The sequence below is a fragment of the Mytilus galloprovincialis genome, chromosome 1, assembly GCF_965363235.1.
Source record: "Mytilus galloprovincialis chromosome 1, xbMytGall1.hap1.1, whole genome shotgun sequence".
NCBI classification, from domain to species: domain Eukaryota; kingdom Metazoa; phylum Mollusca; class Bivalvia; order Mytilida; family Mytilidae; genus Mytilus; species Mytilus galloprovincialis.
Genome location: NC_134838.1, coordinates 47,187,226 through 47,248,929, shown reverse-complemented (window position 1 = coordinate 47,248,929; position 61,704 = coordinate 47,187,226). Strand labels below are relative to the sequence as shown.

The following is a 61,704-nucleotide window of genomic DNA, read 5'->3' as shown; positions in this document are numbered from 1 at the left end:
ACCACACAAAAGGCTACTAAAGAAAATTGAAAATTATGGAATAAAAAACCCTATACTAGATTGGATACAAGATTTTCTATCAAATAGGCAACAAAGAGTCTCAATAAATGGTGAAGCATCAGAATGGAAGGATGTTACCTCAGGAATACCGCAAGGCTCGGTACTAGGACCACTCTTATTTGTACTCTACATCAATGACTTACCGGAAGGAGTTAACTCAGATGCTTACTTATTTGCTGATGATACAAAAATCTTTAAAATAATAAAGGAAGACGGAGACCATGAAACATTACAAAAGGATTTAGACAAATTAGAAAAATGGAGTGATACATGGTTACTGAAGTTTCATCCAGAAAAATGTAAACATATAAACATTAGCAAAAAATCAAAGCAAGATATTGAAAAATATAATCTACTAGGAAAAGAAATAAGCAGATGCAAAGAAGAGAAGGATATAGGGGTAGTCATTGATGAAGAATTATCCTTTGAAAAGCATATATGTGAGAAAGTAAATAAAGCAAATTCAATTTTTGCGGCATTAAGAAGATCATTCAAAAATCTAAATGCAGAAATCTTTATTCCATTATATAAAACACTAGTAAGAACACATCTAGATTATGCAAGTTCAGTATGGGCACCTTTTAAGAAAAAATATATCGATAAAATTGAAAGTGTACAAAAGAGAGCTACAAAACAAATACCGGGACTTAAAAACCTAAGCTACGAAGAAAGGCTAAAGAAATTAAAATTACCGACACTAGCGTACAGAAGAATAAGAGGGGACATGATTGAAACCTATAAGATCATACACAATAAATATGACCCGGAAACTAGTACTTTCCTAAAACTGATGTCGAGCACAGAGAATAGGCACAGTACTAGAACTAATAGCAGTAAAATCGTTCATCAAAGGTTTAATACTAATCTTAGGAAAAATAGTTTTACGGTGAGAATATCAAAAACCTGGAACAAACTACCAGAAAAAGTGGTTAAGGCACCGTCTGTTAATGCCTTTAAAAACAGACTTGACAATCACTGGAAAAACGAGGAATTATATTATTCTGATTACCGCGCAGTTATAACCGGAAGCAGCAGTAACAGTAATAATTACGACATAATATATGAGTCTGGTGAAGAGGAGCCGTGAGGATCCTGTACCGGAAAACATCTTTAAGCATCTTTAAGTAAACTTCCGTACCATTTCCTTCCATTCATGATCATTAAATTGAACTGTAAAATATTTCTTGGTACCTTCTTAATTCCTTTATAAGTCTTATGTAAACATAATTATGACAATAACTGTTGTTAGCACAAGATTCACTGCACACTTTTAAAGTTCTGCTTCATCAAACATTAAAATGTGAACTTAAGTTTTGAGACTTTTTTAATCGACACGATTGGAATTTTTGTAAATGAGAACATGGTTTATCTATTAGTTGAAAATGCGGATTTGAACTAACTTTCAGTACCTGCGAGCATTCGCTGTTCAATAATGTGTGTCTTTGTGTTATTATTTTATGTGATAAATTGTTGTGTTGGTACACCACTGTAACAATGAAGCAGGAAATAAGGAGGGTTGGTTGGGTGGAAAAAAAGGGGGGGGGGTAATGCAGAGCGCTAACAAACATGTCTATGCGGCATGGGCTTTGATCATTGTTGAAGCATCAATGTAAGAGGCATTTAATATCTTAATAAAACTATTCTTATTTTAGATACTATATATTTTTATCTGATATTGGACGAAAGATGTTGCCCTTTTATGTAATTATGTAATAAAAGTTACGATCATTTAAAAACCCATATTAAACAGCCAAATGGATGCACAAGAGCTAAAATAGGAGTCATAGATCCTATTGACAACAATTATCTGCCCAATTTTATTGATTTTGTAACATTTGTTTCAAATATGACCAACTTCTTATCCAAAATCACCAGCACCGTATCAGGACCCACCAGCACAATGACAGGACCCACCAGCACAGTATCAGGACATGAATAAATTGAGAAAATGCCAAATTTTTAATTGCAATGTTTTTTCACAAAATAGTTTTGTCGTGTGGATTGCGATATAGAAAGCGGACTCTATGAGCATTTTTGTTTTATTTTTTCAGTTCTAGATTTTCTGAAAATGAGCATTTTTGTGTTACGCTTACTGGAACAGTTTAGAGGGTCAACTTTTTAATGGTTTATATATGAACCCATATGAAACAAAATTGAAAAATCTCAACTGTTTTCTTCCATTTTTTATGAGTGAAAACGTAAAAAATCATCACTTTCGTCTTTGTTTACATTTTTTCATTGATTACCAGCACCCGTCAGGACCTAATCACCAGCACAGAACGTTCTCTCGCAGGACAACCATACCCACCGTGATTTATGTACGCGATGTATCGTGGTATAGTACAGCCGTTGTCCGTCTGTGCGTCATATAATATCACTTGTCGTTTTTTATAGAATGCTTTGATCAATCATCATGCAACTTGTATTGAAAGTGTATGAAAGTAAGCTCACTTTCGAGGAAATTGGTTTTACGGTGTACAAGAGTTATGGGACTTAAAAGTGTCAGATTTAATACCATTTTCAATATACTTTCAATTTACTGACTTCCTACAGCATTTGATCATTGTTGAGGCTAATAAAAGAAAGATACTTTTTCCGTTTAGATTTTCCCCCCATATTTACCACATTTTACAACCTTGAGTATGCTATTGAAGGTGATTTTTTTATGTTTATTATTTGCTATTAAATAAATTTAAAAATAACTGATTTTAAAAAACTCCAAATTGGTAAGTCTATGATATTACATTTACGAAGAGGACTTTACCTGTAAGATCAGGTGTACTTTTTACAAGTCACACAAACTTTCGTATGCTTAGATCAAAATACTTCACATTTTACGTTGTTGGTATTGGAATGTATGATTACAGAATCAGAATAACACCTCAATGAAAACCAAGAGTCGACAAAACACTACATAGAAAAAGCTAACACCAAACAAGCCACATCAAATCCGGGGTGATTCTATGTGCTCCGTAAGGTAAGCAGATCCTTCCCACCTGTAGCACCAATCATGCAGTTCATGCATGATTATTATATAAGTACACGTTCTGTAATAAGTCGCTTTCAATAGTGTCGCAATAAAGGAAAAAAGAATAGGATTGTTGCTACAATTGGAACTCAATGTTTCCTTTATCATTTGTGAAACATATAAACTGTTAGGAAGTATTGATCCAACAACATCTTTGTGTAAACATTAAAAAAGAAAATGTCACGGGTAATGATTGCCAATGAGACCATATATTTGATCTTTTTGCGTGTATTACACTGTATAATCTTCACAAAATTATTCTTTAATCGTACACCAGGCAGTTGACCACGAGGATGAGCACAACAGCTACAACATGGTGAGTTGCATCAGGGAAGGCAGATGACAGTTATTTTATGACAATTCATCATTTCAATTAGTAATACAGAAGACAAGACTTGTGTTTTTCCTCGTCATTTTTCTTGGTGAATAGGGCAACGATTATTAAATATAATTTGATCGGTTTCTTTTGTGTGTTTAAAATGTAATGTACATGAGATTTTTTAAAGTTGTGCGCGCCAGATTTTAAATGTGGTGCTCAAGAGTTTAAAAGTCGTGCACACGATTTTAAAAGATGTGCGCCTAAGTATTAAAGAAATACACTGTGTTACACCTATTTATAAGTAATGCACATGAATTTCAAAGTCGTTCGCACGATTTTTCAAAACAGTACGCACCATATTTTATCTCTTCAATTTTTTTTTATTTACACAGCACTTAAGGGGCTCCGTATTGATGCATACTCTTGTTCACATTGATTTTGAGTTGAAAAAAAACATGATAAAAGAACAGATTTACAATGTCCTTGCATTTCTTATATTTTCTCTTTCTAAGGCAATACCAAAGATTATAAATACCCGGCAAATATTCTGCACATGAATTCAGTATAAATTCGACTCGACATTTATTAAAATGCTACCACAATGTGATTGGGTAATGGCAGTGAGTAATCTTATTCTAGAAAATAGGATCTTTCCAACACCATCAAGCTACCAATGGGGACTGATATTTGGTACGTAATAATTCAAAAACGGCGTGAAAGTAGCATGAAACTAATAGCCTCGCACCGTGATGCAAAGCAACAGAACAGTACTACAAAAACTAACGTCTTAGAGGAACACATTAAAAACGAGAATGATGAAAGGACTCCCAAAAGGGTAAGCAGTTCAAAAGTAGTTTAACCCAGTCGCATTCAGTATGTGCTTGTCCCAATTTAAAAAGCCTCTAATTCAGAGGCAGTCGTTTGTTGCTGTATGTCATTTTTGGTTTGCGTTCTTTGTTTTGTATTTAAAATAGGCCGTTATATACATTTTGTATCTTGTTTGAATTGTTTTACATTTGTCCTTTTAGGGCTTTTTATACCTGACAGTGCGGTATGGGTCTTGATGACTGTTGAAGGCCGTACGGTAACCTATAGTTGTAAACTTCTATTTCATTTGATTTCTGGTAGAAAGTTGTCACATTGTCACAACTTTTTGTTTTAATTATATCCCTCCCTACAACTTGGTCGGGTTTCTTTTTTAGTGACAAATGAAGGACAAGACACCACACAGATATGAACAAAATTAAAAGACAAAAGGAAAAATATTGAAAACTTAAGCATAGAAGCTTAACGTATACAAACATTAAATGCAATATGTGGAACGAACAACATAAATAAGTGTAGGGTTTGAAAAAAACGCCTAAATGTAGATTATGTAATATCAATAGATATATAATGTCATGCTTTATTGGAACTTTGCCAATAGCAATAATGTCATAATGCCGATAAACAGTTATATAAGAGGATACACATGTTGAATTTAATATGAAGACATTTTCTGTTCTTTCTTTACTGCTAAAATGTATGTTTGACTGACTGAATATTTTTTCATAAATTAAGTATATCAGTTTATGTTCTTCGGATCATCATAGTTGTTGTCTTTAGTGAGTAGTGGTGACCCTTCCATTGATACCAGTTAACACCATCAGCATACGATGTGTGGCTTCCGTTAAGATAGAGACCATTTAAGTTGCTATGATGGCATGCATTATACCACCATCCGCCCTTATATGATACAGCGCAGGCACTTTTATCGGTATCCATCGTTGAAAATTTGTGTCCATTATGATGATTCATAGCATCTCCTACAGATTGAATACATATTTTTTAGCAATGCAATATCGATAACGGATCATAAAGTATAAAGCTAAATAACATTGTACTTTTTATTGCAAAAAACGAGAAATGTGAGGTATACGTCATTAAAAGAGCATCACAACGACCCAAACAACAAATCCACCAATATTCTTAATTAAACAGGCAACATATAGGCGGCTATAAAATCAACTACTCCGCCCAGTTTTAACGTTAGTTGATGGATTTAACCGAGACTATCAAGTTTTATTTCACCGTAGAACGATCTTTATGACTAACATCTGACGAAAGACAACAGACAAACACTGACGCTGTTAAGAATACGGGAAATTGTCATATGTTGAAGTAGTATATAGGATAGGGTTTAAACAAGCATGATCTAGAAAATAACACGCCGTTATATTCTCCATATCTATCGCAAGTCGTACAATATATATGCTATTGAGCCATGTGATGATGCATTTACTGATAGTACTATTATTTGTTTATTTTTATAATTTGATTATATTTCAAAAATCTGAAAAAGATTTTGTTTTACACGTATAAAGTGAAATCACAGTGTAGATACTATTCTGTACGCTATCCGGAAGTCGCGATTTTCGAAGCTATGATTTCCAACTGGCTAACAGGACGGTTTTGCCTACGGTAACTTTTCTCATCATTTGTTTACTCCTATATCTACTAAGTGCTTTGAACATCTTAAATGTATATATAGCATCATAAATATGAGTTACTGTAACAAAAACATGCATTAGAATATAAAATATACGTGTGCATCACATCAACTTGGTAGAAAAAAGTGAAATCGATGGACAATTTTTCTCTCGTAGTACAAAGCAAATAATCTTTTATTGCAAATATTTGCATCAGTTTACAGTTAAATATATACTGTTTCAATATTCTTTTCGTATTTAAGTAGAATATTCGTATTTCCCATAAAAAATATGTTTTCCTTGAGGATCCTAAAATAAATTACTGTACGATCAGTCTAGAACTGACTGTATTCTAGAAGCGATTTCAGATTTTTTGACTGTATGACCAGTCGTGATTTTGAAGAAAAAACAACAGCAACTTGAAGGTATATACGTGTATATGTGATATTATGAACTATCCAGGGAACTATAACGTGTAATTACTTTCATCAGACAATACAAATATATTTCTGATGATTTTTTTAGAAGGCAAAATAATTGTATTTTTGTTCCATCGGTCTTATTTAAAATCAAATGCAAAAGTAATACATGATTCGCTTGTGGACTTTGTAATAGTGTATCGTTACAGTTATCTGTTTATAGCTATTACATTTTTAAAGATTATTTACACCGTCCTCCGTTGACCAATTGATGATAACATAAATCAAGCATGTCGCTTTTAAAATAACAAAACATGGATAAAGACAGCTTTGCGTAGGGGGTTAATTCATGTGATATAATTTTGGTAAGTTTACAGAAATAGAAGGTCCATAATGCATTAATCGAGTAAAAATGGAGCAATTTCAGGAGGTGTTGGAAATACCTGATGGGTGTCCTATATAATGCAATGTTCAAGTCCGTATCTTATATAAAGTAACCCCATAAAAGATTGTTTTACTAAAATTCGAAATAGACGGTGCCCAATACAGTCATTATCATTTATTATAAGGAATCCGAATCAGATTAATTTATAGTTATATCAGTGACGGTTTCAAAAAAGGGGATCCGGCAGTTTGAAACCTTTTTTTTAACTATCAATGCATTTGTATGGGAACATATATTTGAAATCCCCTTTTCTCCTCGATTGGACCCCTCTCCATTTAAAAATGGCCGGAACCCCCAATGTATATTAAGTGGTTTATGAGGAGATGCGCTTACAAAACCGGCGAAACATATTGTACCGGTCCAACGGACGAACGGAAAGACGGACTTCTTCATCACTATAACCCCCCCCCCCCCCCCGCTTGACAAAGTGGTGTACAATTCAGTGTCAAAGAGACCGCTCTACATCTTAAACAAAGTGAAGGAACTGTGATCAATTATAGGCTACAGTACGGCATCGAATGTGTGTAAATACATGCATTTTTATATAACAACTAAATCTGTGTGTTTGTACAATTTTAAGTATAACGGAGGACATTTCTGAAAAGTAAATACTAGTATACATCAAACCTTCCTCTTATTTTAGCAACATTTAAACATCCTTATACTTAATGTAGTAAGCTAAGTCGAGTACATCCTATTAAGCTAAACTATGTTTCATAAGTTTTCAGGGTGTGAATGTATTGAAATATATTTGTGTTATATAGAAAAATGCCACGAAATCACCACTAGAATACAGTGACATAAAGACTGATCATACAGTTTTAAAATATACAAGCGAGACTGATCGTACAGTGAAAAATTCAAACAAGTGTAATTTTCTTATTTCTGGCTTCAAAGATCTGGTTGAAACTGTTACCACCACTTGAAATATACTTTATTTAGTTAATTAAGTCTGGTTTTTACGTTAATTTGTACACTAAGAGGGTAAAAAGATTGTTTTTAGGTTCGCCGACTGATTTTTCTTAGTGATGCACTTGAAAATCTCTTGATTAAAGCAAAGATACGAATAAGGAATGTGCGGAATTTAATTCTAAACCATTTGAGAATATCGATGTCGGCTGAATTAATCATTAAGCAATGTACAGATGATCAACTTACCGTTTAATTCAGTATACCCATCAAATTTAAAATGTGATCCAAAAAGTTCTCGCTTCGAAAATCGCGACTTCCGGATAGCGTACAGAATAGTATCTACACTGTGGAAATGATCTTTAACGTGGTAAATATTTGTTCAAATACGGAATAGAATAACACAATTTCATAATTGCCATAAATTATGGAATTATATATTTTCCTCATCAAAGTTCTAATCAGGCGGAAACCCAGTTGAAATGAACAAAATAATCGAAGTTCTTTGTTAGAGAAGGCGATACATGCTTACGGTCATATTTTCTATAGTAAATTTTTTTTTAAAGTTAATAGAAACAAATAAAACGACCATTTTCTTCTCAATTACGAAGTGCTTTATTTTAAAAACACCATTTGCATAAGTTTTCAATTTATCTATGACATAGTAATGCAGAACAATTAGATATCAAGTCGACGAAATGGGCATCTATCAAGTTGGATGTAGAAAATGCATAACCTCCGATTTAATTTTTTTTTTACCACGGACGGAGAACATATCAATCTATTAGTTCAGTAATTTTCGTGTCTGCCCTTCCGTTATGTGACTCAAGAAAAAATTCCAAAAAATGGGTAACAATTGTATCGAAAAGAGAAAATCGAGTTCACCTTTTTATGTAAGGGCGTGTTTGAGGTGTATATTTTGTCTTTAAAAGGTACAAAGCAAGAGTATTTAATATATCATCTCGCTTCATATTCTATCAAAGCTACAGGTTGACTTTATAACTTAAAGAAATCACAGTATGAAAAGATGAAATATATGGGTCAAGTGAAATACCTATCTAATGAATGACATTTTTTTTTAATGTTTATGAATTTTCAAAAATTCCACCTGACAACCGATCAGACAATAGTTTTAAGTTGAATCAATGCAGACAATATCATTAACTGATGCGCATTAGCTAGTAGATACATTTGTCTTTTAAAACACAACTGACATATAAGGATCGTAATGGTGCTATGTGGATAAATTTATCGGTTTTCAAGAGCAAAATAGGCAGCGCGTCATCCCTACAATGGCTTCCATTTCTACGATTGTGAAAATGAACTGGCGTAATGGGGAGATAATTTTGACAAAGTAGAATCCTAACTGTAATTTTTATGCCAACTTTAGCTACACGTTTTGGTTTTTATTTTGTGTTGCTTCATAAGGTCCAGGATTTGTGAAAAGTTTAGGATTTCTATATTTTTGGGCCTTGAGCATCCCTGTTGTGTTGTCAAAATGTTTATCTAGTGCAAGAAAATTGGTACCTTTTATGTTATTGATAATAAACGAATTGTTTCATAACATGATGATTTATGAACATACTAGGATATTTCATCACGTGTTGTTTAAAGTTATGTTTAATGTTTCAATAAAAGTCCAGGCAATATCTATTATATAACAGAACATTCTTTCCTCTAATTCTTATAACGATGTGTAGGAATAGTTGTTAAAAACATCATCAAACACGTGCTTTAATTCTCGATTACTTGTTTAAGTCTGTAAAAATAATTATAAGAATACAAATGTTTAGGCCTTTTATAGGTCTGTAAAAGCGTTGAATTGCGCACAAACTATTATGAAGCGAATTGGAACTACATTCACATTCAATTCATAGATATAATAGTTATTCTGTAAGAGGCTTTTCTCACCTGCATTCCCAGAGTAACCAGTAACGACTAATTTATATTCTGAAGATTCACTACCAACAGAGAATTGGCTATATACAGCATGTCTCAGACCGTTTTCAAAGTCGGACATGTCTATCCGAAGAATGTAATTTCCTTGTGAAGTCAGCTGATGCAAGTGTTCGTTACCTGCGAAAGAAAAGACGCATTTCTGTAAATCAAAGATAACGGGCTGGAAAAGATTTCAAAATACAAGTATCGACAGATCATATAAGAGCTAGCTTATGTGTAAATACTCCAAACTCTTGTATTATGGGTGTTTGGTTCTGTATTATTCTATTAAAATATAGTCAATGCTATTCATAGATTTTACGACAATTGCAAATCGATATCCTCAAAGAACTAGTTTGTTAAAAGACAGAATAAGTTTATTATGGATAGTATCCTTATTGACAACACCGTAAACATCAGAATATGCTATTCCGATTGTAATAAGAATTATACAGAAACAGCAACATTTTACCTCTACTTTCTATAAATGAAAAGACATCAAAAGGGATTAGAAAAAAAAAATTGAAAATGTTGTGTGTCACCATCATACCATTTGCAATCCATATCATTAACTAACCAATGTTCTCCGTTCAGATTACCAAATCCAGTTGTATACGATTTCCAGTCTCTATAGAAATTGATTTTACCATTCATCCTCCGCTGAAATACCTACAAATTAAATTGAACAAGAATATTGGTTGAAATTAATGTCCGTGTTTCCCTGAAAACTGATTAAACAGATAAATTTGTTTGCATTTCTATAAATTATATAATTATATACCTTATTTTACAAACTTCCTCAGTACAAACTCACAAACTCCTCATTTCATTTTACCATTTCATTTTATCATTTCATTTGTTAAGTTACATATCCCTTGCATTTTGTACCTGACACACCATCCGATCAATAGTTTTTGCAATTTTTATGTTCGATTATTTTTAAACTTCGGTGTTGCGATTTTATTGTGTCTAATAAATGCAACAGGAGTATACCGCTGTTAAAAGTCATTAACTGATTGAGAGAAAACAAATTCGTGTTACAAACTAAATCCAAAGGGAAACACATCAACTATACATGTAAGAGGAAAAGAACAGAAACACTGAAGAAAAAAAAGAAAAAAAAAGACAATGCAACACACACAGAAACGAATTATTAGATAAAAACCACCATTTACCTGGCAATTGTTATGTTCGTTGTTTACAAAAATCATCTAACTTCTAATTTTATGATTTGAAATTAAGCTCCATATCGTGCTAGTTTTTATTTGAATTATTTGGTTATTGTTGGCATTTTGTTATCATTTTTGTTATCTTTTTTATTTGTCACAAAGGTATACAGCAAATGCATGATATCTCGGAAACATATCGGTTTGGTTTAAAACGGAAAATACATTAATAAAGAAAATTTTCAATATTTGATTTTATCTATACTCACTGTCCAGCCCCCACCATGCTCCCCCATTTCGCAGAAAACGTTGAAACCGGACGTCTTTTCAGGGTAAATCTTGTAGATTCCACTTTTACAGGTAGATTTATCTAAGTCCATACAGTCAGATGGTCTTTTGACTATAATAAATGTATTTAATATTTGTAGAATATAGCGCAAATGATCAGTTGATTCATAAATTTTAACAGCAATAAAAGAAAAAATAATTCACAAATAGATGTCTTTCTACAGCTAGGACTCATATAATTTAGAATTTCTATCCTCTCTAGAGTAAAAGATGAGCCTTCAAAACCATTTGTGTTAATCAGATATCGATTATGAACAATTCCTAATTCATTCATTTCGTAAACATGATACCAAATTAAAAAAAAAAAACAAAAAAACATCCGAAAATATATTTCGAAATCCCAAACTCGTGAAATATATTTGGAGAACTAATCTGTCAACTTACAGTGGAAATTCCAAGGGGCACTTATTATACATCCTTACTGGTCGACTTCGTTATGCTTCATTTGAAGCACAACTCTTAAAAAACAATTCCAAAAAAAGGAAGGGAAAATAAGGTAGGGCAATTTCTCATGAATTCATTTTACACCTGAGCTGTTTCCGAAATTCTCTACTTGAATGTTCTAGTTTTTCAGCTCCATGTTTGTATTCTCTGATTCTAACAGTGCTGTTGTTTATTTATAAAGAGATGACCAATGGGTCTTCATATAGTGTAGTGTTGGATTAAATATTGACTTCATGGAAATTTTAAATTGTGAAAAATGTTATAAGTACTTCAAATAGACTTTTTAATATTCGAATTCGGAAAGATTTGACCACTCTTTTATCTTGACTATGTGACTTGAACAAATATAGGTGACATTGGTCCTACTTTTTCTTGTTGATATATATTGTTGATGCCTTGCCATTAACTCACATATGTCTTAACGAGTGCTTGGATTGAAAATATCAACGTGAACTTGAAATAAACTGGAAAGTCTCTTAAAATAATACCTGGATCATTTTCTTGAAATTGACATATGTGAACTTGAATCGTACTGAAAATATGACGATATTCACGGCCGACACTCGGCTAACCGAGAGTTTGGTCGGTTAATCTATATTGAGTATGCGGCTATATCGGCGGTTGGTCTGTTAATCGGGTTGGTTATACGTCTGTTAAGAGTAAAACTCACAATTTAATGTTAAACTCTGTTAAATATACAGATTTTTGCCATATTATGAGAACCACATCAAAAAAAGAAAAGTGTCTGACAAAATGATATCTATCATAGAACATTTTCCACCAGTAAAAACAATGCATAGCCTGCGCAGTTTTAAGTAAAACGAAAAGGCGTCTCGCAAGTATGTGGTTTTTATGCTTGTACGCATAGCAATATTTTGGATAAAAGGCTAAAAAACATTTTTATATATGATTTAAAGGACACAAAATAGTACTTTGGTTCTAAAAAAATAATTGTCATTGATAAATATTTCATACTTGTTATATAAGTTGAGTAATACCACATTTTAATGAATATTAGGGGAATACAGTCTGTTAATGGGTTGGACAATTTAAATCGTGTCAGTTAAGAGTTATTTAGCCACGACAATAGTCTTACTACCTTTAGTTTATATTTTCACATTGAAAAAAATGAGATGTACTTGTGACGAAAAAATTACAATACGGTGCAACAGTATCCTTATAGAAAGAGAACTTTTATTTTAATTTTATTTCTTTGCATTTCATTGAAGGGTGTGTCACTTCAATATAGCGTTATATGGACTGATTGGCCGCTCGAATTCGCACGAATTTATTATTTACGCCAAGTTATCAATCAGCCTTATTTTTTTTGTCTGTTCAAAGTCTGTAACATCTATGAATCTGTCATGTGTTGCAATGCAGCTGGTTAAATTCCATGCGTTTTCTTTGAAATATTAAGGCTTTTCTACCTCAGGAATAGATTACCTTATGCCGTCGTCACACATTGGCGTATAGACCGGCGTGCACCAAACGTACAGAGAAAATTGACAAAGTCGGTATACGTTAGTTGCATGCCATAGGAATGCTTAGCAATAGTTCAAAGCGCGTTGCATAAGTTTTTAGTACGTCGAAATACAAAGGTAAAATTGAGAAAGGAAATGGGGAATGTTTCAAAGCGACAACAACCCGACCATAGAGCAGGCCAAGGCCACCAATGGGTCTTCAATGTAGAGAGAAACGCCCGCACCCGTAGGCGTCCTTCAGCTGACCCCTTAAAAGATATGTATACTAGATCACACAAGACTAACAAAGGCCAGAGGCTCCTGACTTGGGACAGGCGCAAAATTGCGGCGGGGATAAACATGTTTATGAGATATCAACCCTCCCCCTATTCCTCTAGCCAATGAAGGAAAGTAAATACGCTTGATGAACGCTACAATCACAGGAAATTTGTATGCAGCATAAAAAAACATACAACATACGCCAACATACGTTTCTAGTACGCCCAATACACGCTTAAAGCTCGTTTTGCACACGTTACAAATATGATTGACAGGTTAAATGCATCCAAAATTACTAGCGTATTGGCAGCGTAAATGATTTTGAACACGCCAGTGCTATACGCTGATGTGTGACGCCGGTATTAGTTGTGTTTCCTCAATGCTTTTCAACTTCGTATTTTATTTGGCATTTTAAACATATTTTCCGTCACTGATGAGTTTTTCGTAGACGAAACGCGTGTCTGGCGTAAATATAAGGCGTAAATATAAAATTTCAATCCTGGTATCTATGAGGAGTTTATTTCCGGTATGTATTGTCTTTTGAAATTAATATTACTTTGATATTACACTTTTTGAAACCATTTCTATCAATTTTCAGATTCCATTGTCTAAACTTATGTTTCATTTTTCATGTGTTGTTTCCATATATTCTAGCCACTAATCTTGAGTCTATCCCTTTATTCAGATAACACCCCATATAGCAATTAAATTATGCTTGTAATGTCATTCATAACTCTTAACAGACCAATTAACAGACCGAGTTGTATACATCCGACCCATTAACAGACCACATTTTTATTAAAAATTGATTTATGTCACCAAAATACAGTTTTTCGTGTAGATTTTTTACATATTGATGTTAATATGGTAAACAAACATAATGCCTGTCTTTTTTCGATGTTCAAAATATTGCATGCAAGTAAACTCAACCAACTTGTCATTTTTGTGTACATTTTGTGTGTGTAAAATGTGTATAAATTTACTGATGAGTAACTCGCCTTTTCATTTTATAGATCGTTTATTGAAGCTAGAAAAAAAATAATTACACCACTGGATTCAGTACTCCAAATCGTTTTGTCAGACATGAATAGTTTTTATGATATAAATATAATTAAAAAGTTATACAATGAAACATACTGACCTTGCAATGATTTTCTCGATAACACCTGATTAACAGACTTTAGCCAACCCGATTAACAGACCAACCGCCGATATAGCCGCATACTCAATATAGATTAACCGACCAAACTCTCGGTTAGCCGAGTGTCGGCCGTGATATTGGTTTTCCCATTGTTAACTTGTTCTATCTTATTAATAATATATATATACCCTCAGTACAATCTTATTTTGTGACATATTAGTTACACAGAGTGCAAGTGACCTAAAACAATGTATACGAAGTCAGTAGATTTCTTATGGGTGAGAGAAAAGTTCGAACCCTATATGAATTTCCTGACCAGTATTTGTCGTATTATATCACTTGCACTCTAGTGTTACTAATAAAATGTCACAAAATATGTTATAATGTTTTATTTAAAAATTCATTTCTATTTAATAAATGTATATAACGAAGTATACATTTTACCTTTACACGGTCCTTTCTCTTCATACAAGTCTTCAATATCGTTAACTAACTCCTTGTTTTGTTTGCATCCACAACTATTTGAAAGTAATTCTACAAATTTGTCTACTGTTTCACCATGAACGGTTACACCTATAAAGAAACCTCGAAATGTGTTCTTCGACAATAATGACATATTTATCATCAGTAAAGGAAAGAGTGGCTGCTAGCTTGAGCCTTGTTATTTCTAACGTAAGCAAATAGGTGTCATTAAATTAATTCACGCCTGATAATCTACAAAAACAGAACAATCGGTTCTGCAATGAAAATCGCGAGAGGGTTTTCCAGTTATGCTTGATTTGAGTCATTGTCGCCACTTCGCAAGGTATGTAAATTTCTAAAATTACAATTTTTATAATCCAACAGATCACATATTACAAATAGAAGAATGCTTATCTGTGGTTAATGATTTCATTAAAAGACATGTATTGTTTACTAGTGTGCATGGAGTTAAACTCCTGCAAGATAAATCATCCAACGAGAAATTAAAAAAAATTGTGACATTAAACTTTTGAAATATTTCTTTAGATGGACCTGCTAGTTCTAGTTGCGCTTATTTTTCTGTCCATGGGACTGACTGACCATTTTACACGCTGTCAGAAGTTGATAAACGTCTTAAGAAATCTAAAAACTGTAAATTTTAATCATTTGATGCAAAATGGGATCGGTTCCGATTGAAGACATCATGAATGCGTGAGGGGAAGTGTTATATTCTTTTCAAGTCTTTTACTTTGTGACTTTTTTCGACACAACAACTGTGATCAATTCTGATTAAATATTGCGATTTCAGAAATCTGCATACCTTGCGAAGCGGCGTCAATGAATTCACTCAAGCGTAACTGGAAAGCACGATTTTTATTGCAGAACCGATTGTTCTACTTCTGTAGATTACCAGCCGTAAAGAACCTCACAATAACTCCACTTTAGAAGGCGAGTTTTGCTCTGGTTTAAGGTTTTAAGCCCCAATCACACTGTCACGTTTATTCCGTTTTTAAGAATTTTGGATACTCAATGCTCTTCAACTTTGTACTTGTTTGGGTTTATAAATATTTTTGATTTGAGCGTCACTGATGAGTCTTATGTAGACGAAACACGCGTCTGGCGTACTAAATTATAACCTGGTACCTTTGATAACTATTAAATGCTACGTTTCAACTACGTTTTGAATAAAAGTGTGCCGTTATTTTGAAAGCTAGATTTTACTAGGTTTGTGCTACGTTCTTATCCCACTTTGCTACGTATTAGTACGTGTAGACCCACGTTTCAACCACGCATTGATACGTTTCGATCCGTAGTAAGCACGTTTTGTTACGTTCCGCTAGGCTTTGATATGCATTTAATAGGTTTCTACTTCGTTTCAATTTTCGCTACGTTTGTTGTGGAATTTTCAAAACATACGGGGCAGGTCTCGTTTTGAAGAAAGGATCACTACGTTTCGATTCGCTTCGTTACGTATATTGCCGTTTCGCTACGCTTTCAAAACGTAGTAAAACGTAGCTTTTGAAACGTGACAGTGTGACTGGGGCCAAACACTCACTAAATACTGGGACTAGTATACTAGTATAATAGTCCCAATATTTAGTGGGTGTCCCAGCTAAATATAACCAGGATTTTTTAATTTGTATAAACTCGACATGAAAGGCATAGTGTGAATGGATCGTTTCATCGAGGTAAATACTGATTACTTTTTTTATAACGAGGAAGTATACATATCGATTATTAGATTGAACTGAATATGGACCATGACTAAGAATATAAAGCAATAGTTAATCTAATATTTTCTACATAAGGAAATATGATTGTTGTTTTCCATTCGCTTGTTGATTTTGTCTTTTGATAAAATTAAAGACTTTCCGTTTTTAATTTTCCTCGATGGAGTTCAGTATTTTTGTTATTTTACTTTATTTATATAAATTCAAACATGATTTAAAAAAGAAGGTCGAATACATTCACAAATTATTGTTTGTCCTTGATTTAATTTACTTCTCATTACCTGTTCGATTTAGCTTGACTGACATTTCCCCCATTCTTCTTTCATTTTCGTATATATACATGGCCATCAGTGCTACAACAATAGCATTAGTGAATATTGATACGTAGCTCATGCCTTATTTAAAAGTGATTTTGTCATTAAATTGTTTGTCGCGTTGAGATATATTCCACACCTTCTTGCTTTTTTGTTGTTGTATACTACTATGCACAACATAGGACAAAGGGAGATAATTTATATACAACAAAGAGTCAGCCAGGTTAGACGGTAAATATCCATTCTACAATTAAACCTTGTTTGAACCGATGAAAAATAATAATAAAGACTTTACAAGGTGAACCGATGAAAAATTATAACAAAGACTTTACAAGGTATCTGATATACTAGTATATCTTAAAATTATCGATTTAAATAACTGTATTATGGTAACTATTTGTACTCTTCTGTAACTATTAAGGTAAAGGAAGGTGTGGAGGCTGTATTGTATTTTTATATGACCCTTGATGAATACCATAACTAATTCGATATTTTTTAAAATACATTGATCGTTATGGAGTATCTGTTTCACAAATATCGGACATGTTCCTAATGTCGTAACTATAATCCGTTCCCTTTTCACGAATGTGACCTATCGTATTAGAATATTTACCGGGTTTATATAGCATGAGCAACATGACGGATGCCATATGTAGAGCAGGATCTGCTTACCTTTCCTGAATACCTGAGATGAACCTTTGATTTTTGTTGGGTTCGTGTCTTTAGTCTTGCTTAGTCTTTTTTTTTTCTATAAGTTATGTCTTATGTTCTATTATTATTTGTCTGTTTGTTTTTGTCTTTGTCTTTTTAGCTATGGCGTTGTCAGTTAATTTTCGATCTATGATTTTGAATGTCCCTCTGGTATTGTTTACCCCTCTTTCATGACGAAGTACGGTAGAGTATTGCCGTTGTCCCAATGTACGTCTGTTCAACTGACGTTAGAAATTACAAAATGCTTTGATTAATTATCATGAAACTTGTATTGAGAAAGTGTGAAAGAAAGTTCACTTTCGATGAAAAAAAAATTGTTGAACAAGAGTTATGGAACTTTAATCAACAGATCAATGATTATTTTTCAATATACTCTGAGACTTTTACTTCCGAAACCATTCACCTTTGCTGAGACTAATGCAACAGCTTTGAAATTTTGTTTGTTTTCTGAATTTTTGTTTCATAGTCTACGGGGTGTTATCGGTCCGATAAAAGTAAACAAAAATACCCTGACAATGTTTATATCGACTGATGAAGAAGTCAAACCATTTCAAATTATTGTATAAATTTAAAGAAAACTTCTGATTTGAAAAATTCTGGAATGGTTAATCCAGATACCAACAAAAACGAAGTGAATTCTACCTGTATGGTAAGATAAAAAAAAACGGTAAGAGTTCCATATGGCTACCCCACCCAAAACTTTGTAAAAATATAATTAAATTGATATATATTTAATGTGCAACAATAATACTAGTATATTTATTTTTCAAGGTATTAAGTAAGATTTAAGGAAAATGGGGGTGTCAAACAGATATAGGGGGCGTCACTTCTTGGAACAGGTATATGTGTCATAACATTTAATATGAAAAAATGAAACAATATTAGAACTATAATTTATTATTAATTCATTTATATTGTGCAATAATTGATCTCAAATCAACGAACTTTACAACTTTACACATGTTCTGAATGAAACTGTCAAAATGTGATGTTTTATCCGAATATAATGTTCTCCACATATATTCCATCAAATGTTTATCAAAAGTTTTAGATCTTGTATGTGTGGTTGGCAGTTGTCGTTTGATGCACCACCACCTATTCTCAACTTAAGTTAGTGCATGCACCACTAGTTGGATCAACAAAGTTTTCAGAGTAGTTAACTGTTTGGTGTTGATATCCTTGTTTTCCTAAACATTTATAAGACGCCCAACATTCAGTTATTATTGTACTTCCCTTTTCAACATGTTGTTCTATGATTGGAATTAGAGTATCTTTATCTCTCTTTTCCACTTTCATAAGAAACATTTCTTTGGTCTCTCTACAAATTCCATCTAGAACCCAATTTCTGTCCACAACTCTCCCTCTATTGTACTTTCTTTTTCCAAATTTAGCCTCATCTATTTCAACCATTAAACTGGGTCCTCCAATTTTCTGTGGCTTGATATTTTCAACTACATAGCAACACATTTCTCGAAAATAATTTAAATAGTCATTTACAGTTTCTTTTGAACTTTCTAATTTTCTTCTTTTCAAATTACTTTGTACTTCGTTGTCTGAGTCAGTTGTGAAGAAATAGAAGTTTCGCCGATAGCTAAATAATATGGAAATTTGTGAACAAAACAGTATACAAGTAATAAGCTTTTACGTAAAGAATCATTTGCATTTTCAAACCATGTATTTTTACGCAAAGGAATATGAATTTTTTTTGTCCGTTTACACTTTCTTTTATTATACTGGAATCTAAACTGTTGTCTTTTTCTTCCACTACGAATAATTTTGTATACTTAACTTAGGGTATCTCCACATTGATCGCATTTTACAGTTTTAGGCAATAAACCTGAATTTTAACAAAATTCTATAGTTCATCATCTGTTGGAATTTTTTCTAATCCAAATAAATTCAAAGTTTTATATTTACCTCGTTTTTATTAGATCTAGTACTAACATTTTCACCACCATCTATAATATTTTCAATATTATTATTTTTAAGGTCACCAACAAATGTCAGGCACAAATTCTACATCATTGTTGTTTACATCAGGGACATCTGCATCTGATTCTTCAGAAGAAGAAAATAAACTTTTACCTACACCAAAGTAAAGTCTTAATTTCTCTGATTTTTCAACGACGATTCTTTAGACATTAAAAATAATCTTTTACTAGGATAATATTCATTGTCACTTTCAAAACTTGTATTTATATTAAATTGTCCACATTGAAATTCGTCGTTCCACAGTTATTGGATTTTCCACATTCATATTTCTGCCAAAATTTATAAACTAAAGCATTTTGTTATCTAAGCTACTCTACAGCATTAAAATAAAAAAGGTGATAAGATTGTAAATTAGACAACTATACACCAGAAGCAAAATGACGTATATCACATGCAAGCAAGTATCGATCTCCGAAAAGCCTTCATATAATTGTCCTTATAAGCATTTTTTATCCTTTTCCATAAACGCGACACACTTTTTGTGTTTATATGTGTTCTTTGTGTATGTTTTGTTTTGTTTTCTCTCTCTCCCATAATCACCATCAGTTTGTTCTTCTGTACTTCCAATTTATTCGTGTATTTCATGCATGATAAGTGCAAGTTCTGTGATAAGTCGCATTCAATAATGTCACAATAAAGGAAAAAGTACAGGACACAAGAGACCAAATGACACAGAAATTAACGTCTTTGGCTATCATACCACATCTTCTTATTTTCATAATAACTTAATCGGGTTTCTTTTATAATGAAAAAGGATTAACAAGATTTAGATATGGAAAGAATAAAAGACAAAAGAAATTCTAAAGCATACAAGCTTAAAAAAGAGGGACGAAAGATACCAGAGGGACAGTCAAACTCATAAATCGAAAATAAACTGACAACGCCATGGCTAAAAATGAAAAAGACAAATAGACAAACAATTACTAATACACATGACACAACCTAGAAAACTAAAGAATAAACAACACGAACCCCACCAAAAACTAGGGGGGATCTCAGGTGCTCGGGAAGGGTAAGCAGATCCTGCTCCACATGTGGCACCCGTCGTGTTGCTTAGGTGATTACAAATTAACCTAATTAACGTATGCAACCATTATATGTGGTATTTGTACGCGCAACATGAATAAGTGTAGGGTTTGAGATAACCGTCCAAATGAAGATTCCGTAATATCAATAGATACATGATGGAATATTGTATTAGATCTATGCCAATAACAATAAAGTCATAATCACAAAACATAAATGGCGATAAACTGTTATAACGGTTTAAGAGGACAACAATGTTGATCTAACTAAGTACGAAGACCTTTTCAACTGCTAAAATGTATGCTTGAATGACTTCAAATTTATCTAATTAATTACAACAAAAACTTCGATCATCATATGTTCTCTTTATTTTTCTTGAATTAGGTATATCAGTTTATGATCTTCGAATCATCATAGTTGTTGTCTTTAGTGAGTATTTAAGACCCTTCCATGTATACCAGTTAATCCCTTCACCATACGTGCTGCTTCCTTTCAGATAAAGGCCATTCAAGTTGCATTGGTGACAGGCGCCATACCACCAGCCACCCTTATAATATTTAGCGCAGTTTTCGACATGTGCGTCTTGATCTTTATCAATCGTTGTAAATTTCTTTCCATTTTGATGCACCGCCATAGAATCACCTAGAAGTTTAATATACCAACTGTGGTTTAGTAAATTGATATATAAAATTGAATAATATTGTTATATCTACGGGATAAATAGATTACGATAAAGATCACATGATGTTTAACTTCCAGTGACAAATATTACATGATTATTAAGACGATACTGTTATATTAGCCATGAACCCTGTTTTGAACTTGATCAACATGTTAGCCTGATTTTCAACTTGTTTGAAACAAAGGAAACAGTCTGCAGGAAGACATGTTATCGTAAAGGTGGACACATTATTCTGACACAGAAATGAGGTTATTTTTATTTTCATTCTTAATATCACGTTCATTATGTAGACGAAACGCGCGTCTGGCGTATTAAATTATAATCCTGGTACCTTTGATAACTATTTACACCACTGGGTCGATGCCACTGCTGGTGGACGTTTCGTCCCCGAGGGTATCACCAGCCCAGTAGTCAGCACTTCGGTGTTTACATGAATATCAATTATGTGGTATTTTTTTTTTTATAAATTTCCTGTTTACAAAACTTTAAAGGAGTAGGTCCGGTAAGGACCGATTTTGGCCTCAAATTTCAGGTTCATCTGACGAATGATTTTGACCACTTTTTAAACACTTAAGTGTCTATTCTATTTGAATTAATTAGTTTATGTGAAAGATTTTAACAGATTTGGTCATTAAAAACGATCCGATTCAAGCTCAAATATGAAAAATCTACCTAATATGCCGGAAAATGTCACTTTTCAGATGGTTTTTGGTAAAAATGAAAGTGGCCGCATCCGTGTTCATCCTCAACCTTTATATATGTTATGTATTATCATAAAATACAACTTACATTTCAATATTAAGGATGAACACGAATGCGGCCACTTTCGTTTTACACGAAAACCGTCTAAAATTTAACAAAAATGCTAGAATTATGAGGATTTCAGTAATTTGGCATGACTTAATGGTGCTAGTACCGGATATATGTGCATTGTATTGTCAAAAACAGCCCATATTTATGTAGCAGAAGCATTCTACTGTCCAATAAATAACTAAAGGTTTACATTTTAACAATTTTGTAAAACTGCTATATTTTGGGGCCAAAAAGGGGTCTTACTGAACCTACTCCTTTTTCGAAAAACTAAGGATTTTTTTTTATCCCAGGAATAGATTACCTTAGCCGTATTTGGCACAACTTTTTGAAATTTTGGATCCTCAATGCTCTTCAACTTCGTACTTAAATGACTTTATAAATATTTTGACATGAGCGTCATTGATGAGTCTTAAGTAGACGAAACGCGCGTCTGGCGTATTAAATTATAATCCTGGTACCTTTGATAACTATCATAGCGGAGTAGCAGCAAATACCAATAATTAAGACGTAACAGCAAATATGCAATAAAGATATTGTTATGTTAAAAAATAACAATACTACAGACTCGGACTTGTATTTGGCACACGACCTCCCTAACTCACAGTTATACGACCGGGTTTTTCGTGGATAAAAGGATATATGACGTGAACGCCATAGAGAGAGCCAAATGATTCAAATATTTTAAAGGTTTTTTTTAAATAGTATCTACAAATTTTAACAAAATACAAGTGTTTATACACTAGACCAAGTGTTTAATCACCAACACTTTAAAAGTTTTAAACGCGGTTAACTGCGACTATAAAAAATATGTCATCAAGACCGAATTCTCAAGAACAAAGAGATAACCACAGGCACTTGCACATGTGTTTTACCAGAACTTTCACAACTGCCAAGCTGTTCGTCAAATATGAAGTCATTCTGTCCTGTAATACTGAAGAAATCCGTGACGGAATATACTTGTTGGACTGAAGAATTCCCTGAAGGAATATACTTGTTAGACGGAACGAAACGGAAGAACGGTCAAAGTCTAGAGTTTGTGTTTTAGTAGTATTAATATTCAATTTGATAGGTTTATCTCACCTGCATCACCCGAGTAGCCAGTGACGTCTAATTTATATCCTGCGCTTTCACTTCCAACAAAGAATTTGTTATATACAGCATGTCTGTGGTTGTTTTTGAAGTCTGACATGTCTATCCGAAGCGAGTACTTTCCGTGTGAAGTCAGCTTATGCAAGTGTTCATTTCCTGTAAAATAATTCATTTTTCACTGTAAATTCAAGGTTTTAAAAGATTGGAAGGAAATAAGGTGTTTTAATCAAATTAGCTTGAAAAATAAAATTGAATTAGAATAAGGAATATTATTACAAATAAGACAATTTTCCACCAAAGATACTAAAAATGTGCCTTTCAGAGCCGAGCAAAACAAACACCACACATTAGTATAAGCTTTTAAGAGCTTAATAGATGGAAAAATAATATCAATCTAGTTAACCTCCAATTTTAGATAAAGATGTCGTCTTACACCCACTGACAAAACTCAAAAATTTCAAATATCTTACTATAATGTTTAATCAAATAGTATCCCTATTCCCTAAAAATCTATTTATGTAAAGAACAAATAAGTGTACATGGATCGTTTCTTAATTGCCGAGCTCTACATCTATTAACAACATTACCGTCAAAAAAGATATGCTATCCTGTTAGTAATACGAATTCTTAAGGTACAGCTATATTTTTCAAACCTTCGTTTCGTAAATGAAAGAAATTAAACAGACTTCGGTGAAATTACCTTAATTTCTTATGTATTGTAAGACTTGATATTTTATCAAATTCTTTGGTGAGTGATGAAAGAGGAAGAAAAAAATATTGAACATTCAAAAAAGCAAAATTATTTTGCAATATTGTTATTACCTAACCAATGTTCTCCATTCAAATTTCCAAATCCAGTTTTATACGATTCCCATTTTCTAAAGAAATTGATTTTACCATTCATCCTTCGCTGAAATACCTACAAATCAAATTAAACGAAAGGTCGTGAAACAAAAATAACTGAAGGTTATTTATATATTTTTTCCATTATTTTACAGCATTTTGGTTGAAATTAATTTCCAGCAAGAGTGGACACTTTTGTCGATCATTGGTAAGAGTATGGAACGTTGTGTTTTTAAGCATTTCTTTAACTTTTTAACAAAACATAATATAATAACAAGTGCCCAGTCAGGTTATAAAAACAAGTGCCCAGTCAGGTTTCATGCCTGGAGATTCTACACATAACAGATTTATTTGGCAAAGCTCTTGACGCAGGAAAAGAGATTCGTATTGTCTTTTTTGATATAAGTCGTGCTTTCGATCGAGTCTGGCATGAAGGTCTAATTTATAAACTTAAAAATATTGGTATAAGAGGAAACCTATTAAAGTGGTTTATGAGCTATTTATCAAATCGAAAACAAAAAGTTGTTATTTCAGGTCAATCCTCGGACACTTTTGGTGTATATGCTGGCGTCCCTCAAGGATCAATATTAGGCTCCTTACTTTTTTTAGTATATATAAATGACATTGTAAACGACATAGACTGTAATATAAAAATATATGCTGACGATACTTCCCTTTTCATAGTAGTTGAAGATGAATATGCAGCAGCGAGCAAACTTAATTCTGACATAGAGACAACAATTGGTCAGTTCAATGGCTAGTAAACTTTAATGCAAAAAAGACAGAAGCTATGACAATTTCCAAGAAATCAGTAAAACCCCATCAACCACCTCTTTATATAAATGATGATATGATTTCAGAAGTAGAAAGCCTTAAACACCTTGGTTTAATTTTTCATGAAGATGGTTCATGGCATTCTCATGTCAATACAATAATTGAAAAGATAACACCTAGATTTATTTTATATCGTGCCTTGAAATTCAAATTGAAAAGAAAGTATTTACAAACTATATATTTAAGTTTTATCCGGCCTTTATTTGAATATACAGATATTATTTGGGACAACATTCCAGACTATTTAAGTGATAAACTAGAAAATATGCAACTTGAAGCGGCTAGGATAGTTACTGGTGGTACTAAGTTATCGTCCATAAATAAATTATACGACGAAACTGGATGGGAGTTACTATCAGAAAGACGTGAAAAACACAAAATTGTAAAATTTCATGAAATGTTTCATAATAAGACCCCTGATTATTTAAGCGATATTATTCCTCAACAATTGTTTAATATTCATAATTATGACACAAGACGAACGAATGACACGCAATATATAAAGTGTAGAACTGCATTTTACTAGAAATCTTTTCTTCCCTCAGTTATTCGATCCTGGAATGCTATTCCGGACGATATCAGATTACGTCCATCTAAGTTTACACTTAAACGTTACCTTAATCAAAATGTAAATAAAATACCAAATTATTATTTTTATGGAGACAGGAAAGGTCAGATACTTCATGCTAGACTTCGGATGGATTGTAGCAATATGAACGAACATTTATTTAAGAGAAATTTTGTAGAAAGTAAAAACTGTACCTGTGGTAGATTCGAGAGCAGTAAGCATTTTCTTCTCGAGTGTTATAATTACTCCCTTGTCCGAAAACGTACGATAGAAAAATTTCCATTTCCATACAATATAGAAACACTCTTATTTGGCCGCAATAACCTCAATCAAGAGGAAAATCTATTCGTGTTTAAACAAGTGCAACAATTTTTGGTAGATTCGAAGCGATTTGGCTTATAGCGTCCTTCGTGCATGAATAGAATCGTAATTGGGTGAGACAGTCTTGACAAAGTCATGTAAACACACTCCGCCGCCGGTACATATATTTATGGGAAAGATCTGACGAAAAAAAAATCTACTTTTTTATTTGCAGTTATTTCCCTTTATCTTTTTTTTTTACAGGGAGACGGATTAATATAAGGGAAACCTTGTTTCCGAATCCCTTAGTATTATTGTATCACTGTATTTATATGTGTATGTCATGTACATGATTTTTTGAAATAAAATATGTTTAAAATAAATTAATTTCCGTGTTTTCCTGAACCTTTGAACATTTTATTATTATTATGTTTGCACTCCTATGACACATGTTATTCTCTTTTTAATAAGAACTTCTTCAGTTAAAACCGGTGGATTCATCATTATATTATACTTTCTCATTTAATGAGAAACCTGAATAAACAAACTGCTGTTATCATTTTTTAAAGCAAAATTTCCTTTTAAGTCTGTTTGACTTAAATGGAAATTAAAAGAATTTCCGTTTTGAATTTTCTTTGGAGTTCGGTATTTCGAATATTTTATATTTTGAGAGTTCCATATCTATATGACCTTTTCGAAAGACTTGTAGATTGATGCATTTACACATGGTACAGATAACAGACCATCGGTCTTTAGTATGTATAATATTTAATTTGTTTATTAATTACGACTAAGGTATTACTCTACCTGCCATTTGCAGACTTCGCCTTTGTGTTCATCTGTTATCTTTCCGTTGTTTATAATAATCCTGACTGAACACCTTTGTATTGGTTTTTTTTTGTTTTAATCTATAGCGAATGCTGACTCCGTTTTTTTTCGATATTAGCAATCACGTTCGTTTTTTAACACACACAAACCCAGCCCCCCTTTACCACTTTAACCTCTCTAGTAAACATTCCTAATTGCAGATTTCCTACTTTTAAATTCAAATAAAGTTCTATACTGCATTTGATTTTTATTTGTTTTTATGCTGTTGATCTTGGTATTTTTGCACCTTTTTTTGTCAAATTCGTAACAAAATTTTCATAGGGTATTCAGTATATCTTGAACTTGGAACCAGGTTGATTTGCTTTGAAAACAAAACGTTTGATTTAATGAATACTCACTGTCCAGCCCCCGCCATGCTTCTCCATTTCACAGAAGACGTCGAAAGTGGAAGTTTTTTCAGGGTAGATCTTGTAAATTCCACTTTTACACGTAGATTTCTCCAAGTCACCACAATCCGATGGTCTTTTGACTACAATTAATGTACTATGTAGAATTTGCTGAATTGTCCATACATTTAATACATTTTAACAGATATATAATTAATTTAATTTCAATTTATCTATTCAATCTTAAATCTTTTCGATATTCTAATAGTTTTTCGCACCCGGAGGCGACCATAAGCTGGACACTATACAAAATGTATACGTCTAGTGCAATGGAAATGAACGTCACACTAAACTCCAAAACATGTAAATGATAATAATATTGCGTAAAAAACTATACTACTAGCTATAGTATTTTAAAAATGCAAAATCGAAAAATCGTCTACATAATCTCATTCAACACTCATCTGTTTTTTTTGCAAATTTTAGAATCACCAAACAAAATAAAAATATCAAATTATAAAGAGGGATTCTAGCTCTGTGTTCTGGCCAGTGCTACAGTAGTTGGATTACCTAGACCACTCGGCAACCGAGCCCCTCCTACAGCCGAGTGAAACGTCAAACTACACGTAACAGTCGTAAATTCATTTTTTTCTAGTTTTTGTTTAAGTATCATGAAGTTTTCAAAATAAGAGTGTTACCTGAACATGATCCTTTATTTTTTTCCGGCTTTTCATTGCTGTTATTGGACTTCCTGTTTTGTTTACTACCACCACTATTGGAAAGTAGTTCTAAAATTTTGTCAGCTGTATCGCCGTGAAAGGTCACACCTTTAAATAAAATTCGACTACTTATTCGACACGAACGGCAAATTTAACATAAGTATAGATCAGTAAAGGAAATACTTGATATTTACGATTTATACGATTTAGAATTATTGTAATTGATGGTGACATCTTTGTTAAATTCTATTACAAGCAGGTACAATTTAATTTTTTTACATAAATAAGGCCGTTAGTTTTCTCGCTTGAATTGTTTTACATTGTCTTATCGGGGCCTTTTATAGCTGACTATATGCGGTATGGGCTTTGCTCATTGTTGAAGGCCGTACGGTGACCTATAATTGTTAATGTTTGTGTCATTTTGGTCTTTTGTGGATAGTTGTCTCATTGGCAATCATACCACATCTTTTTTTTTATATACAAGATAGTTCGCAGAATTAAAAGAATTTTCCATGAAACTGAAATTTCTAGGACATATCAAATATCATGTAATATTTTTTTTACAATATATTATCGATATTTTAAATAAGTTTGTATTCCTATCGTTCAGTAAAACGAATTATAATTTAACGCGACATAAAATACATTTTCTTGATTAAAATTTAAAAAAAATAGTTAACCAGACTGGCATTTCTTATCATTGAAGTTATCCGCAAAGGAAAGTTTTCTAAATTGAATTGTTTTATATAATTTTATTTATGACGATGCCTTTGATTTTTTAAGTTTTTTAAGATATATTTCTACACGGTATGGGTTGTTTTTTAATGCCGTACGGTTGCTTAAAGCAAGCTCATTTAAACTATGACGGATAGTTGTCTGATTGACAATTAATCTCCTTATTTTCATAATAATATATACATAATATTAATAGGTATAATTGAGGTCTAAAGCTTGCACATCAGAAACTGCTAGTAGTCCTTTGTTTATCTATATATCATTGTCATTTTGCCCAGTTTCTTCCGACACCTATTCTATCATCGGACTTGTGTTTCTTTAAGTTTAGTTTTAGTGTGCGTATTGCTTAATGTTTATTCTACATTGGGTAGATATAAAGGGGAGAATAGGAATCCAATAAATCATGTTTATTCACGTCGCATTTTTAAGACTGTCTCAAGTCATAAACCTTTGTTAGTTTTTAATGTTTTTCTTGTTTATTTTGGGGATGGGGATTCATCTTAATATGTTTCGGAGTTTAGTGTGATGTCAATCTTTTTTTGTTTAGGATACAGGTGAAGCCCGCCTACGGGTGCGTATAAATGATTATGATATTACGTATACTACTGGCTATAATATTAAAATGTTAAATCGAAAGATTGACTACATATTCTCATTCATCACTGCTTTTTTAACAAATTTTAGAATCATAAAAACAAAATAAAAGTATCAAATTATAAATGGGTAAACAACTATGATAGTTTTTGTTTTTAGTCACGAATAATATTACTCAGGAAAGAATTACTTTGAGTCATATAGTGAGTATTACAATTGGTACTAATTGTTCAACCCCAATGAGTGCTATGGTTATGTATTTATACTGAGACTACTACAACACAAAGTAGTCTCAGATTTATAGGAAAGATCATGTGTACGAAACATTACCCAGATAAAATGAAATTACCACTATCTTAGTCATATTGTATTGCATTTACATACACATGTATCTCTATCGTTACGTAAGTTACGACAAATACGGATAATAGAACCGGCTCTGATAAAATGTACTTTTATCACTATTTTACTATGTCGTGGCGGTCAGTTTCTATTTATAGAGGATGCCGGAGTGCCCGGGGAGTACAGCCAACCTTCTGTAGAAAAACTGACAATCCTAGTCAATTAAGATTGGAGTTAAGCGGGATTCTAACTCTGTGTTGACTGGCTGGTGCTACAGTAGTTGGAGTATCTAAACCACTCGGCATGCACCGAGGACCGCCTACAGGCGAGTGAAACGTCAAACTACACGTAACAGTCGTAAATTCATTTTTTTTCTGGTTTATTTTTAAGTATCATGAAGTTTCCAAAAATAGTGTTACCTGAACATGGTCCTTTATCTTTTTCCGGTTTTTCATTGCTGTTATTGGACTTCCTGTTTTGTTTACTACCACCACTATTGGAAAGTAGTTCTAAAATTTTGTCAGCTGTATCGCCGTGAAAGGTCACACCTTTAAATAAAATTCGACTACTTATTCGACACGAACGGCAAATTTAACATAAGTATAGATCAGTAAAGGAAATACTTGATATTTACGATTTATACGATTTAGAATTATTGTAATTGATGGTGACATCTTTTTTCATTTTCTTGATTAAAATTTAAAAAAAAATATTTACCAGGTTGGCATTTCTTATTATTGAAGTTATCCGCAAAGGAATGACTAACAACAAATACAGTTAACAACAGCACAGACCATACAACCATTATGATATCTTAGTGAACTGTGTCCTCAAAAATAATTCACATCTGATTTTGTTAAATAGAAAATATTAATATATATTCATATGTAACCAAATACGCTCCATCTGTTACATACTGTCATATAAAATGCTATATTGGTAAAGTTCCAATCGCATATAGAATGTGTGATTTTTTTTAGTAAGTTGTGAAATTCTACCTTTTTAATTTGCAATAGTTGTCATTATGTTGACAGATTGATGCCAACTTTGCCTAACGTCGAATAGACTAAAATGAAATAAATGTTCTGGACGAAAACAATCTAATAGATCTTTGAACGTTTGGTCCTCAGTGCTCTTGAACTTTGTACTAGTTTTGGCTTTCAATTTTTTTTTCATCTGAGCGTCACTGGTTGGTCTTGTGTGGACGAAACGTACGTCTGTCGTATTAAATTTTAAACCAGGTACCTTTTGTTGGCTATTATTCGTGTGTTTCTCTGTCTTATATATTTTTTCCCATTTATTTGTATTGTAGTCCTGTCGTGTAATGTTGTCGTTTTAATGTTATATTTAACATTGCAATTTAAGCGGGAGGTTTGGCATGCCACACAAACCTTGTTCAACCCATCATTTGTTTGCTTAAAATGTCCTGTACCAAGTCAGGAAAATGGCCATTGTTATATTATAGTTCGTTTTTATGTGTGTGTTACAATCCAATTATGGGTTTCTGTTGTGTCGTAGTTCTCTTATATTTTATGCGTTTCCCTCTGTTTTAGTTTGCAACCCGGATTTGTTTTTTTTCTCAATCGATTTATGAATTTCGAACAGCGGTATACTACTGTTGCCTTTATTTATTGGTATGATATTCATTTTGTTATCAGTAAAAAAACTAAATAAATATTATTAGTGTTGTCAAATCGTATACTTTTGCCTAACCGGTTACTCGTATAATCGTTCGACCGATTAACCGGTTAACCGGTAGTTTAAGTTAATGTTTGAAGGCCTTATCAAAAGTACCCTACACATCGATATAAGAAGATGTGGTATGAGTGTCAATGTGACTAAATTCCATCCAAGTCATACATTAACGTTTTTATAAATTTATGAATTGAAGTTTGGCCTTTGGTTTTATAAGTCTTGTCTGTGAAGATTCCTGTCGAAGTTTGACTTTTAATAATCAAATACACGGTATCAATTATGGCGTTTGTACTAACTTCAAATTGAAAAATAAAGAAAAAACCGTCTTGATCTCGTAGAATTGAATATGTCTGAAACCGATGATTCTTCCATTTTGTCTTGTTGTCTCCAAAAATAATTTGAGGTGTTTCAATTAAAATTGATTAATCCTGATACTCGTACCATCAAGTATACATTGATTACATTCACGTTGGTTTGCTTTTTACAGTTTTTGATTTAGCATTTAGTTATGACAAAGACTTGCACGACGGAGATTGGACATTCAGATGTAGGTCTACACAATATAAGATCAAAAGTGAAATAATGAAGTAAATCGTAAAATTTAATTGTATTACTGATTAAAAATTACTGCTATAAAAACATGAAACTAATTATGTTTCCTTAAGATCTTAAATTTTAATTAATTTTATATTTTTAGCTCACCTGGCCCGAAGGGACAAGTGAGCTTTTCTCATCACTTGGCGTCCGTCGTCTGTCGTCCGTCGTCGTCGTCCGTCGTCGTCGTCTTTAACTTTTTACATTTTGAACTTCTTCTAGAGAACCACTGAATGGAATAAAACCAAACATGGCACGAATGTTCCTTATGAGGTGCTGACCAAGTGTTGTTACTTTGTTGCCGATCCGTCATCCAAGATGGCCGCCAGCGGGGGACTTAGTTTAACATAGGACCCTATGGAAAATGCATACAAATGACTTCTTTTAGAGAACCGCTGATTGGGATGAAACCAAACCTGGCATTAATGTTCCTTATGAGGTGCTGACCAAGTGTTGTTACTTTGTAGCTGATCCATCATCCAAGATGGCCGCCAGCATGGGACTTAGTTTAACATAGGACTCTGTGGGAAATGCATACAAATGACTTCTTTTAGAGAACCACTGAATGGAATGAAACCAAACATAGCATGAATGATCCTTATGAGGTGTTGACCAAGTGTTGTTACTTTGTAGCCGATCCATCATCCAAGATGGCCGCCAGCATGGGACTTAGTTTAACATAGGACCCTATGGGAAATGCATACAAATGACTTCTTTTAGAGAACAACTGAATGGAATGAAACCAAACATAGCATGAATGTTTCTTATGAGGTGCTGACCAAGTGTTGTTACTTCGTAGCCAACGCATCATCCAAGATGGCCGCCAGCGGGGGACTTAGTTCAACATAGGACCCTATGGGAAATACATACAAATGTCTTCTTTTAGAGAACCACTGACCGGAATGAAACCAAACATAGCATGAATGTTCCTTATGAGATGCTGACCAATTGTTGTTACATTGTTGTCGATCCAACATCCAATATGGCCACCAGTGGGGGGACTTAATAGTTTAACAAAGGTCCCTATGGGAAATACATACAAATTTCTTCTTTTAAAGAACGACTGAATGGAATGAAACCAAACATAGCATAAATGTTCCTTATGAGATGCTGACCAAGTGTCGATACTTTGTAGCCGATCCATCATCAAAGATGGCCGCCAGCGGGGGGCTTAGTTTAATATAGGATACAAAAGTCTCCTTCTAGAGAACCACTGAATTGAATGAAATCATGAATGTTCCTTTCCTTATGAGGTGCTGGCCACGTGTTGTTACTTTGTCGCCAAATTTTATCTTTTTTTATATGATTTCAAAAACCCAAGTAGAGTCAGATGAGCGATACAGGCTCTTGAGAGACTCTAGGTGGATTAACAATACCAATCAGTATACTGGACAATTGATCCGTCAAATTAATTACCACGACAACATTTTTTTAAAGAAAACACAACTATTTAATGATTTCAATACAAATTTATATGAAATCTATTTGAATTGAAAAAATGTCCGGTTAACCGGTTAGCTTTTTTGGTATTCGGTAACGGTTAACCGGTTAACCGTTGACAATACTAAATATTATTGTTATACACACAATTATGCACTTACACGGTACTACAATCTGTCGATACTTAAAAGTACCTATAGTTTGGCAGGGCACAAGGTCATTTTTTATAGACTGTTAATGACGTCTTTACACTAAATCTTTTAGATGTTGTCTGTGTAATAATTGATATTTTACTCTTAGATCCATGATGATTTATGAGTTATGAGTGGCTTTGAACTAGCTATCAGTAAATGCGCATACTCTCAGATCTGTAATTTTGTGCTTTTTTTGTTGTTGTTTGGGATGTATAAATACATTGTAACGTCCGATCTGTTTTTGTTTAATGTTTTTTCTGCCTTTTCCGCATTTTCCCAGCTGATTTTTATAGATTGTTCTTATGTTGTGCTGTGACACTACTGTTCCAGTTTTGGGGATCAATCAATAGCATGTTTCACCAAGGCCACATTCTGTATGTGTCTGTTTCAAGTTGGACGCCTGTAGTTCAGTGATCGTCATTGGTTCGTATCTGTCATATTTGTTTTTCATTGAATGCCGTACGGTTGCTTACATCAAGTTCATTTATACTTTGGTGGACAGTTGTATGATTGGTAATCATATATCCTTCTTTTCATAATAATAAACATAATTAAAATGTCAATTGTTCTTGAACAATTGAGAGGTCTTTCCTTTTCGAAATGTAAAGTACATGTTCCAATAGACGTAGAATGCATTGAAAACCGTTAAAAAATGACAAAAACAACAAATTCGATAATTTGGACATGACCTTGACTTTTGACCTTGTAACCTTTGTGAAGGTCATTGGTCCACAATGTCATTGTAAAAGACCCCTGGGTCTATGACTTTTCGTTCAAGAGTTAAAGCTAATTTTACCTTTTCAGAAACCGTTAACGGGGGTTATGCCCCTTAAGAATATGCCAAATCCTTTCGGTCAAAATGTAAAAAAGTTGTGCCTCAGTCACCTAAACATTTTTCATTGTTTACTATTTCTGTAAGATTAACCGTTTTTGAGATATCGACTAAAAAGTTGAAAGGTCAAAGGTCAAGGTCAACCTTAAAAACATTTAAAACACATTAGAAATCCTTAAAATAAGGTCAAAAACACATAATTCGCTATCTGGGACATGACCTTGACCTTGACTTTGTGACCTTTATCAAGGTCATTAGTCCCCAATGTCATTGCTGAAGACCCCATGGTTCTAGGATCTTTGGTTATATAGTAAAAGCTGATTTTGTCTTTTCAGAAACCTAAATCAGGGGTTATGCCCCTTACAGAAAGGTCAAATCTCTTCGGTCAAAATGTAACAAAGTTGCGCCTTAATGACCCAAACATTTTCCACTATTCAAAACTTCTGTAAGTATAATGGTTTCTGAGATTATCCCATAACAAGGTGTTAAGTCAAAGGTCAAGGTCAACATACACATTTGACCTTGAGGTATTTTTTAAAGTCACATGAATTGATGATGAATGGTGAAGATCCTAGGTGTCTACGACTTACGGTTTCTGAGTTTTGGTGGCCAACCGACAACGGTTAATTTTCATAGGGGCCTAACCCTACCAATGAGTCGTTGAATCCTTTCGATCCAAATGTGACGAAGAACCGGGGTCTGGTCCTGAACAAATTTCACCCTTTGTTTTTTTTTCTACCTATTACGGTTACGGTGTTGGAACGATAACAGGGTTTTTGGGTTTCGGAAGGATTACTCCGAACCGACAAAATATTTCAACTCACAGGGTGAGTTCCGGATAGGTATTCATGACACCGATACAAAGTGTGAACATGAAAGCGACACGTCTTACGGTTAAGGCTGCTAACTTCGTCAAAGTTTGGCGGAAGAATAATAATAAACAGAAGAAATACAGTAAGGTCTTTCCCTCTTGAAAAAGGAAAGACCTTAATAAATATAATTGAGGTCTGGAGCTAGCATGTCAGAAACTATTAGACTTAGTAGTCCTTTGTTTATCTCTATATCATTGTCATTTTGTCCAGTTTCTTCCGACACCTTTTCTACCATCTAACTGGGGTTTCTTTAAACTGAGATTTATTGTGCTTGTTGCTGTGTGTTTGTTTATTCTACTTTGGGTAGATGAATAGGGGAGAATTGAGATCCCGTAAATCATATTTAATCCTGTCCCATGTCATGAGCCTCTGGCCTTTGTTGAACCTAAAAGGCCAAGTGAGCTTTTCTCATCACTTGGCGTCCGTCGTCCGTCATCGTCTGTTAACTTTTACAAAAATCTTCTCCTCTGAAACTACTGGGCAAAATTTAATCAAACTTGTTCATAATCATCATTGGGGTATCTAGTTAAAAATATTGTTAGATGATCTGGCCCGACAACCAAGATGGCCGCCATGGCTAAAAATAGAACAAAGGGGTAAAATGCAGTGTTTGGCTTATATCTCTGAAACTTAAGCATAACGAGTAAATCTGACTGGGGTAAAAATGTTCATTAGGCTGAGTTCTATCTGTTCTGAAATTTTCAGATGAATCAGACAACCCGTTGATTTTCCGAGTAATTTTCAGGAAATTTTGCAGTTTTTGGATATTATCTTGAATATTGTTATAGATAGAGATAAAATGTTCATTAGGTTAAAATCTATCTGTTCTGAAATTTTCAGATGAATCAGACTTAGACCCGTTGATTTTCCGAGTAATTTTCAGGAAATTTTGCAGTTTTTGGATATTATCTTGAATATTGTTATAGATAGAGATAAAATGTTCATTAGGTTGAGATCTATCTGTTCTGAAATTTTCAGATGAATCGGACAACCCGTTGATTTTCGGATATTATCTTGAATATGTTATAGATAGAGATAAAATGTAAACAGCAATAATGTTCAACAAAGTAAGATCTACAAATAAGTTAAACAAGGCCAAAATTGTCAACTGACCCTTTAAGGAGTTTAAAGTCTAGTTTAAACAACTTTTCGTAAAATTTTGTTAATCCTCTCCTCTGAAAAATTTTGCCACAACAATCATAAGGGTATCTAGTTTAAAAATTTGTCGGATGACCCCGCTTGTCAACAAACATGGCCGACATGGCTAAAAATAGAAAATAGGGTTAAAATGCAGTTTACAAAAAAATATTAGGTGAGCGACACAGATTCGAGCCTCTACTTTTTTAATGTTTTTTTTTCTGGTATTTGAGGGTGAGAATTCATCTATGTATAATATATTATTTTTGGTTGAGGGAAGAGCTGAAGTCCGCCTACAGGTGCGGGTTTTTCTCGCTGTATGAAGACCCATAGATTGCCTTGTGCGGTTTACTGGTCTTTGACACATTCCCCTTTCCATTCTCAATTTAAAGTTTCGCAAAGTGAGTCAAATGGGATAAAAGCCGAACATTTCAAACAGGCAATCATAAATATGGATATTTTGTGTCTTTCTGCATGAAGATCGCTTACGGAACCCTCAATCATTTGCTGCAGTTGTTCCATAACATATAGAATATGCGATAATCTGTCGTCATGAAGCATTGGATTTAACGTCCCCGTATCGACATCATCAAAAATAAATATCAAAGTAACACTTTTTTTTTTTTTTTTTTTTTAAAGTAAAACAAATAAAAATGTCTATCAAAGAATAATATAAGTATATTTGATGCTTACATTAAAGGGAGACACTTTCTTAATAGAGAAATAGGAAATAAATATAATAGTGTATCAAAATAATAAACAAATTTTTTCCGGGATATGTCAGTATTTGTTAAACACATGAAAATTAACCTAAATGAAAATCAAAATGTTATTACAGCCGATTTCATTGATTGTGTTGGGAAAGGTAGAAGCCTTGGTTAGCTTGCTTGTTTGCTGATCCGTAAAGTCATTATTAGGTTAGGTAAATTCCCATTTCACGGTCTACTGAACATAAAAATGATAGTGAAAGTGGTGCATCTATGTACTATGGCCACATTCTTGTTTTTCATATGCTAGAACTTGTATTAGAGAAGTAAGAACAAAATATTTTTCTTGTTTGTAAAAGGCGTGGTTATGGAACGACTGTCACAAAAGTCTATAATTCTAATAAATACATGGTAATTGTTTTAAAGCACAAAAACCACATTCCTAAACAGGGGAGCCAATACTCATAGAAATCAAATTATTTTGTATTGATGATGCACAATGAGGTTTTTCCCCATTATGAATCTCTGAGTTATCTATTTTTTTATTACAAATCCGATCAGTTTATGTTTAGGATATTCACCAATATCTGGTTTCATCTCGTAGATACATTTGTAGATGGCAAGATCTTAAATACTTCCTACTGTTAGCGTAATTGTGTTCCCCAAAGTTAATCAAACGTTTTATTTGCTAACTCACCAATTATAATGTAATCAATTTTATTAAAATTAAATACGTAACGTTTAACTTTTTCGAGACTGTATTACATTTCGTATTATTCAATATATTTAAGAAATAGAAATGATTTGTTATATAATTTTAGCTTGTAATCCGATTTATTAACATACTTAAACTTCAAACAAATATGATAGATATTATGCCTAGATCTTCATTCGTATCAACACTTACAGATGTACTTTGTCTAAGTACACACGGCTGCGTAGTCAGAAGTAAGGGAAAACCCTACTTACTTCTTACATCATTGTCATTCAATCTTAAAGACTTGAGATACAAATAGATGTTTATGTGAATCGTAATTTCTCAAGGCAACAACATGGATGCAAGATTTACATGTTTAGTTTTTCTGTTGTTTACAGTTGTATATTCCAAAAGTAATGTAAGTTTTCAATGTTGTTGTTTTCATTTAATAATATAATATCGTTAGTAATTTATGATTGCCTGTTGGTTTGTTTAGTATGATATAGTCAGACATTTATATACATGTATGCAGAAATATGTACAAATGCAAAATAAGCATGTTTTTTCACAAAAAAGAGGGGTAACAATATTTTTGAATTTCTGATACCAGGTGTGGATCCAGTCATTTTGAAACGTTCACATTAACAACAACAAAAAATCGGGAAAAAAGGGGGGGAATATCCCCAGGCCCCCTCTCTATAATCCGCCGATGGAAACATTCCAAAGTAAAACATGAAGATGAAAAATACATCTAAAGAATATCAAGTACAAAGAAAATGTATATCATTCTGCTGTTGTCTGCTCTTTGGTCGGGTTGTTGTCTCTTTGACATATTCCCCATTTCCATCTGAATTTTATCAATGATGTTCACAATGCGAACGTTCCTTTTTTTCAGTTAACAAGCAGACGGTATATTATTTAATAAATATATGAGTTTTATCTAAGTAAAATTCGGTACAGGCATGAAAATGCGGACATTGATGTTTTTAAAATTTGCTGTTTAATTTGTTTAAATCAAGGAATACATCTCCCCAATGTACATGTATAGATCAGATTCCATACGCGTATTTGGCTAAACTTTATTCGTTGTTGGTTTACAAGCTCTTCACTTTTTAAATAAGTTTTGGATGTCGAAAACATTTTGCCTCGAGCATCACTTAAGAAATCGAAATGCGCATCTGTTGCAGATAAATAGGTACCGTGAATATGATTACAAATGGTCAGTGCTTCATTTGTTACTACATTAGTATAGATATTAATTGAAATGAACAGACTTTGGTTACAAAACTATACTATTTTTTTCAAAGTGAAATACTCTTGTTTTTTTTGCACGAAACAATTTCATTACTCTATTTTTATATTTTCTTTTCCATTATTTTCTTAATGCATATTTATATAACTGGGGTATACAAGAAAATCGTCCTTTAATATTCTTTTCAGGATTGACGCCTTTATTCATGTTTAATTTCTGGTACCTGTGATGATTTTGAGATTTCTATTTAGATCATTATGAAGAAACCATTTAACCTCAGGGGGGAGGGGTGTTATGGTTTTTTTTGTTTGAGTCAGAATTTAAAAAAAATAATTTTGGAATATGTTTTTTTGTCATCTATTTGACTAGAATATTTTTTTCTATCAAATGAGAAACAGAATATTTTGTTTTGAAAAAAAACATAACCCTCCCCTTCAAGTCAAATGGTCGTACCCTTAATCTATATGTTTAATTTTAACTTGAGTACATAATATATACTAGAAATCAGGCCAAAATGTTTTAAGAAATTGAAAGTGCACTAATAAAAGGAGCTGTGATACTGTGATGTGTAGTAAAATTTATTTTGAAAAACTTTTGAAAATGACCTTCGTGTGACATAATTTCAGGCGACATTTGCGCCCTCTACCTCACACCTCAGATTAATAACGATAATCTATTTTAGAAATCTAAACCAAGAAAGAAAACCTAGAATTTTCATTATTTCCACGCAGAATTGTACTAAACGAATAGTCCTACTTACTTTTGGCATGCTTAACAACACATACATTGAAGGGAAACAATCTTCTTGTTGACCGCTTAGAACATAAAATTCATTCACATAAAATATGAGTACTTTTTTCCCTTTTTAGTTTAAAAAGTGGAATGACTAATTTTTCATTTATTTATATGTTTCTTAATTACGAATAAACACTCTGCATTTGACATTTTTATTAACAGTACATATATTGTATAGGTTACAATCAAGTTGGTAAGGAGTAATTATTTCTTTCCGATATACAAGCTGATAATATCTCTTGTCCAGAGTTGTTCAAGTGTCCACTAAATCTACTTCATTTTAATCCTGTTGAAGTTAATATGAAGTATTATTATTTCACAGCATTTGAGAGATATACATTTATTTAACCGATATAGGTTTTAATTTGATGATATCACCACACAGCTGTCTCTCAATGGGTTGATGTAGCGCGATCCCGAACGACTAATGATTCAACCATATTCAACTTCACGCTATGTGAAGGACCTCATTGACAATATTAAGACTTTTAACGCGAAGAACTGCAGTAAAAAAGAGTAAACCCTTTGCCTTTCATTCCCGTTTGCCTCTCGTGCCTGCTGGTCGTACAAAAAAATCTGCGTGTATAGGTGTTTGCTCGTTTATTACAGTAATGGCACATTTATTCATAAGATGTCTTGTCTTATATAGATAGACATTTTTATCTTAAATTACAACTTGGTACATGTACATGAAATACAATTGTATATTTCTCTAATTTTTGTGCTATTTTCACATTTCCTGACCGGTGTGAGAAAAATATTTCTCCTCACTAGTGAAAAATCTGTTCTCGGCAAATAATTAGTCGAAATTTGATTATGACGTCTAAATGTTTTGTTTTCTTCTGAATTTTCCTATTGTGACGCCATGAAAAAAGGCGGCAATGCCTGATGACGTCGCATATAAAGAACACAAGTTTCTGAAAATCTTTGAAAAAGAAGGATAAAAATCATTAGAGAAACAGATTCCGACACTATAACTCGTGTATTACGATATTTCTCCACTCTCGACAGTTAAATTTTAGTTATTTAAAGAGCTCGGCAAGCCTCGCGCTTTAAATAATAAAATTTAACTGTCTCGAGTGTAGAAATATCGTAATACACTTGTTGAAGTGTAGGAATCTATATTTATATTACAATTTTAAACATAAGCAGTAAATTAACATCTATACTTAAACGAGAAGACCTCATTTTGTGTGTCGCTTCTCTTCTTTCCACAATAAATTAATCAACACGCTTCTGTGTCCTATAGGTACAGTGCATAGTCGCATTTGTTATCCATTTATATGATTATTCAGATTGAGTTATTTTGGGAGAAAAACGAGAAAAAAGGCATCCGGATATTGTACCGTCATTGGACGAAATTTTAAGCCAGATTAGACTTCCGGTTTGCGTTTTTCTGTATACTTTGAACATACACATACTAAGAATAAAGTGTATTTTCAGAATTCTATCTGCTATCATTTTCAAGTTTACTATCCACGGTGGTCACAGAGTTTTTTAAATAGAGAGGGTCTGTATACTATATCAATGACCACCATGGGTCGATTAGTAAACTAAGAATTGAAAGTAAATACACTTTATTTATATAGTAATGAATGTTCATTATATACATGTACAGATAAGCGCTAAAATTATTCATGTGAACTTTTGATACCTTTTCTGTAATTCTCCAGTCATTAAATCTTTTACAAAATTCATTGATTACAAAAAAAAAGAAGATGTGGTATGATTGCCATGTTGAGAGAACTCTCAGTCCTCAAGAGACTAAAATGACACAGACATTAACAACAATAGGTCACCCTACGGCCTTCAACAACGAGCAAAGCCCATACTGCATACTCAGCTTTAAAAGACCCCGAAATGACAATGTAAAACAATCCAAACGAGAAAACTAGCAGCCTTATTTATGTTAAAAAAATGAACCGGAAAAACAACCACTGAATTACAGGCTCCTTTCTTAAATGTTCATAACATACTAAATGTATGTTCATATTGAAATTGATAGAAAACCAAAAATTGGGAATTTTGGAAATAAAGGAGGAGGGATAAAGAAAAAACATTTTCCTGTCTTCAACAACCTGTGATACTTTTTCTGAAATTCTCCAGTCATTCAATATTTTACAAAATTCTCCGAACAACACTTTACATACTTTAAACTACGCTCTGAATGCCCGCGATTTCGCGGGTGTGTTTTCTAGTGTATATTTATACCGACCAGCCTTTAGAGGCTTATGCTGCACTGTCATTTATGTACGAAAAATTGTATGAATAAATTTCAAATCCATTAAATAAATCCTTATTATATCTGAGGCTTAATTCTTATTAGATACAATGTAGTTTCAATATATCAGTATCTAAATGAATGTACACCACTTCATTATCCCTTTCTCTCTTTCTGACACGTTTTTTTTTAAATTTTTGTGCACTTCATACCTTATTTTCAATTGTGTTATGTCAGTTGCTTTTGTAAATGCTTATATCAACAACAGGTAGTATTAAAGCCTTGTTTACCCAAAGAAGAACAATTTTTTATTTTGTTCCGGGATTGTCGGGCACTTTATAACAGTGCTTGTTAGATGATCATGTCTCATATAATTCATAATTGTTCGAAAAGATCTGTTGGCAGGTCGTCTTACATTTGCAGTGAGTTGCACGTGTGATATATTGTTTAATGTGCAAGGTCTCGTTGTGAATTTGAGATGAAAGTAGCAATACAAACTGTCCTTCTTTGCTTTTTGTATTTGTCAAGCGCATTTGTGATTTTGTATCACATCCCTATCGTTTCAACAACACTTTTCTCGTGTCAGCTTTAATATTTTATTACATCGAAACATAACAGATATATTAACATTATTTGGTCTCAAACCTCTACTAAGACTATTTCATACCAAAGTTTAGGATTTTAAAATCCACAAAATAAAAAAAAAATTCATGATGTAACATGTATAAGTTTGCAATGATATTATTCTCAACAAAGCAACTCCAACAGCTCCAGGGTTATGCTTTAGGAATCGAACTTACTGAAGATTTTTCGGATACAATTTTAAGTCAAACACCACACCAATACTGTTTTGTCATTCGCTTTTTTTTAATACATCTTAGTTGTAATAAATGTCACATTAGTTTAAATGAAATTGGACAGAAGAGTATAAAAACAAGACAGCAACCAAGCAAAACAATGTCACTACAAAAGGGTTTTTATTCATTTTTTGCAACTCTAACATACATAGTTTTCTTATGTTTCATCCTACATATGTATCCACTATTTGCAATTGACACGAAAACAAACAAAAGCAAATCAGTAATTAAGAATTGAATGCTTTTTTTTTCTGTAATTTCATTGGGGGTATACAAGCGTTGATCGAAGTACATTTTGTATGATGCGCGGAAGCGCTTCATTTTAAAAATGTGCGCACGGTCAACGCTTTTACAACACTATGAAGTTACAAAAGGAAGCATTCAATACTTATAATTACATTTTTTAGCTAGGATCATGAAAGCACGATTTTTATCAAGTTTTTATTGAATTCACCTGTGCATTTTAAAGTGGGACCTCGTGTCATCATGAATGATACATTTTATTGTTTAATGAAGTTGATTAAAGAATAACGCGAAATTGCAGTGTAGCCAATCAGAATAACGTATTATAATGAAACATACATATAATGTAAGTATATACTTAATATGATGTAATAACTTATTTTTTATTCCCATGTTCAAACTATACTTCTCTCAGAAGAAACAAACCAATTTTGTGATAATTGGTTTTTTTTTGGTATGCAAGCTTTTAGCTTATACTTTTTTCATTTCAGAACCTAGAAATTACCTCTCTCCATGTTCAATCTGATATCAGATATAGGTTTGCCACAACACTTGTTACAAGTACTGTAGCAAATAGTGATAACAAGTCTGTAGAAGCTAAATTCGATGTTACTCTTCCAGATGCCGCATTCATCACCGAATTTGTCATGTAAGTTACTAAATCAACAAATACATATAAAATTTGAAAAACAATAATTTTCTATACGTCTTGTTTTGAACAAAGCATTTTTCAAAATTTTGAATGAAACGAAAGCAGTAGTTAACAGTTCTACTATGGGCCGTCTTTGACTTCGTTTACTATGAATCAATATACTATGCAGACAAAAATGTAATACAAACTCGGATTAGTTGCTTCTGGGTTGGTCAAAGTTGTTTTGCGATTTTATGCCCTATATGATAAATCTACACTGTTCCTGTAATATGCGTTTTAATGTTTCGTCATAAGAAATGTTGTCTATGCCTGATCCGGTATACTCAATTTATGTTTTATTATATCTTACATTTCATATAATATCCCTTTTGTCCTTTTTATTGAATAATATTATCATTAAATAAACAGGGAGATTGATGGCAAACTATATCCAGGAGAAATCAATGAGAAGGAGAAAGCAAAGAAAAAGTACGAAACAGCAAAGAAAAAGGGACAAACAGCTGGAATCGTTTCACAAAAGTATGTACACAACTATAAGAGAATAAGGAGATCTGGTATGATTGCCAATGAGACAACTAGTCACCAAAACTCAAATAAATTTCAGGATTTGGTAGACCCCACCAGTGTAAACATTAAGATGACTTTTGTGCTTCCTTACCTTAGAACTAAGTTTTCTACAGGAACATTCAAACTTGCAAACCACATCTGTGTATCCATGAAAGAATTTAGTAAAGGTTTTAATATTAAGTAACTTGTGGTAACAAATGAAGATACCTGACTCAATTATTTATAAGTAATACATAGATGTATTTTTAGAAATACTTATGATTTATAAAAGACACATAACCGTTTCCTTTTGGAATCGTGTCTATATTTGATTGTGTTGTCCACAAAAGTAGACGGGCTTAAAATCGTAAATTCCGATACGCTACGCTCGCTATTGTAAACAAAACTGACTGAACAGTTTTTCTTGTTATTTATGATTTATTCGTGTTTTTAGACAATGCAATCGTTGCAATTTTAAGTATGAATTATTCTAAATAATAAGGATGTTCGTGTCCCAGGCGGATTACCCTGGCCGTATTGGTCACAACTTTTTGGAACTTTTTGTCCTCGGTAATCTTCAACTTTGTACTTGTTTTGGCTTTCAAACTTTTTTCATCTGAGCGTCGCTGGTTATTATCATCCTTTTTTGTGCAATATGCAGAATTTTCTTTTCAATTCCCGTATATGTTTTAGTGACATTGTGTTCAATTTCTGTGGGTACCAGTTTTCATGGAGTTCTAGGTCATGATCTTCTCTGAAACGCACGTTCGTGTTTCTTGGCATTCCTTTTGTGATAGGAAATCCAATACAAGAGTCAAGATTCAGCATTTTAATTACACAGTTATTTAATAACAGAACGGCCTAAGGCAGATTACAGTTGAAGCACATTCAGAGCCAGCGCATGTAAACAATTCCTCTTGTAATATAATTTAGGTCTACAGAATTAGAAGATTTAAGAGCGTGAAATATTTGATTGTCGTCATAAGAAATAAGGATAAGCTGGATTTTGTTCCCCAAATAGACCCCTTAAAGTGTTGTTGTAAATGTGCTGTAGCGTACAGAAAGCGTAACACTTTTGTTTGAAGGAGTAGTTGCCTTATTTGATTACTAGTAATTCTTAACGGTAGCCACACGTATCAAATCTAAATTGAATTGACAATCCTTCATCATTGTTGACGCAGAGGCGGATTAAGAAGGGGGGGGGTGGTGGGAGGGTGAAAAAATTTGGTTGCTTCAATAGGGAATCACTGAAGCGTGACTGGAGCGGGCAGTCAGTGGGTCCCCACTTATGAAAATTTATAGATCCGCCAGTGTTAACAGCCTTTGATTCTGTTTTAGCATGGAAGTATTATGGAAGTGTATTTCCATGGTTTTACAAACATTAAGCTATCTCTTTACAGACCTAGGCATACCAACCGGTTCAGTGTTGAAGTTAACGTTGCAGCCGAGAGTTCAATAACATTCAATCTGACCTACCAAGAATTATTGGAGCGAGTTTACGGGGAATATGAGCACATCATATATATTGACCCCGGTCAGATAGTAGAAGATTTCAAAATAGACGTAGCTATACACGAGTCGAGGGATATCACTAAAGTCTCTGTGCCACCGATTAGAAATGACATACTTTCTGACAGTAGTATTGATGGTAAGAAAACAATATTTACATAGTTTACATGCATGGATGTAAGCAATTATAAGATATTCCTTGTTCTGAACCATCCGCAAACCACAGTGGTGCATGAAATAACCAAAAACAAAGTTTAATAAGATAAGGAACGACCAATACTCATAAGGTAATAAAAGACCGACATAACCAGTGCTATTCATAACAAACAAGAATGTGTCCAAAGTACACGGATGCCCCACTCGCATTATCATTTTCCATGTTCAATGGACCGTGAAATTAGGTTAAAAATCTAATTTGGCCTTAAAAGTAAATTGATCAATCAAAAGGGAACATGTGTACTAAGTTTCAAGTTGATTGGACTTAAACTTCATTGAAAACTATCTTGACCAAAAACTTTAACCTGAAACTCACACTTTTAATTTCTATGTTCAGTGGACCATGAAAATGGGGTCAAAAGATTAATTTTGTTTTAAAATAAGAAAGATCATATCATAAGGAACATGTGTACTAAGTTTCAAGTTGATTGGACTTTAGCTTCTTCAAAAACTACCTTGACCAAAAACTTTAACCTGAAATGGAACGGACGGTCGAACAGAAGGACGGACAGACGGAAAGACGCACAGACCAGAAAACATAATGCCCCTCTACTATCGTAGGTGGGGCATAAAAATGTTTTGCAAATAAACCTCTCCAAATAAACGGGGTGATTTTTAAAGATTAAGAAGATCTTGCATCACATATAACACTCGCTGTGTTGCTCATAAACGTATACATCCGGTTATCAGTATTAATTTAGGAAGTCACAATCAAATACAACTGGACAGAAATGTGCATACAATAATTGGAACATACCCGTGGTCAAGTATATTCTATAATTGTCAACCAACTGATGGTGTTCGTAAAATTTTAATTTATTCAATAGGAGCAAAACCTTCCTTGTAAGAGCTAACCCTATTAAATGGAAATCATTGAAAAACAATACGAGATCTATACTCCAGCAATGTAGACATTCTTAAAAATCAAAAAGTTATTACAAGGCCCTTAATACAAGATTTTAAAACGGCAAAATAAAGTTTCACTTTACTGTGTTGGTCCTAAAATCAAAGTTTGCATGTTTGCACCGAAAAAATGGTGCTTAAATGTGTCTGTTTTCTGTTAAGCAAACACTTGTTAGTACCTAAGTTCAAAATTAATTTCAAAACTTTATTCATTTTTTTAAAGCGTTATCATTTTGAGACATTTTTGTGCATTTCCAATCAAATATATGTCATCAAAAGAATTTTTGGTATGAGGTACATCATTTTACCAAAAAAATCAATTATTATTATAGGATTAATATACCACCATTTGATACTGTCTTTTCACACACACAAATTGTCAAACACACACACACACACACAAGTCAAATAAATAATGTAACTAAGGGAATACATGCTGCATACAATGCTGATACGTAAGTGTAGCGGTTTTTAAAAGATTATGTTTGCGTATACATTTCTGTTTATATACAGCTAAACTATGATAAATCATTCTGAAATGTTTGAAGAAAAAAAACCAAGGATATTAACAGTTTCTAAGACATCTAATAAAATATATAATCATGATGGGATATGGTAAGTCATTGTGTTTTTAATGTTTTAGAAGGCAAGAATGCTTTGGTGACGATTAATAGGCCAACAACAAAATCAGCGATGATTCACTATGCACCTACTACTGATGACCAAAAACAACAATCCGACCAAGGAATATCCGGGCTCTTTGTGATTGAATATGACGTTGAAAGAAAATTTGATGGCGGAGAGGTTTTGGTAAGTATAATATAAAGTTGATATTATGACATGTTTCAGAAGTTATTACATTATAGTTTAACTTAAATGTTGTGATTTGGACAAAAAACCCTCCTACGAAGTAAGAGAAAAAGTTAGAAAAAAAATCAGATCTAATATTTTTCGGCTAATTTTATAGACCTATTTATAAAACAAAAAATCTGACTTTCCTTATCAAGGGAAATGCTATATATTTTGCAGTTATTGCAACACAAGTTTAAAGGCAAAATAAAGTACAAAGTTGAAGAGCATTTAGGACCTGAAATTCCGAAATAATTTTCGAGAAACAGTTACGGTAGTAATATTCCTTGGGTAGAAACTCTAAGTATTTCGACCATTTTAAAGTTTTTAGAACAGTTAATTAATAAAATTTAATATGACAACAACAAAAATAATTCCTGTTAATTTGGAAGTTCTGATTACTATATAAAAATTAGTAGATGTGGAATGATTGCCAATGCTACAACTATCCAAGTTTATGAAGTGGATGTAAGCAATAATGGGAAACTGTACGACCTTCAACAATGAGAAAAATCCTTACCGTATTGTTGGCTATAAAAGGCCCCGGCATGAAAAACAATTCAACTGTCTGTGAGAAAATTAACGGCCTAATGTATACCAAGTCACTAGCAGAGGCATCAATACAGTGAAAGTAATAACATTAACAGTACCAATTATACTACACCAGATGTTCATTTCGACAATCAATTAAGTCTTTTCGGTGATTTTTTAATGCAAAAACCTAATAAAAACGTTGAAGAGCTGTTAAAAAACAAAATAAAACTGGAAGCCAAACTCGGAGAACAATCAGAGCCATGCACGAAGGAAAGTCCTTCCTTCAATTAAAATGATTTCTGTTTGAATAACATTTTACAACAGTATATTTAAATTAAACCATATCCATTTTTTAACATCACTGTTGCAAACTCAAGTATTTTAATGATATGTGTATTGTTTTTGAACAATGTCAGAAAAATATTTGAAGTTTGGGTCGGACATTAAACCGCAAGAGCAAGTATGTGCATTGGGATAAGTTCAAATTGCACACCCTATTTATAAATGCACTATTAATCTGTATTATCCATAGCGCATATACTGCTGTTCAAACGTCAACCAACTTGCTCAGTATTTACAAGTGCAAATAAAAAAGCTGCACTCCCCGACGTTGCTCCTTGAAGCATTCAAGAGATGTATAAAAGACGCAGGCTGTTCCAGTCGGTATTGGTGTGTGGTATATAGCTGTATTTGTAGGCATCTGAGTGAATTTTTCTGGATGGTATTGTCTTGTTGAGGTAAATGGTCTTCTCACGCATGATGGTAACAATGTTGACTGCTGCCTTTCCATATTTCGTGGCTTTGTAAAACATGCTCAATCTACTGGATTTCCGTCTAGATTCAAGCGTTTGCCATTCTAGGGTTTTCATGATGTTTGTAACTGTCCCTGGTTCTCGACTGTATATTAATGTCGCAAATCTGGCACATCTTCTTTGAACCAAGTCTAGGGAATCAATGTGATGTTTTCGATATAGTTTCATACTGCAGAAGCGTACTCAAGATGTGGGCACACTAGCGAAGTAACGGCCATAATTAAACTTTTCGTCAGATATCATTTGTATTATATAATTATATTATAACTCTTAATAAATATCATTATTTATTTTGTTATTATAGGTTGTTGATGGATACTTTGTCCACTTCTTTGCACCGTCCGGTATGAAACCGATTCCGAAAGACATTCTGTTCATTCTAGACGTAAGCGGCTCAATGTCGGGAGTGAAAATCCAACAACAACGTGATGCCATGGATAAGATTTTGCAAGACTTAAACGAAGAAGACAGATTCAATATTATGGAATTCAGTTCACAATCTACACTTTGGCAGGAGTCTCTGGTTTCTGTAAATAGCAATACAACACTTAACGCCAGAGAGTTTAGTCAAAGGATGGCGGCCAGTGGAGGTACTAACCTTGATTATTTGTATACTATATAATATACACTGTACTAGATTTTATTATTGTATATACCTGCATAAAACATGTAAATATTGAGAGGGATTTAAAATACACTGAAGACATATGTACCATGGTCACCTGAATTTCTAGGAATAGATAAAATAAAATATGTTGAAAGTCCCTATAAAAGAGGGACGAAAGATACCAAAGGGACAGTCAAACTCATAAATCGAAAATAAACTGACAACACCATGGCTAAAAATGAAAAAGGACAAACAGACAATCTATAGTACACATGATACAACATAGAAAACTAAAGAATAAGCAACAACTAGGGGTGATCTCAAGTGCTCCGGAAGGGTAAGCATATCCTGCTCCACATGTGGCACCCGTCGTGTTGTAAAAATACACCATAATTTTATTTGCTGAAATTTTCAATAAATAAATTTTTGGACTAGATGATGATAATGAGGATGAGGACAATGAAGAGCAGGAAGACATCACCTTACCGAAACACATTAATATGCTGCGTCCCTAGTGTAGAAGCACACACTATTAATTATCCAGTCTTTAGTTTTACCCATGACTTCCCAACTCTACACGAGTAATTGTGATGATGATTGATCACATCCGATCCCCTCCCTATAAGTGTTTTACGTCCAAAAGTTAACATACCTTGATGTGAGTTACATAAAACGAACGAAATAAAGCCCCCTTCACACCAAAGAATAAAAAAGAAAGAAAATACCGTCACTCGTTGTTTTTTTAAAAGATGACAACCGAATTTCCCAAAATTAAATAATCATAATACAACCATAAGTCGGTTTTCTGCTATTTTGTTTTTATACAAATCGGCGAATACGAAACAGAAAAGCTATTAGATCAGAATAAACATATTTTAGTCCACGTCAATAATTACGGTGCGAGAAAGATTACTAATCGATAACTATTTTAATAAATATAAGTACTTTTGGAATAGGAACAAAAGCTAATGATGCCTTGGAGAAAGGAATACAGTTTCTAAATAACGTAGAACTAGACAGTCAACGTATCAAATTAATTGTATTTCTGACTGATGGAAGAGCAGAAACAGCCAGCCACAAAATTCTGAAAAACGTGAAAACATATAACACAAAAGGAATAACAATGTTCAGCCTTGCATTTGGGAATAATGCTGATTATACCTTCATCAAAAAGCTTGCTGTTCAGAACAAAGGAATTGCCAGAAGAATTTTTGAAGATTCAGATTCTTCTTTGCAAATAAAAGGATTTTATGATGAAATATCGTCTGCGACCTTACAAAATTTAACATTTCAATATCTTGGAAAAGACGATGAAGTTGTTGAAAATGTAACAAGGTTAAGTTTTGATACGTTTTTTGATGGAAAGGAATTAATCATTGCCGGTAAAATGTCCGATGATGATGTCAATGAAGTGGATTTGGTTGTAACTGGGGACGGTTCTGATGGACATATAGAACTGTCTCTTGATTCAGATGTAAACAAAGGTGTTCCAGAACTGACCAAACCTGAAGATTTCCACAAAATTACAGAGAGAATATGGGCATATTTAACAATAAAACAACTGTTGGAGTCAGCAATAGAAGTTGACAATGCTGAAGAAAAAACACAATTGAATCAAAAAGCTTTAGATCTTTCTCTTAAGGTATATATGACGTTAGATATATCATCGGGAAACAAAAAATGTCACAGAATTTATAATCTTTATCAGGAATAAATGTTGTCTGAAAGTACGTTGCATTTTTAACAAATGGTTGATACACTCAAGACATTATGTATATATTGAAATACATATACTCTGCAACTATTTTAAGAATTGAGAAAAAAAAACCAATTGTTTTGCAATACATTAGCTTTCTGGATTTGATTACTATTAACAGCATGGTCACTTTTTATGCGATATGTCTTACTTGAAATTGATATTCCACCACTACAGTACTATTTAAATGGTTTTTTTTACAAGGCTTTACAATACATAGAAAAATAGGAATGTAATAGAAAGGTAGAAAAGTAATAGAAAAGTAGGTTACATTACCACTACATTTTTTATTTACAGTATAAGTTTGTTACACCCTTGACATCCATGGTCGTTACAAAACCAGATGAAAAAGATGTCGGATCATTCGAAGAAAATGAAGACGCACAACGTAAGGAAAAATATTTTTAAATTTCATCAAACACACATTTATGAAAACTTAAAAGAAGATACCGATGCTGCCACCAAAAAGTATGTGTGAAAGAAAACTATAGGCTCTAAACAGCCTGCGTCGCTCACCTGTATTTTCTGATGCTTTTGAAATCATGTAAAATAAGTTTAACATCATAGTTTATAATATTATATCTAAGATAATAGCAAAAAACAGCCAAATTTCTGTAAATTTACTAACTCAGGGGCAGCAACCTGGTTCACAGGCAGGGTCATCGGACACATTTTATAAACTAGATACTCTTATGATGATTGTGGACAAGTTTGGTTACATTTGTCTTAGTAGTTTCAGAGGAGAAGGTTTTTGTAAAATATTACAAAAATTTAAGGAAAATTGGTAAAATTGACTATAAAGGGCAATAACTTCTTAAGGGGTCAACTGACCATTTTGATCATGTTGAATTATGTGTAGATCTTACTTTGCTGAACATTATTGCTGTTTACAGTTTATCTCTATCTATAATAATATTCAAGATAACCAAAATTTCCTTACAATTACCAATTAAGGGTTAGCAACCTAACAACCAGTTGTCTGATTCATCTGAAAATTGCAGGGCAGATAGATCTTGACCTGATAAACAATTTAACCCATGTCAGATTTGCTCTAAATGCTTTGGTTTCAGAGTTATAAGCCAAAATCTACATTTTACCCCTATGTTTTATTTTTAGCCATGGCGGCCATCTTGGTTGGCTGGCCGGATCACCGGACACATTTTTTAAACTAGATACCCCAATGATGATTGTGGCCATGTTTGGTTAAATTAGACCTAATAGTTTTAGAGGAGAAGATTTTTGTAAAAGTTAACAGACGACGAAGGACGACGACGACGGACGACGGACGCAAAGTGATTAGAAAAGCTCACTTGGCCCTTCGGGGCAGGTGAGCTAAAAAACCAGTAGCACCATAATTAAGATTAAAATACTCAAATACAAGAAATGTAACCCAAATATTGCAAAGAAGCACACAAATTTAATGCAACTCAATTCTGAGTGTGGAGTGCACGTAAGTGGTCCAGAAGGGAAAACAGTTTCTTTGCCCGATCGTTTTTCCTCATAATGTTTAATATTAAAAGTAAATTCACACAAGCAATTAAATCACAAGTGCATATACATCTCAGTTTCTGTTTACAAGAAAACAATTGACAAATCTGGTTATTGCTACTGCAAAAAGGGGGTACACATTCACGTTATTCACTTTAGAAATGAAGCATAAGTTGAAAAATTTCTAACGAAAATATTACAACACAAATTGTAACAGTCAATCAAAACAGATTTCCTTCTAAATTTAAAATAAAAAATCATTTCATCTCTCTGTATATGAACATCAAATTGAACAAATTTAGAGTTTGTTTTCCTGTAAATGTAATTTTAATTTTTTGTCAATAATTTATTTCCACAGAAATATAGAAGCTAATTTTAACTTATGTAGTAAGACAACACATGTGAACCGATAATTAAGCTAGGAAATTATAGTAAACAGTGTCTTTTTTTTTCAAACTGGTTTATTGCACATTATGGACAAATAGCGTTTGAAGATTCAAATATTAAGTAGACAAAAAAAAAGGCTATGCACTTGTTATGTCTATGTCATTTTGGTCTCTTGTGGACAGTTGTCTCATTGGCAATCATACCACATCTTCTTTTTTAATATGCACTGAAAATAATGTACAAGATTTGATATTAGACATCAAATGGTACAACTTCTAATTTCGTATTGGTACACGAGTAATTATTTTTCAAATCTGAATTATAAACAAGCCTTTTTACAAAGTTTTAATTTCAATACCAACAAACTGATAGCTTAGATGTTACCATGATTTATAGACACAAATTCATGTTTCATAAAATGTACTAAATCTTAAAGAATGAGGTATATAATCTACGAAAACTAATCCATTATATAGCTAGAACAAAAATCGGTTAGTTTGTCAAGTTTACCTGAACAAATTGAAAAAACGACATGAATCAATGATATAAATCCTAGACAAAAATATTTCAGAAATGTCGATCTTAGAATTAAAGTATCGTTAACGAGTATGTTAATTCCTTGTTTTACTTGTTTTAGTTGCGCTGTCTGGGTCGTCATTTAGGACAAGTTCATCAGTACAACAGCATGGACAACCTGGGAGTGCTTACATGTATAGCCAGCCTTTGCCGGTTTATGACATTTCGAGAGGAAGTTTCTACGCTGGTGGAGGCCCGTCGGGAGGAAGTTTCAGTGGGGGAGGTACTTTAACATACAGTTACATAGTCTACACTGACATTGTCAGTTTGATGTTTATACAATATGATTAAAATATAAATCCCGTGTCCAAGCCTTGCTTACAAAGATATGTAAACACTACATTCTACTTTCGGTTTTAACGACCTATTAAATAAGCGATCCTCTGGTTTCGTCAGATAATAACTCACCTTCAAGTTGAAATTTGATTGGCTGATGTAATATTTAACAGAACTGAAAGTAAATTGGAGTGTTTTCAGATCCTTTTATGCAAAACTTGAAAAAAAAATCTGATTTATAATCAGATTTATATAATTTGTTAACTTCTTGTACTGGGTAGAAATGAGAAAGAATATAAAGTTGATGCAAGCACTTCAGTATCGTGCTAATGAAAGCTTTCGATTACAAGATGTATTATCAACCATTTGTAAAAAATGCAACGTACTAGTACTTCAGACAACATTTATTCCTCATAAATTTTTTGTTACCATATATCTAAATTTTATTTCTCGGCTATATAGACTTATTATAGACATAAGACATATTGTAATCATAAGTTCATTTGTTTTAACTTTAAAAATTCATAATCATCATCAATAACTATCATGAATATAGATAAAAAAACGAACAAATTTAAACTAATACAACTTCTCGTCTGTCTTTTTATGTGTCTATTTAGTTTATATTGGATCACATAACCATCGGCAGTCTTCGTAATAATTCATAGAGTGCGTCTAAAAAAAAGCACGAGATTGCTGATACATTATTACTATTTCATGCATACTTGTTTACTGTTTCATTGTAATCTCTAGTAAATATTTTAGTGTGATAAAAATTCGAGTCCATTAGGTAAAAATGAATAAGCTTAATGAATTAGTTTTCTCGTTTGAATTGTTTTACATTGTCTTATCGGGACCTTTTATAGCTGACTATGCGGTATGGGCTTTTCTCATTGTTGAAGACCGTACGGTGACCTATAGTTGTTAATGTCTGTGTCATTTTGGTCTTTTTTATATATAAGGCAGCTAAATCTATTTAAGAAGTATATCTGTCATACACCAAATCTTAACTGTACATTTGAAGTCGGTTTCATTACTCTGTTTCATGACATCAAATAGTAAAAATAGTATTTTTTCTTCAATGTTTGTTGTTCTCTAGGTTAAAAGAAACACAGAAAAAATGAAACAACGCTGAGATAGAGGAAGCTTGCATATGATATTCAATATCTCAGTCATTCAACAACATACATCCGTTTAATAACGAGCTTTGACCTTTTGATGCTAATACAAATGTTGCTCTTTTACCACATATTGTGCTAAAACTCTAAAAAAGAGTTAAAATGCCTTACAACTGTGTTACAATTACAATATTTTGTTCTAGGCAAATGCTATGTTATAATGACATTTTAAAGGTTTCCCTCTGAAAAATTCAAATGCTCATACTAAACTATGTTATTTAACAATAATATTTAACTATGAAATGTGTATCCTGTTTTAGCTGGCGGAGATCCACACTTTATGGTTCGAATGAAGGATCTAGAGTTACCCGTTTGTTTTAATATTAAAGCAAAGAATGGTGAAATCCTCCAGTTGGTGAAAGATCCAGTGTCAGGTACTGTATCTTGAAAGTATTCTTGATTTATAATACTCTTGAATTCATACATCACCTCACTATAAAAGTTGTGCGAAAACAGGTAATGAATAGTTGATCAATTCCTAAGAATTCGTTTCCCCATGAAAGTCAACTGTTAACTTATTGAAATTTTTATGTAAAGACTATATTTATTTCATAGATATTGCAGATCCAAATCAACGTTAGATTTAACATTGATAGCCTGTATTCCTGGCCCAATCTAAAACTTCGTCGATATGTCTACTGTCGAGCAGTGAGCAACGATCACAGGCTATAACATTGATATATAATAGTTCGAAATGCAACTAAGACGATGTAAGAAAAGGAGAAAAAGAAACATTGTTGCTCGAAAATAGAAGTATAACAAACATTTTTAAAAGTTTTTAAAGTTATGAAATCAAACCGTTTTTACAGACGCATGCGATTTTTTAATGTTTCCAATTGCACTTGTTGATAATTAATTCAAATATATTAAGTATGTGTCCTTAGCATATATAAAATGTCTGTCACTTGACGTTTATATACCAACAATTTGATAAAAAAAAACATCAATGAAGGAGACAATATGAGTCAAAACCTGTTGAATTGAAGTATCATATTGGTAATTAGAATGCGATTTTGTTTTTAATAAAAATTTGCAACAAATAGATTTATGAAATTCTAATCTGAGAATATACATAGAGTTTATATTTCATTATACTTTACCATCAAGCCTTCCAATTGTCAAATATTTAACATTTCTTTAATTAATTTGAATGTAGACTTCGTCGACAAGTTAGTAGATTTGAAAAAATAAAATATATTTTTTTTAACAAAATTACATAGAAATAAGTTATGTGATCAGATATTTGAAATATATAAGGAGAATCATTTAAATTTAAAAAAAATGTGAATAAATATATTTGTTGGTAACGCCTTGGTTCATATCTAAATATCATCTACAAGATCTCGCAACTAGGTTACTTTAGCAGTCTGTGTGCAAATTGTACCAAATACTCTACTGTTAATATGTTAAACAAAATCTACAAAATTGAATGCTGTCTTACAGACTTACGTCTTATAAACATCTAAATAAAATTGAGGTTGGAAATGGGAAATGTGTTTAGACAGTTCGAACAAAATTCATAGAACAGCATAATGCCACCAAGTGGTCTTCCATACAGCGAGAAGTTCCCACACTTGGATACAGGCTTCAGCTGGCCCAAAAAAAAGATGTGTACTATTTCAGGGAAGTTACACTAAACTCCAAAACTAAAGGAACTAAATTAAATAAAAAAAAAAAAAAAAAAAAAAAAAAAAAAACAACGAAAGATTACGTTCGAAGAAGAATGTTATTTGAAAGATTTTAAGTACTCCAGGATTTCCAAAATCAAGGGCAAAAAAGGGAAACCTTATCATACTTTCTTCTTGTATGAAAGTTCCCGTAAAAACATTACTCATATTTTCAAAATTAGTTTGTGCAACTAGATGAAGAAATTTATAACTTTTACTTTGACATGACATACAGCTGATACTTTAAACAGTGCTTTTGATACATGGCAATATTGGTATCACTATTGCAATTAATTTTAATCGCTTGGTACAATACTAATAATTATGAGCTGTATTCTATTAAAATTTAAAATTTCTGTATCAAGAAACACTTTTTATTTTAAAACAGATATAATTTCATATTTTTTTTCATTTCTCACTCCAGTTTTAAAGCTCTAACTATAACAGCACAAATTATGTTTTTTTTCCTTTTTAATATTTCTAAAGGTGTAACTATCAATGCTGCTGTTGTGGAATCGACTGCTAGAAATGAACACGGAGACTTTAAAACATTCTTCGGGGTACTTGTTTTACGCACACCAACTGTGGAAATAGTGGTGAAACCTAGTAGCATTTATTTCAATGGTGCGTCCCTATCTTGGGATGACAAAACCGTTTTTCGAATGGAAAATGTTGCAATCATCGTGAAGTATGTTGGTCGCCATGACAGAACTATGATGATTGACTTTGGAAATGACGTCATCGTTTCCATCAGACGACATATGAAACAGGATACAGACATGGCAATGAGTTACTTGAACATCTATATAGAGAAAGAGACAGGGATATCACAGTTTGCATCAGGGGTACTTGGTGAGGAACTTTATAGAATCGATATAACAAAATTGTAATATCATGTAGGAATCCTGTATGTGGCAGTATTTTTTTCTCTCACATTTTTGTTTCATATTTCGATAAGACAGATATTTTATATATTTTATTTTTATAAAAATATGTACAGAAAATCATTTGTTCTGCTAGGTGTCAAGCGTCTTAGGTAGTTTAATTTTTTGCTCACCTTGCACAAAAGAGTCAAGTGAGCTTTGCTCATCACTTGGCGTCCGACGTCGCCGTAACTTTTACAAGAATCTTCTCTTAACCATGGTTAAAAAAAGAACATGGGGGGTCAAATTCATCATTGATTATCACGAGAATATCTATCTGCCTTTAAATTTTCAGTCGCATCAGACCACCCGTTGTTTCTATCCCTAAATTGGGAAATTTTGCAAATTTTTATAATTATCTTGAATACTAATAAAGGTAGGGCTAAACTGTAAACAACAATAGTGTTATGCAAAGTAAGATCTACAAATAAGTCAACATATGACAAAAATGAACAATTGACCCCTTAAGGAGTTATTGCCCTTAATAATCAATTTTTCACAGTTTTTTGTTAATTTTTGTAATCTTTTGCAAAAATATCCCCGCTGAAACTGCTCAGACAATTTTTAGGTATCTTGTTTTTAAAATGTGTCATATATGACCCGGCCTATACATCAACAAGGACGACATGGCTGAAATAGAACAGTAGAGAGTTGTCTCATTGGCAAACATACCACATCTTCTTTATATGTGTAGGACTCATATTTATGGCGGGTTCTAAATCTATGGCAGATTCCTTATATATGGCAAATGTGAAGTTACAAAGGTCAATTAAATCAAATCTATGGCAGATTTTTGTTTTCTCCGAATATATGACAGATCTTTATTTTGAAAAATTTTCCGGGGTGAAGAGTAACATATAACGTCACAATTGAATAATGCCATATTACATCGTCGCCCCCGCTAACGATGACGGAATCGATAGATTTTAACACCATTTCAGATGAAGGTATTTCCCTCGACAATAATTTGCGGATGGTTTAAAGAGATGTGACCAATGTGACCAATTATCCGGAAGAGGAACAAAATGTGATGTACCTGCCGAAGCCCGCGATGAATAAGGGCACCGCTTTTTTTCAGTACCGGATATGTTAGAAAAGGAGTTATAGTAAATATTTTACTATCTACGGCTGGCAAAGTTTATAAAGTGAAAGACAAAATTACCGGATACCAATTTAATTTAAATCGTTATCGAATAAAAAAAAAAGGATTTTCGATGAAATAAATATTATTTGAAAATTCAAACTTTTCATTTTTATTGATAATATATTTTTTAATAAAAAAAATCCTTCTTGTTATGTATGTTCAGAGACTAACTATTAGTGTTTAATGAATGGGTTAAACAGATACTAGTACCATGCAAAGTTTATAAAATGCTTATCTTTAATGTCGTTTCAATCTCGTGGTCTGTATTAAGGTATATAAATTTATCATTTACGAAATGTTTTGTTTGCCATCAAGATTTGGTTGACCATTATGGATGTTTAAAGACATGCCCCCTTTGTCGTTCATTTCCACTTGTTTAAGACAAGTAATTGATCGTATATGTACCGCCTTGTTCTTCATTCACACGAAATATGACATAGATTTGGAAACACAAAAAATCCGCCATAAATTTGGTGTGGCATGACGTCACATTTGCTATAGATATGGAATATGCCATAGATTTGGAATCCACCATAGATTTGAGTCCTACATTTATAAGGGTAACAATAAGTTTTGTCTATTATTGTTTGAACCTTTATAAATAGAGATAATCTGAAAGGAGCAAAAATGTTCAGATTAATAAGCTCCACTAAATGTCCATCGTCATTAAAACTGTTAGACAAATTTTCATAGGAGTTTATGCCCAGAAATAAAAAAAAAAATACTATTTGTTTTACATTTTTGGCTATTATCATGAAAACTATGATATTTAGAGAGAAATATTTTGTTCCCGATATGCCTTATAAGATTTAAATTATTATAGATTGATGAACACTTTAAATTAAAAAAAGGATCAGAAGGCAAGATATGTTAAAAAGTCAAATTTTGCCGATATAGTTAGTAGATTGTCACTCTTTATCGGTATGATTACCCTTAATTGAGGATGCTGTATCCTCTTTTGTGTTTGAGCAAAAACTAAAGAAGAAATAGAGAAACCAAACATACTACAATATAAGAAATACGAGTTCACTAAAATAAAGAGTTCTGTCATGAAGTCTATTCTCATCTACAATGTTAGAGGGTGTCCTTTGTTGGATATGTACATAGACCAAGGTCATATACATTGTAAGTACTAGTATAACTAAGATTTTAAGAAAAATACCACAGCTATGGTTGTCACATAATTGTATTGTAAATTATGTTGTTTTAGGAGAACTTGTACACAAATCTACTAAGCTGTTCCAGATTACATTGGATAAGCAAGGTAATGAACATGGCCATTTCTTGGAAGTTGGAGACGGCCATATGTATCGTTTCTACACGAATTTGGACCAGAAACAAAACGTGATTACTGGAGAGGACACGACATGCTGGAATGTACCCCAGCCTATGGAAGGCCTGTTAGATGAAAATATTTCAAAGTATATTGTACCTGATATGCATGCCTGAAAGACTACTGTTTTAAATAACTATTGACTTCTGTCATTATTATGTGCTCTTTAAGTTGTTACTGTACTCTTAGCTAAAAATGTATCACATTTATTGTGCGAGTTTGTTATAAAACTTATTTGATACAATATGTTTTTAAAAGGTTAAGGATTTTATTATTTGAGCCAACGATTCTAATTATAGAAAATGATTCGCGATCTAATACACTGCAAAACGCGCGCCATCTGTGGCAAATATTAGTTGATTTGAATTTAATATAATATATTTATTTATACATAAACTCATCGTAGACATAATTAAAATGTTGTACGCCAAAATCCCTAAAGATTTTACAAATGACAGCTTCATGTAAGGTTATATATTCCTTGAGGGGGAAGATCCGTAGTAAATAAATAAATGCGTCTTTGTTACAGATTTGTTTTGTTTTTATAGTGATTAAGAATATAACACAATGTTGACGGCTGTCGTCGTTCGTGTTTGTAACAATGTATGTGATTTCAACGAAAGAAATCTCTGTATTACTGAAAAATTATTACACCAGGGTTTTTGATATCACAAACTAGTCCAAACATTTAGTAAATTTTATCATCGGTATAAGGACATCATTCGTAAATATAAATCAACATGCAGACATTTTATATGTACAGGTATTTCACATCCAATATTTTGTGGTTATATTCTTTACAAAGCTAAAAACTGTCTCATTCACCTCAAGATTTAACCAAACCTTTAAACATACTTACTCGGAAGAGATATAGTTACGATACTGTTGTCAGGAATGAGGATTGCATATTTTGGTATTAATATTGATACACTCATAGGGTCTTTGCATCGGAAATAAACACATTTATTCTAAAACCAGTTGTTTGCATGATACGGTTATGTTCTTCTCATATATTTTATGATGGTATGATACCAAACCCCTCTCATATATTTTATGATGGTTTGATACTAACCCCCTAACAGGAGGAATTGTACTTGCATTTAATATGATAAAGGCATAATCTTTCAATCAGTTTAATTGAGATCTGGAGCTTGCATGTCAGTAACTGCTAGTAGATCTTTGTTAATTTATGTATCTTTATCATTTTTCTTTTGTTACCTACTCTGACATAAGACTCTGACTACTTTTAGACTAAGTTTTACTGTGCGTATTACTATGTGTTTCTTTATTCTATATTGGCTAAAGGTATAGGGGGAGGGTTGAGATCTCACAAAACAGGTTTAAACCCGCCGCATTTTTGTGCCTGTTCTAAGTCAGGAGCCTCTAGCCTTTGTTAGTCTTGTATGTTTTTTTAATTATA

At 32.8% G+C, this 61,704-nt stretch overlaps 3 protein-coding genes across 4 annotated transcripts; 1 reads left to right on the top strand and 2 right to left on the bottom strand.

The window, feature by feature from the left end:
- Positions 1-4,798: 4,798 nt before the first annotated feature.
- On the bottom strand, positions 4,799-17,104 carry LOC143076201 (microfibril-associated glycoprotein 4-like). The gene is made up of 6 exons (XM_076251900.1): positions 16,898-17,104; positions 14,869-14,997; positions 11,022-11,152; positions 10,161-10,255; positions 9,560-9,726; positions 4,799-5,212 (listed from the first exon to the last, which is right to left on the bottom strand). Exons 1-6 carry the CDS (start codon positions 17,007-17,009, stop codon positions 4,977-4,979), a joined length of 870 nt encoding a protein of 289 aa, XP_076108015.1. The 5' UTR covers positions 17,010-17,104; the 3' UTR covers positions 4,799-4,976.
- Positions 17,105-21,004: 3,900 nt separating this feature from the next.
- LOC143076185 (microfibril-associated glycoprotein 4-like) lies at positions 21,005-30,231 on the bottom strand. Of its 2 annotated transcripts, XM_076251883.1 has the most exons (7): positions 30,110-30,231; positions 29,812-29,940; positions 27,701-27,829; positions 27,015-27,145; positions 24,066-24,162; positions 23,235-23,399; positions 21,005-21,301 (listed from the first exon to the last, which is right to left on the bottom strand). In XM_076251883.1, exons 1-7 carry the CDS (start codon positions 30,195-30,197, stop codon positions 21,054-21,056), a joined length of 987 nt encoding a protein of 328 aa, XP_076107998.1. In that variant the 5' UTR covers positions 30,198-30,231; the 3' UTR covers positions 21,005-21,053. The 2 variants fall into 2 exon arrangements, with proteins under 2 accessions (XP_076107998.1, XP_076108004.1); XM_076251889.1 differs by lacking the exon at positions 27,701-27,829.
- Positions 30,232-37,769: 7,538 nt separating this feature from the next.
- LOC143076158 (inter-alpha-trypsin inhibitor heavy chain H3-like) lies at positions 37,770-60,810 on the top strand. The gene is made up of 12 exons (XM_076251839.1): positions 37,770-37,978; positions 43,420-43,577; positions 43,989-44,099; positions 45,527-45,774; positions 47,398-47,564; positions 49,254-49,539; positions 50,513-51,198; positions 51,610-51,700; positions 53,825-53,986; positions 55,478-55,591; positions 57,371-57,736; positions 60,162-60,810. The coding sequence occupies exons 1-12, from the start codon at positions 37,916-37,918 to the stop codon at positions 60,398-60,400; spliced, it is 2,691 nt and encodes an 896-aa protein (XP_076107954.1). The 5' UTR covers positions 37,770-37,915; the 3' UTR covers positions 60,401-60,810.
- Positions 60,811-61,704: the final 894 nt, after the last annotated feature.

Bases quoted from the DNA above. Each gene is read 5' to 3' on its own strand.
- LOC143076201 (XM_076251900.1), bottom strand. From the start codon at position 17,009: ATGAGCTACGTATCAATATTCACTAATGCTATTGTTGTAGCACTGATG. The intron at 11,153-14,868 runs GTAAAATGTATA...CATTTATTATAG, and splicing joins AGAGAAAGGACCGTGTAAAG to TCAAAAGACCATCTGACTGT. The intron at 5,213-9,559 runs GTGAGAAAAGCC...TTCAATCTGTAG, and splicing joins TGGTTACTCTGGGAATGCAG to GAGATGCTATGAATCATCAT.
- LOC143076158 (XM_076251839.1), top strand. From the start codon at position 37,916: ATGGATGCAAGATTTACATGTTTAGTTTTTCTGTTGTTTACAGTTGTA. The intron at 44,100-45,526 runs GTATGTACACAA...ATCTCTTTACAG, and splicing joins GCTGGAATCGTTTCACAAAA to ACCTAGGCATACCAACCGGT. The intron at 49,540-50,512 runs GTACTAACCTTG...CTTTTGGAATAG, and splicing joins AAGGATGGCGGCCAGTGGAG to GAACAAAAGCTAATGATGCC.
- LOC143076185 (XM_076251883.1), bottom strand. From the start codon at position 30,197: ATGGTTGTATGGTCTGTGCTGTTGTTAACTGTATTTGTTGTTAGTCAT. The intron at 29,941-30,109 runs GTAAATATTTTT...TTTTATTTAAAG, and splicing joins TAATAAGAAATGCCAACCTG to GTGTGACCTTTCACGGCGAT. The intron at 23,400-24,065 runs GTAATAACAATA...ATTATTTTACAG, and splicing joins GAATGGAGAACATTGGTTAG to GAAATGAACACTTGCATAAG.